A 72,089-nucleotide genomic window follows, 5' to 3' on the forward strand; every position below is an offset into this window, starting at 1 on the left:
TTTGTAGCTTTAGTTTTAAGTTTACTTATGTATATTTATAGCAATCATTTCACTACGACATTAACACATTTTTTATGTGTACATGGGATAAAGAAATTTTTTACTGAGTCTATTACTTTGACACCAGTCATCACAACTGTATTCTTCGCATGTCCTTTCCCCCGTCGTCGTTCATTCATACATTCATTCATAAATACATACAAATGAATGAATGAATTACAGACACTTATATTGTTCAACATACATAGAAAATTCACAAAGTTTAAATATAATAGAGCGTTAAGGTAGAAGGTACAATTTGGCGGCCTTATCGGGCTATAGCGATCTCTTCCAGGCAACCAAAGGCGTAGAAAAAAATACTAGGGAAGCTTTGTAACTGGTACAACATATAAGTATATATATTTATGATATTATAATATAAAAACATAAACTTAAAAAATAAACAAATATGATAGTATATATTAAATAACCAAAAATATACAATACTAGCAACAGCCCGCGACTTTGTCTGCGTTTGATTTTGTTTTTTTTTTTATGTGGCATTAAATTTAGTTGTAGATCAAAAAAATTCAAGTATTCAGTATCGCTAAGCCTTAAATGAGGGGTTTGCTGCTGTTCACTGAGGAGTTCTGACCTCTATCTCCAACCACAGTTTGGGCTAAATTAAACACATATCATAACCTCTATAGTTCAAAAATAATTATTTAAATCGGTTATAATTTGTCGGAATTATGGTGTAAAATCGTCAAACTGTCATCCCCTCTCTCAAAGGAACTGAGCTTAATGTCGGGATAAAAAGTATCCTATATTACTTCTAACACTTCCAAGAATATGTGTCATGAGGATCGGTAAGGTAGTTTTTGCGTGAAAACGTAACAAACAAACTTACATTGACATTTATAATATTAGTAGGGATATATTCAATAGCTATAAACATACAAATACAAAATAGAAAAAAAGAAAACAGCATAAAATTGCAATTAAAAAAAACCTACATACTAGTAACAACCATATTACAGGTACCATATTAGCGGGAAAGGAAAGTAATAGCCTTTTTCTATGCTTATGTCTAAGTCAACAAACGCTAAAATGTTATTCTGTTTAAACTAACACTGTATCAAGTAGTTAATGCATTTAGCATGCAAATACTGGGTAGTGGCAAGTCATGTCTGAATTCTGCCATGCTGAAATAGGCACCCTCGTGATGCTAATAGGCAAGTTTAAAGGCCTGCGCCAACTGCATAGATGTTGCCTTTAGATAAAGAGGTATGTTTATACTCAGATTAGGTAATCAGATTTACAGACGTCAGTAAGTAGTAACAGTTTGATTGATATAAGTATCGATTTATTTGGGTTATATTTATTTTGTCGATAAGTTTAAACCTTATTAAATACCAGGTAAGTATCGAATATGACTGAAATCGTTTCAATAAAGTGTAAAAAAAAAAGATAGAAATAGAATTTAGATACTCGCACCGATATTTGGATGGTTTTTTTCATCGCAGTCGTTGTCATTTAGTTTTTTTTTTAATGTATATTGTATAGAAGCAGGCAAATTAAGCTTAATTTGCTATACTCCGCGAAAAGCAGGAGAATCTGTGTGGTGTAATTTATAATTTCTTCAATCCTTATACTCCACACCAAACAGATCCTCGGCAATACACCCTCTACGCACGTTTCGTTTAATTTTTTTTTTAATATCTTTATATTAAGTATATATAGCTCGTAGAACGTATGGACTTTGAGGTGCCAAGGTGCCGCAATAGCGATCTCGCACTGGTAATTGCAGCGTTGGTCGACCCCGAAAGAGGTGGACAGACGACATCGAGCGCGTCGCAGGAAGCTGCGGCCCAAAACCGTGGAATTTGGAACTCCCTGTAAAATACCTTTGTCCAGCAGTAGACACGTCTATCGGTTGATATGGTGATCGTGATGATGATGACATAATGCATCAATACTTCCTGGCATATCCTGCATCCTTGTGTATTGTCAACACAACTCTGGTAATAAGAAAGTTAGTCTAGTAAGTATTTTTCTTTTTAAATTGATAGGTACATAAACGACTCCGAAAGTACTATACTGTTAACCATTTCTTCGCCAAAAGAAGCGAGCGAGCTAAACTTAAAAGTAACATAGGCTATAATTTAGTTTCAAATAAATTGGAGATCTTTAAAAAAATGGCAAAGTAGGAAAAGTCTTGCTTATAAAATTTCTATTGCTGATACTTAAATGTATTTACCTATTAAATTATTAAATTACTCATCATTACCTTCGAAAAAGTCTGCGAATATCTAGTTATCATATCATAGTTAAGTCTCAATCAGCTTTTGTGTTCTAAAAATCGCCGGTTGAAACAAAAGTGGGTTTTTAATTATCGCAGTATTAATTATTATTCAAATAAATAGTTTTATCATCAAGTGCATTTGTTTAGCAGTAAAATAGTCTTTAATTCTTTCTATACATATAAATTACAAGTTGTCGTGTGTTTTATAAATTGAAAGACTAAAAAATACAGCTATTTTTAGAAATACACTTAATTAAGGGTATTTTTAAAAGTAGATCCATTAAAAATAAAAACTTTACTTTGTAGAACTACTACTTAATTAAATGGCAAACAGCTTCCAGATAAACTGTTCCGACTTGATGCTTTAAAAAGTAAACCGAACGCGGGCGAAGTCTTGGGCAACAGCTAGTAATATTTACTGATACTTTATTTTAGATCCAACACCTTAATTAGACTTGGGAGTTGGGTAATACTTTATTTTAGATCCAACACCTTAATTAATATATAATGATTGGTAGAATATTTTCCAAATAGTATATCGGTTGTGAGATGCAGCGCATTACAGCGCTGATACAAATTGATGACAACCTCATTTGTGATGGGCGGACGCTGTCAGAGACACGAGCTTATTTGCATGATTACAGTGCTATAGATTTAAGTTTAATAGATTAGTTGATAGATGATTGTTGTTGATCTAGTGGTGAGTTTTTGTATGACAGGAGAACTTTATTTTGCTAAACAACAATTAACATTTTTTACTTTCGTCAATATATCTGCAGCTTAGACATATAGGGTATAACATCATTATTGTATTTATAGTTTTAATAAGTGTTAAGTGTCGCAAACTTTTGTTCAGGCAAAATTTTTGTTTAACTACAGTGCCCGAGAAGAGAAGGTAATGTTTTTTAATGATTTTTTCCAGTTTGAAGAAATATGGCAACCCTACAGTAAGTATATCGCGATAGGAAACAAACGGACTCGGACATTGTGTGCCAGAATAATCGGAAGTGTGTGACAAATGTGATAAGTTGACGTATGTAGCATTCCTGTTTAGAGTTCATCTAATATTGGTGTGGAGGTAATAACTTTTGAATGCAGATCACGAGGTCATGTGATCCATCTCCGGCTCGGGCAACTAAATTGGTAGTGGGTTTTCTATAAAGAAACTCTTAGTACCAGCCGGACTTTGGGAATTGGTGGTGAATCAACCTCGTGTCTAGTAAAGCACGTTAAGCTGTCGGTCCACCGTCTGACCTCTTTCCGATCGAGTTGGAGCTGCCGTACCATCGGACTTTGAGAGTAAGTGGATTGAGAGTGCACCTGTGTTTGCACACATATAAAGATAAAGGCACCAGTAACCAAATTTTATGTTTTAAGAAGTTTTGTTTATTTATAAATCTTAAATGCAATGTTTTTTATATACTTAATCTAGAACTCTGCGTACAAACTATTTTTGGCTTAAATAAAGTTGATTATTATTGTTATTATTACTATAATAGCACACAAACAGATACTTAATCATCGTCATCATCATCATTTCAACCCATTACCGGCCCACTACAGGGCACGGGTCTCCTCCCACAATGAGAAGGGGTTAAGGCCGTAGTCCACCACGCTGGCTTACATTTCCCGGTTAGTTGGAAAAATCTCTCTGGAGATTGACCACCGTGGCCACCATCGGTCAGAAAAGCTGCTTTAGACGCATAATATTAACGGGTGATACTTTATTGTAGATCTAACGCGTTAACTAAGTATAAAGTATGAAGACCATAGGTTGTATGTTTTCCAAATAGCATAGCATAGTTTTTACAATAACGATGATGGACCAAATAGTTCGCCCACTGATGGTAAGTGTTAAGCCTCACGTGCCTGCAGCTACACCGGCAACCAAGTCCTTCAGACCGGAAAACATCAATACCGGAACACAGCAATGCTTTTTTATATTTAACAATAGTATTTTTGTATTTGTGTAATCTGGTTTATGTATTAGTACCTATGTAGATATTCGTATGTATGTACTAAATAGTGTACCCCACCTATTCGTTTTCTTTTTAGTTTTCCTAATCCTGGCAGAGATCGCTACTTAGCGATAAGGCCGCCTTTTGTATCCTGCTTCATTCTTCGTGTGTTTGTTCTTTTTTTTTTGTCTCGTTTCGAGTGGTGTACAAATAAAGAGTATAAATAAATAAATGCTGCTTGGCGGCAGAAACAAGCATCACGGCAGTACTTCCCCAGACGAGTGCTGTCACAAAAAAACTGCATTGACGAGCCCTGTTGAGCAACTACCGTGCTGGTTCTTATTTGGTCAGGGTGGTAATGACACACTTATGAGTGTATTGAGAATGGCTATATTGAGTAGGACACATGTTTACCCGCAGACGATTCGGTAGGTACTGCCTATGGATCCTCTGCCCATGCTTTGCTACAAACACAAGCTAATTCCCGTGTCGAGTCATTCCCCACAGTACTATCGCGCTTATACGAAGACGACATTGCATGATTTCCATATGATAGATTCGAGTTTAATATAGTAAGTATGCTAAGTACTTAATATGTATATAAGTTGTACCTCCATGTTAAGTTTCCGATCTACACGGAAAATGAAAAACAGCTTTATACTCGTAATTGGTGGGGTGTTTTCAGAAGGACACATCGCGAATCGCGGCTATGTCGCTGACAGCCCATTTACGAGTGAGATGCAGGCTTCAGCGCAACAAAGTGCTGACACAAACTGACGATTTCGTTTGTGATAGGCGGATGCTGTCAGGGACATAAGCGCTGATTTAGATGATTTCCAGGCAATACATTTGAGTATTACATATGAGTAGGTAGGTGTAATATTAACTGGTGGCTGGTGGCTGGCTATATTTGTGATCTGCAGCGGTAAATGGATAATAGCTTTATATTTATTAGTTATTTCTTAATATTAGGTATTATTTATATAAGTTGTACCCCCATGTTTAGTTTCCGATCTACACGGAAAATGAAAAACATTTTTATAATTGGTGGGGTGTTTTCCGAAGGGCATATTGCGAGTCGCGACATAAGAACTGTGAATAATAAAGTCGCGAGCACAGCGCATTGACGAGTCAGATGTGGCGCAAGAAAATGGTGAAACCAACTGATAACGATAATGTTTACGAAAGGCGGATGCTGTCAGCGACTATACATATAAGTAGAATCGCAATACACATAAGAAGAATAGATAAATTGGTAAATAGGCGCAAAATATGACGGCCGATGGCGCAGTTGGCAGCGACCCTACTTTCTGAGTCCAAGGCCGTGGGTTCGATTCTCACAACTGGAAAATGTTTAGTGATGAACATGACTGTTTTTCGGTGTCTGGGTGTTTATATTATTTATATTATAAGTATTTATGTATATTATTCATTAAATAACATTTATCAGTCAACTTAGTACCCATAACACAAGCTACGCTTACTTTGAGGCTGGATGGCGATGTGGTCATTATCGGATTATACCTATTTATTATTTATTTATTATCTAGCGTACCCAGCCCGCTTCACCGGGCTAGATTTTCCTTCATTTTATTAAAACAATATACTTCCCTCATTAAATTTTTAATTTAAGTCTCATAACATATTAAATCATTTATTTCTCTCCGTATTCATTCTCTTCTATTCTCTTCTCGAGCGGGTGAAGATCATTAGCTACACCCATGTACACCCAACAACGGAGTGTTCCGATCGTCACCAAACTGTACAGGATTACTCGCCAGATCAATCCGGAGATTCCCTGAAAGTTTCATTGAAGTCGGTCCAACCGTTTCGGAGCCTATACGGAACATACCCACACACTTTCTCTTTGATATATATAGATAGATTATTATTGTAGGTGATGCTATTTACCTTATCTGCCGCTGTGAATTCCAAACACCTTTGTAATTGATAGGGTGTTTTCAGAACAGCATATCGCGAGTCGCGTTCATGTCGCTGACAGCGCATTGACGGGTGAGATGCAGTGCATTAAAGCGCTGACATAAATTGATGACGATCTCGTTTGTGAAATTGAAATCTGTCAAAAACATCGAGTTCTTATTTGCATCCAGTAAATGAAGTGAAAGTTCCCATTTTTTTGTTAACTCTGGGCATTGAACTTATTGTCACATATAAAATCAAAGACTCTGGGTGTCTAGTGAAATTTATAACTACTTACGTGTTGTTTGATTGCATGAGAGTCAACGATTTATATTTAATCAAAAGGAAAGCAATCTACTAACGAAACTGTTTCCTAGTATTCTTACTAGATAGCGCTCTTTTGATTAAATACAAATCGTAGTTAACTTTCTCGCGATCGAACAAGTAAACGTAGAAAATCACACAATTGGTACACTGGCCGGCTAAACTACTAAACCAATTTGTCCTATGCAGTTTGGTTGCTCGGCAGAGATAGCTTTTTAGCGATAAGGCCGCCCATTGTACAACTTAATAATATGTTCTATGTTTCGTTTTATGTCGATGTTTCGTTTTACGGTCAAATTGAAAGAAAGAATTCTTTCTTTCTTTCAATTTGACCGTAATTTTAAATATATATATACCTACCCTGATTTGGGATATACTCTGGATTAACTTATAGGCTAATTTTCATCTGAGAAAATGTACGTTTCTTGCGGGATTGACGAGAAACAAAAGAAGCGCGGACGAAACCGCAAGCAAAAGATAGTAATAAATGAGAATATTTAGAAGACACAATAACGAGAGCTTTAATAATATAGATATTCTACACGAATTTACGTCTCTAAGAAGTCGGTTTTAGATCGTTTGAAGTAATTTTTAAATTAAATTTACATACGAAAATATTATTACAGATACTATTTTGCGATTAAAAAACATTAAATAAATTATTGTAAGATTTCCTAGATTATTATTGTAAAATTGTCGTTACATTAATATTTTATTAGGTTTTAAATAAGTCCACTTCAAATAAAATTTTCTTTTATATTTTTATAAATTTTGCGTACGCGGTTGACAAGTCAAGTTTACATAGTTAGTATGCTATTGTGTTATGTGATAATGTGTTCTTGTTCTAATAAATAAACAAATAAATAAATTACAGTAACTCAGTATTATTTCGTTTTGATGGATGAATCATGATGAATTGATGAGCAAAAATTAAACTTATAAAAAACAACAACACTTTAGACTTAATACTAATTTATTTTTATATTCTTATTTAGTATGTTAGTACTAGAAATGTATACATCAAAAGTATTTCTCTAGCGGTTCGCCCAGTATTTGCTCGAGTGTCCGTACAGCGTTCTTAGTGGCGCCCTCTATCCTAGGATCGCCGTCTTCAAGTAACTCCGCGAGGAAGGGCACACTCTCCGCCAACAGAGGGAGCCAGCTGCTACCCAGTTGAGACGCCATTGATACGAGGCATTCTAGACCTGTTAACCTGAAAAGGTAAAGCGTTTGAGTACAGATGGAGTTTTATATACCTACTGAACATCGTACTAAAGAACCGTACCGCCATCTTGTGAAGATAACCCGAAGTAACAATTATTTTATACGCGTCGCATACCTAATAAAGTTGCGAACCGTAGCGTACCGTAGCGTACTAAGCGCCTGTCAGTCTTTTATCTTTAATAGGGTTGTCACACAAAATCATTTGAATTCGTTTGTATGCAATATTAAATATTTTTCTTTTCATTAAATAATTCAGGGTGATTTCTTGTGAAATATACGTATGCACGCACCCTTCAACAGTATTTCGTTATTCGGTTCCACGTTGCATAGACGAAAGAAGTTACAGGTTAGGTCAAGGTACATAATAATTTTTTTGATAATCTGATGTTGCAGGGCAGAAGAAATTCGAAAAAGCAGAACTAATGCTCGCAAATAGGCAAGTCTTACCTTATGTCTGCTTCATTATGCCTCGTCTTCAACAACACTTGATAGTTAAGAAGTTTCCAGAGCGAATCGTCAGCAATCGCCACAGCGAACTGAGATATACAGGGGATTATAGTGCTTGTCGCCCTTAACTTAAGGCTCGAAATCCCTCCCACTGTATTCTCCAACTGATCCACAACCGGCTGCATTAGTGTCTCAAACCTATCCTTATTCAGAAAACTCTGGCTGTCGTAAAGGAAAACAATGTTTAACGTTTTCAAAATATAATTTATCAGAGTGATGCACTTTTCTTCAGAGTTGAAGAACAGTTGTTCAGTTTTGCTGTTGTTGCATGAATCCAATAGTTCTGCTGCGTTTTTAACAAAATGGCCGGCAAATAGTACAAAGAGACCTTTTAACCTGTCGGCGACTGCACTGCTCAATCTGAAAATACAACAAAATAATGTTATTTAAAGAGGAAGATTGTAGAACGAACTAAATTAAACTTTAATTCCAACGGTGTAAAGTCTAAAATAAAGTTTATTTAAGTGGAATTTAAAGTTCATACTCCCTAAAAACACAAGGTCTTATGTACGGTTGTTTTACTTTATGTTGATTATAAATTAACTGAAGTTGACGACTTCATTCACCGAGGTTTTATTTTAATAAAGACGTTTTATTTTCCGAGATTAAAAGAACCTTACTTCTGATGTAAGTCAAAGTAATCCAAAATCGTCAGATGGCAGATTGAATTAAGTACTCCTAAATATGAAACACTTTGAATTTTATGCTACGTCAACCCTCTTTGATAAAAGCAAATCGTTTTTAATTGTGATATATTAATCATTTTGTTGTTCTAGAAATTTCTAAGGTGCATACATTTATGAGAATTTATTGGTTTCATTAAACTGATCGAACACATATCTGTCATTACATTTAGGTGAAAATTCTTAAAAGATCACTTACCTATAAAAGGTTATCGCTCTGTCTTTATGTCCCTCAACATTGGACCTTATTGCCCAATCATAGATTCTGAAATAGAAAGGCCTGAAACTGGTCTCCGAGAGTTTCAAAACTAGACTCACGAGAGCATTCACCACTTCTTCCTCAGCCTTATCTATGACGTTCATGTCCAAAATCTTTTCAGACCCCGCACTTCGCAGTTGCAAAGCAGATAGGAAGAACGAAGTCAAATCATGTTGCAATGCTGTAAAATCAGCTGTAGTTATATTCGCGAAGCTGTCGGCCAAAACTGACATAACAGGACCAATGGCATCTAGGTTTCCCTTCTCTATAATCAATTGGTGGGTCTCATTTGCCACTGGTATCAATACTCGAGGAGGTATCGAGCTTGCGATCTTCTTTTTGATGTTTATAAGCTTTGATACAATTGCGGATACTTTGCTACATTCCTGGTCACTGGCTTGCCATTTTGACAGCAATAATGCATATTCATACAATATCTTCTGTAAATATGGGCTCAAAAACAGAGGTAAACTCTCGACAATTTTGGATATAGCTGTCACTGTGCTGAGCAGAACTAATTCGGGAGTTTCAGCCTTCCGTTGCTTCTTAAGAACTTTAATTAAAGCCGGCATGAACTTTCTTAAGCTACTCAATGCATGTGCTTTCAGATTTCCGCACAATTCGGCCAAGCAGAGCACAATAGATGCCATGACATTTCCTGGTATATTCGGATTGCACGTGTAATTTGTTACAGTTTCTAGAACTGCAGTAAACTGTCCTGGATTTTCTGAAGCCAACATACGTGTTAAAAGTTTCAAAGATAAAAGCGATGTCTGTTGATTAAGTTCCAGTTCAAGAGCTGCATGTTCGTCCAAGTTACCATTCTGCACTTCAATTGTCTTAACAATGTCTAATAAAACCGGAAGTAATGAGAACAGCAAAGTCTTATCAACATCAGCGAACATTTCTGGACTGAACTGTATTTTCGTGTTCAACAGCTCCATTGCCTTCCGACGAACGGTTTGTAAAGTATGCTTTAACAGGCCACGAATAACAGACAAAAACATAGGAGCAGATAACAAGTTGTTCGTGTGATCCAACAAATCGTAACTGTGGTGTAACATCACACGCCAATACTTCGCGGTTTTCTCATCACCTACTTTTGATATACTCTGAATGAACGTTAGAATATTTATTATAAATGTTTTGTAATTATTTTCCATTGCTTTAAGGTCAACCGCTTGACTACAATGCTGGATGAACCTTGAGGATGATAAGCAAGTGGTCATAAAAGTGACAATCACATATTTGTAGTGTCTCAATTGAATTGGCGTATGACCACTTAAACTGAATATATCACCGGAATCGACGTTCGTATCCATGTAATCCTCATCTTTTTGTAGGGGCAAAGACTTCATGTAAGCTGTTAGTTTTATAAAGTTTTCTAGACAAACTTCTGGTGGAAACTCTAGTAAAATACTCTGCCCAAAGTCCATTCTGTTTATTGGTGATTCTTGGTCGGCTAAAGTTCTTGATGGCCTCTTGTCTTTCTTTTTACTATCATTGAAATGGGCAATATGCGTTTCTAGCAACAAAGCAAGGAAGATCCAAAGGAACTGACTTGGGCCGATAGTTTCAATAAGCTTCTGATACAGAGGTAACCTTCTATGTTCTGGTACATGTAAAACTACATCAGCGAATATACGTAGAACAGGAACGACGCGTTTTTCCAAATGTTGCAATTCTTTTTCATTATATTCTTCAATGTTTTTGTCCAATTTAACAAGAATTGGTATAAGTGTTTCAATGATTTTCGTTATGATTTGGAAACTATACGCATCGTCATGTCTGAGTACGGAAGAGCCCATAAAGGTAAATATTTCCATAGTATGATGGAGGACTTGTTCAGGTAGCATATACGCAGCGTGTGACAACAGAATTAACGCGTGGTGTTGAGTTTGAGGATTTTGTGTCCCTCTTATACATTGAACTATTGTTTCAACATCAAATATGTTTTTTATAGACTTCAATTGTTCTTTATCTGTGTCATTGATGAATTTCTTACAGAAATACCAAAGGGAGGAAAGTAGTAACTGTTTGGTGTATTCAACGTAAGACTGCTCTTCAAATCTAAGACATTTATTAAGCAACTGGAACAGAATCGTTACGAATGCAGTGTCCACTGTCATTTTCTTTTTGCTTTGGACGTATTCCAGAAGTGTGACCCCGAGGCGCCATGCGTCAGTTTCAACCAATTGATAGGAAAGCATAGACATTGTAGCCTTTTTCTTTTTATGAACACTTACTGCTGGATCTGGTGTGTTTAACATTTGTTCTAGAATAGACTTGAAATTCTTAAAATGAAGGTGTATTTTTTTCATGACCTTCGATGCTGCACTTGCAATCGTAGGATTATTGCTAAAAGCTCCAGCCAATGTTATAAGGTAGATTAAATCTTTACACTTTTCTTGAGGGACTTTCTTAAAGATATCATCATTGATTTCTCTTAGTATTAGAATACAAGGGCTCTCAAAAGATTGGTTCTCATTCAAAACACATTCTCTGTATTCTTTTAGACCAATTTCAATAGATTTCCACACCTCCTCTTTAGCAAATGATGATACTGTTGTTTCATTTATTTGATTGTAAATAATTCTAATCAAACTAGACTCATATATGTCGAAAGCAAATTTCTTATCAAGTGTATTTTGTTTCATAGCCTTCTCCAAAGTGCTTAATGCTGGGAAAATTTGGCAAATCGTACTAGCATTAGTAACACCAGATAAAACTTTTACTAAAGCAGTTTTTATATGACAAGGCGTTTCAGTAGTAAGTATTCCAGTCAGTTTCAATAGACAATTTTTCCTAAATAATTTATTACCTACAGACTGATTAGTTAAAACTGTCTTCAAAACTAGTGGCAGTTGTTCATGATCCAATAGTAACTCCTCTTTGTGATCCATCAGCTGCTGTAACAACTGCATGTAAATTAACTTTTTATCTGGATTAGTGTTCAAAATAGTTTCTACAAGTTGAATTGCACACTGTCGAATCGGTGCAACAGGATTATTCAAATCAAATAGTATTGTCAAAATAAGAACATCTGAACTGTATATCCATTCAGCATTGTTGCTTACGTTATAAAAATTTGTCATTAATTTTAAAGTCCTCAGTTGAAGCTCTGGACTGATAACATCTTTTGGGTCAACAGCATACAATATATGACCACAAGCAAAATTGGCCAAAAATTCAAATTTATCTTTTGGACCATTGAACAATTTATCTAGAAGCTTTTGTAGTAATTTCGCATACCTATCATTATAATGCAATATACTACATCCAGTTATAAATATTTCATACAATCGTCTGATTAGAATTGTTTCTTGTGTATTTAATATGTTACACCAAGGTTTTGTTATTGCATCAACTGAAACCTGATCTACAACTCTTGCAAAAACATATTCCATTACTTGGAACGAAATTTTATTTTTTCTAGCGAGTTTTATAAATTCCCGTAATGTTTTGGAGGAAAATGTTTTTTCATCACTTGTAACTATAGATCTTTTCTCCACTGATTCCAATATAATATCCAAAATCTCTATTGCATCTTGTGTAGTCAATTTGCTTGGAGAACTTGATTTAAAAAGTACATAAAAGCACATATCAAGAGTATTGTCCTTGTTCAACTTAATAGAAGTAAAAATATGATCTAATATAACTTTCCTATCAACAAATAAAGCTTTAAATATCTGTTCATTTAAAACTTCGTAGTTTTTAAAAGTAGTTGCACCAACAGATTTCTTCGTCAGTCCCAAATTTTTAGCCCACACTGATGACAGTAAGTTATATATGAATTCAGCAGATTCATTATCTTTGGTAAAGATGAATGGCATAACAGAAAAAACAACTTTCTGGTTCACAGGCAGATTGTCCAACATGCAAAATTTACTTATAGCTTTCTTTATTACATGCAACCATTTGTTTACATCTCTAGCAGTAATGTGGACAAGTAAGTCTGTCAAGTCACTTGCATCAAGAACTTCTTGAAGATTTTTGCTAGGGATATCTAGAGCAGCCTTAACTACATCAGGGTTGTCATCTTTAAATCTGTTAATAATGGAGTCTTTGAGAAAATCTTTATCTTTTATTTTCAAAGCTTGGAATTCTTTAGCAACATAGTTAACAGCTTCTACTCTTAATTTTGGATTCACATGGTTTAAATTTTCGAAAAGATAAGTCCCACCAACTTTGTGGGCAACAGCAGGTTTGAAGCCTAATACTTTTGAAAGCTGCTTTTGTTTCTTGGAAGATAATTTACTTTCTGAACTCATTTCCTTTTTTATAACTTTGTCAAAAGCAGTTGGATACTTATTCTCAATGTTCTTCAAAAATTGTGAGTACCATTCTATTATTTTGCTAGAAAACCCATCTCCATCACTATCATCTTCTATAATTTCTACATCACTTTCATCTGCATTCTGTTCATCATTTTTGGAACATTTCAAAACATTTAGTATTTGCCTGAAAAATAAATTAAATTAATTTACGTTTAGGGTATTAATGGCCTGCTAGGCCTGCTAGGCCTACTAGACTGGTCTAGTCAGTACAGAATATATATAACTTTAAATTGGCACTCTGCTCTACTCATCAATTATTAGTAATTATGCCAAAGGTTTCCAAAACACTTTCTGAGGCACAGGGAAAAGATAAATGCCATAATTTATCTTTTCCCCGCAGACAGAATGTTATGCCACAAAGTAAGTCATCAAGTTGTGCTGTTGCACCTATGTTACTTTTTCCTGACATATTTACAATGCAGTTCATTTTAACATCACAATAATTTAAATTTAACAAAATATTCCAGTCATTTTATTTATCTAGAGTTATTTAACATGTTTTAGTGGCATAATACTCACTTGATAATTTTTTCTGGTTGCTGATTTTTAAGGTCAACCTCATCTATAAAGATCTCAGGCAACTGACAAAACCTTCTAAAGTCTTCAATATTCCTCTGCAAAATGGTCACAACACTCGACAAAAACACCAGACTAAACACATGAATATTTATCTTGAGCTCAACTAATTTTTTCAAGTGCTTGCATATAGCGTGCATGACATCAATAGAAATATTTGATAAAACATTTTCAGACATCTTTGTTAAGTGTTTCTGATTTGTGTAAATTACATTTATGAGTAAAACCACATCATACGACAAATCACACTCAGCAGTCAGTAACCGTACAATAAGCTCATTTATTGTTTGCTTTCTGAAGGATGTTTTTGTTGATAAATAACCAAGTATAACGTAAGCAGACGATCTAAAGTCTATGATCGGAGATTCAAGGCCTTTTGTGATAGTTGGCAGGAGTGTGCTTATTATTGATTCATTTACATACTGCGTTGTATTTATAGTTCCAATAGCAGTTGAACAGAAGAATGCAAAGACTGTGTTCAATTGTGTAGCTCTTTCTCCATATTCGGTAACATATTTAGAAGTATTTGTTGCTATGAATTGTAATGTAGATGAGTTTGAGACACATTGGTTGTGAAGAACTTGTTTTGTCAGTGGGATGTTGTGTTTCTGAACAGGTTCCAACCAATCCCACCTGGAACCTTTCAGTCTAAACAGCTGTACAAAACAAATGAAGATCTTAGTTTCATGATAGGGAAGAATGAGTGCAATGATTGCATCCTGATTATATTGATGTATGTGGTATCTATTGACAAGCCATTCTAATGCTTTGTGAGATGATTGTAGGAGGAAGTATGGAGACAATTGGAATAGAAACTTTTCTATAGTCTGATCCAAATTTTGATTCACTTCTTTAGTTTGTACCGCACGCTCAAAATCTTTAGATGATACACTGAATAAGGCATCTTCATACACGCGGAATCCTTCGTACAAAGCGATTAATTCTTTAAGACCGCTGAGGCCGATTTCGTAAAAAGTATCTCGGTCTTTAGAAGCCGCTTCTTTAGGGTCGAAGAGTAATGACGCCCTCTTCTTATCTTCCTTATATATTGATGATTGCGGCACAGAAAGCTTCTGAAGCTGCTCCGCCAAAGACGTGGATGGCATCGTTATGGCCTGTTTGTAGTTCAGCTCGGAAGTTAGCTGAAAATACAAAATATTATAGTTAACCAATCATATTATATTTAAAAAAAAAAAAACAACTATTGTTAAAATACCATAATACTATTGTAAAACAGTAGTTGTAAAATTATAAACAAACCTTGTCTGCTTACAGAGCGAACTGAGAACTTTACCATATAAAAGAAATAAAACTAGAAGATACAAACACGTGCATTTGACATTCACTGTCAGCACTCAGCAGTCTGTCACTTTCAGCTGTCATAACAAGGCACACAGAACAAGCTCACAAGTAATATTGCCAATTAAAAAATTTTTGACGATTTTACACCGAACTCCGGTAAATTGACACTGATGAGAATACAATTCATTAGGAACCGCATCAATAAAGCATAAAGAATGGATGTCATGACATAGACCGAACTTCAATATCGAAAAATAAAACACCATCTTCTATATAATATATATGTACAAAGCGCGGTCTTTCGATTTCCATACACAATCTTCATAAATTATGAAACTAAATAAAAACATTGTTTTTATATCATTTTCAGGAAGTCCTTCAACAAAATAATTATTAAAAGAACTTTAAGTACAAGTGACTTTTTCTGACGGCCTAAAGAGAGTACAAAATAATCCATTTCATTGCTATTTTTATAGCTGTGGTAATTTATCAGAAAAATATAACTTCAACTACAAGTAGGATATTATAGTCGTAAAAATGTAATAGGCCCGTTTTGACATTTGTCATCGCGACGTAACTAGAACTACTTAGAAACTAGACTTATGGAACCATAAGACTCGGGACTCGATACTCACGATAAATCAATTCAAGTTTGTATCAGTACTTGATTGATATTATTATGTATTGTAAAGTGTTCGTTCGTTCAAAGTATTTCTTTAACTTCACAACCACTACGCGTGACTGGCTGTTGATTATACGTCCACTTTTCAACATGTTGAAACAGAGTTAGTACTATAAAAAAACAAACACAAAAATCGAGTCAAATCACTGTGTTTAAATTAATGTCCAAAATAGAAGAGCCATAGTTAACGTAATAGTAAACAATATATATCAAACTTAAACGAGCGCACAGTCAACTTTACAAGATGAGGAACGAAAAACTGCGCAGTGCGCGCGGGGACGTTTCAGTCATGTGCCGCTTGGTCAGATACATCAACTCAGACTCATTTTTCAGAACCCATTTTGAGAACCAAGCTGATTCTTTGCAGTAAATATAACTACACAATATTTAATTTCGATATTCAGTAAAAAAATGGTTACAGCTCTAGTATAAAAAAAAAGACTGAGATCGTAACTGTTTTCGGAACGTTTCGCAAGAATTATAAATTGCATGCTACTATAAAGTAAGCGCAAAAAGAATACTCGCGATATATTCTTTCATATTATTTAACGTCCCAAAAAAATTTACGTATTTTTTAAAACACTGTATGTAATTGATTTTTATTTTATTGTTTCTTTCAGTTTCGTTCCAAGTTACATTCTATGGTCTTGCATAAATGTCAAAACGGGCCTATTACATTTTTACTATGGAGGGTAGAGGTAAGGAGGATCATCTGTGTATATGAAAAAGTGTCGTCAAAATGTATTAAATTAGGATGGCGCCACATTTGCATCAGGGTAACTCTTAAAAGAAGCGCCAAATATAAATATTGTTACAGTAGGCTTGAAAAATAAACAACGAAGTATGGAGATACAAGGAAGTAAGGTTATATTTACCACAATATTTTGTACAACGTAAGTTGTTGAAATTCTCAATAATTAACTACTTTAGTCGATAATGACACTAAATTTTTTAACTCGGCATACTTCAATTCATCTACGATTGCTACATTCATACCATACCCTGCGTCCACCAGTGCCATTGTGGAGGATTTTTGAACTGTTATTTAGCGCATACACTGGACACTTTTTCAACTTTTCTCCCATATAAGATGACTCTCCTTACCTCTACCCTCCATAATTTTTACGACTATAGTCTGTAAGTAGTGGTTGTAGTGGGTTGTATTGTTGTTTGTTGTTTCTTACAATTTATATCTAAAACATATTTTTCTATGAATCTCAGTCTGAAAAGAAATCTTTACCTTTTATATACGATACGCATTATTTTCTCTATTTAACTACTTTTTACCAAATTTCAATAAAAAGATATACGAATTTTTATCTTTAAAAACAGCTGTGATGCAGTGCCAATGTTAATAACCTTCACCTATTGTTATCGAAACTTTGCTTGCGTTTTCTTTGTTCCCGAACTTATATATTCCTGCAATCAAATCGAAAAACTACTATTCATCCCATGTTTTGCTTTATATTTTCGTTAGTCTCACACGTTTCGGTACTCTGATCTAAATTCGTTCTTAATAACATCATAATATAGCCTATAAATGGAATACTAGGACGAAGACAATAGCACTTAGTTAATAAAATCGACCAAATAGGGGTGGAACACAAGCAAACTATTTACACATAATTTAACATTCATTATTTTCCTGGATTCTACCTAGTCTGATAAAATGGATAAGGAGCTTCTGCTGTTTATGCTGCTTCTGTCAGTTCATCTATGTTTAACATATAAGCCTGTGGTTTTAATTCATGGGATAATGACTGGTAGTGGCAGTATGGAAATGATTAGCCATAGAATCCAAGAGGTATGTTAATGTTGTTTTTTTTATAATTCGTATTTTTCGCTTTAGCATGCTTTCCAATAACCCAGTCTGATATTAAGCTCCATTCCAGACGAAACTTACATATAAAAATAATTTAAAATAATATCTATAAATTTATTATATTATGATAGTTCCATTTATACTTTATATGTAAATAATTACTGCATACTTTTTTGCATGTGTTTGACTCATTCATATATACCTTAGGGCCTTATTTTTACCATAATAGTATATGGTAATGCAATACTATGAAATAAAGAAAATGACTTAGACACCATCAGGTGTCTTTGCATTGTCTGAGTCTCAATACAAGACTGAAGTGTATCAAAAATGTATGTACAATATTTGTCAAAATACTAATGGGCACTACATCATGAACTTCTCATGTAAATTTAATATATGTAACTTGTAAACTGAAAACTAATCGTTAATTTGATAAGAATTATTAGCACATTTGTTAAAATGCTGATCAATTTAGTAAAATATTTGGCACTTATCAAGTTATAGTAATCAAAAGTTTAATTATTTGCCTACTGTACAAAATTACTGTGATATATAAAAGCAAACGAAAGAGAAAAAATACTGCAACCTCTAGATAACATATAATGTAACTTATGGAAATATAAAATGCTCATAAAATAATAAGAAAAAATGTATGTGCTTACAGAAACACCCTGGCACAGTAGTCTACAATGTGAACAGGTTTGAGAGTTGGTCAAGCTTGGAGACAATGTGGCATCAAGTTCTAGAAATTGGGATGGACGTAGCCAACATTTCTAGCAAACACCCTGAAGGAATCAATCTTGTTGGTAAGTACTTTTTTAAATAAACCTTTGCCTAAACAAAAATTTTTCAGTAGTAGTTTTTATATTTGAAGTTTTTACAGATTAAAAATTATGCTTTGCTAGCTAACATGGTGTTAAATAGGAATGAAACATTATGTAAAATTTCAAATTCAATAATTTAACTTAATATCATGAAATTTAATTAAACATCACAATTTATAAGCAATATTTTACTTAAAAGTATTAATTAAAAGTATGTAATGATATACAATTTGTTTTTTGTGGTTATGCTAATACAGCAGTAATGCCACAAACAAATAAAAACTACCTTTTAAAAAAAGTAACCATGATAGAGAGGTATAACATTAATCTTATTTCTTTTGCAATAAGGCTGCCTTTGCACACAACTGTGTATTTAACTTTTTTTTTTTTTTTTTTTTTATTGTTTTTAATTTTACTTATTTTTTCTTTTCTTGTGTATATCTTGTATTGTTTCTAAGTTTGTGCAATAATGTATTCTAAAGAAATAAATAAAATTCCTTAGTGTGGCGAGAACTGCAGAATGCTATATTTTAAAATGATTAAGTCAAACTGCACTAACACAAACATATCAAATGTGTGAGGTAGGCAGCCTGAGAAGTGAATGTGAGCTGTGATGGATGTCATAAAGGGTAACATAATGTTCCTTGCCACTGAGTGGTAACATTAATTTATTGTTTACTACACTATTTATAACATTCAAAAAGTTTTCTGTCCATTAATGTTGCAAGAATTAACAGCTCAGACCGTCTATGGATTGGCAGCCTACAATTATTATTATAACAAAATTATGTCCCCATGATCCAAAGTCACAGTACTTGTAATGAACTCCTAATAACTCAACAAATAATGATGTTTTCTAATTCCAGGATATTCCCAAGGAGGTTTGGTTGCAAGAGGCATTGTGCAGACATTTCCTAATGTTTCTGTAAGCACATTCATATCATTAAGCTCACCGCAAGCTGGACAGTATGGAGGTATGCTGAAATGATTAGATTGCTTAAGGCAGGCTAGCAGGCTTTTACTATTACCACAGATTGAGGATAGTCATAACTCATACTGAAGTCTGACAAAGCTGTCTAGATGTAACATTTCTCCTATGAGAACCTGTGAGAAGAGCACTGGCCTCAGTGACACTGTCTAAACAATATTTGCATTTACCACAATATCAAAGGGTTAAAACTGATGTGATATAATGAAGATGTTTTTATTTTAAACCAATTCGACAGTTTACAAGTTTTGTAGAAAATTCTGTATGTCTGTATTCTGTACTACAACTAAGGTGGTTTATACCTCCCATTAGCAAAGTTTAATATCTCCTTACCACTTAGAAAATTATTGGTGCTCACTATGCTCACTCCATACTTTATTTGACGGCCGAGTGGCGCAGTGGCAGTGGCAGCGACCCTGCTTTCTGAGTCCAAGGCCGTGGGTTCGATTCCCACAACTGGAAAATGTTTGTGTGATGAACATGAATGTTTTTCAGTGTCTGGGTGTTTATATGTATATTCTAAGTATTTATGAATATTTATTTTTTTATTTATTTTATTTTATTTATGAATATTATCCATAAAAATATTCATCAGTCGTTTTAGTACCCATAACACAAGCTATGCTTACTTTGGGGCTAGGTGGCGATGTGTGTATTGTCGTAGTATATTTATTTATTTATTTATTTATACTTAGACTCGGCAACTTCCCTATGAGAAAACAACCTATGTATAAAAGCACTTCCCCGCAACTTGTATAACTTCTGATAAATTTCCCATACAAAGTTTAATCTACTTTTGTACTAAAACTCATTTTTTTAGAGCAGCACCAAAATAACTTCAAAATTAAAATTAATTAATAAATATAGCCTAATGTGTAGCCACCTTTTTTTGTTATAATTTTTTAACTGTACATGTTTTTTCTATTTCAGCTGGATTTCTCCATGTTGTATTCCCCGGTTTAGTAAAAGAGTCTGCTTATGAACTATTTTATTCCCGAGTCGGACAACACACATCCGTTGGAAACTACTGGAAGGATCCATATCATCAGACATTGTATGAAAGTTACAGTGTGTACCTGCCCTACATAAATAATCATATACAGTAAGTTGGAATTGAATATTTATTTCATCATCAATAAATGCCTAGGCAAACTTCACTCTTCTTGAAGAGAGGAACTTATTCCCACCATACTGCTTCAATGTGGGTTGGCGGGTTTATGAACTGCGAGCTTCAAGAGCCACGTAGGCAAACGGCAAATTCGGAATTCTAAAGTATGTTGGACCCATGAAGACCATAAATTTAGAATAGATTTTTCTACGAGAATGAGGAAGCGGGAATTTGCGAGAGCATGCCTGAGCACTGTTTATATGATATAATATAATATTAAATTCATTAAACAACACTTTTATCGAATTCAAATAATATTAAAACATTTATTTTAAACTCATAGTATATTATTGTTGTGTAATTGGTGGGCGGAATATAGTGCATTAATATACGATGCTATATATCAGTAATTATCTCGAAAGCGGCAGTTGAAATGAAAAGGTAATATACAATTACGCAGCATTTTTCTTTGTTGCATCCAGTATTTATTGATGGCTTAATTTGTATTCTAAGTGTTGAATCAATGAAAATAATTAGCTGTGAGTGCAAACAAGAAAGATGAGTACAGCGCCATCTAGTGTGTTGTTGAGGAACCGCTAAGGGAATAGTATGCTAGTTCTACAGTGATAGTTTCGCACATTGAAAATTCAATCTTTGAAATTTTATAAGTTATTACTCTTTGAGATAGATGGTGCTGATATTTGTTTAAACGTTTTATATATGAAACAACAATTTCGGCAGTCTTATCAAGCGGTTCCATGGTGTAACGGTTAGCACTCTGGACTCTGAATCCAGCGATCCGAGTTCAAATCTCGGTGGAACCTGTCTTTTTTAAATTAACTTTTATTTTGCATATATTCAGTTTTTTTTATTATTTATCTATACTTGTAAATTTATAATGTGTAAACCGACTTAAAAATTGGTACTTTGTAGTAGGTTTCGAGTAGTCTTTTTTAAACAGTGCCTGTTAAATATTTCAACAGTAGGCTGCTGAAATTACAGTTTTTACAGCCCTTAATAATGAGAGTTGTTACTCACATAAAACTCACAGCTTACTGACCTCTGTGGTTATTTAAATTTTTGTTGTTATGTAGTAGTCTCACTTCGAAGCTGTTTCTATAGTCAAGTTAGCTGGTTAGCTTCATATTGTTATGCCAACTTTGTTGATCTTTTGCTATAACTGTGTTGATTACACTTGATTGTATGTATTCTGTAGATACAACGTGTTAATGAAAACCGAAATAATACTTCAGAGAGTTATCTGTGAAACCGAAAACCGTATAGTTTTTAAATAAACCATTGCCGTAGTTTTTGACTGAAACAAAATAGATACAGTCTAACATCACATGCCAAAGTATAATCAAGTGACTCCTGTCATTTATTAGACTTTCGATTCACATTTAGATTATAAACATTTGTGCTGTTGGCTTACAGATCTGCAAAATCGGAAGACTTCAAGAACAATCTGCTGCGACTAAAGAGGTTTGTCCTGATAGGGGGCCCAGATGATCAGGTTATCACACCTTGGCAGAGCAGGTATTTGTTTTATCTTACGCACAGCACAACAATTCAGTAGGTAGCTTATAGCTATATAAGTTTACTATTTAGCTTATAGAAAATACCTATTATAGTATAAAGGACTACGTAATCGATAAAAAAGCTTGGGTGTGAATTATTGCTGTAACCAGGTTGTTCTTCTAATAATTTTATATGACAATGTGAGATGGTGCTAACAAAAAAAAACACCCGGCTAAGTTTGTTGTGGGCTTCTTCTTAGACCAGGACGCGTTTGGAACCCTCGTAGCTTTAGTTTTAGGTTTACGAATATGGTTATCGCCATTATATCACTACCGTGTAATTCTCATGTAATGTACGCATCAAAAGTGCCACCTATGGGCCTACTTGAATAAAGATATTTCGACTTTGACTTAGCTGACGCAAAAGGGTTTAATGAGTTCTGCAGTGCTAAAATGGACGCCGCGAGACACAAAGAGAAAATAAGTTGATATAATTATTACGAAAATTAAGCTTAATTTGCTATACTCCGCGAAAAGCAGTAGAATCTGTATGATGTAATTTATAATTTCTTCAATCCTTATACTCCACACTAAACAGATCTTCGGCAATGTACCCTCTACGCACGTTTCCCTCCCTTTAAACGGACTTTACAATTATTCATTGTAAAGTCAACATCTCCTGAGGATGCTCCGGTTTCGGAGCGAAACGCGCGTAGAGTAGAGTTGTACGTCTGTATGGTTTTATTGTATACGTTCTCCTGCTTTTCACGGAGTATAGAAAATTAAGCTTAATTTTCATAATATATCATGGATTTCGGCAAAGTAACGCCTACTTCTATCCAATATTTGATATAATTAGTTTTTTACTCCCAAGTGTGATGTAAAACATCGTATGAAACTCAACATACCGTACTTATTTTCATAATCTACTATTACGTTATCACTTTTCCAGCCAGTTCGGTTACTACGGCATAAACGACACTGTGGTGGAGATGCGAGACCAAGAAATCTACCAGTCCGACCGAATTGGTCTCCGGACGCTCGATGAGACCAAACGGTTACACATCGTAACCGTACCGGGAGTCAACCACTTCAACTGGCACATGAACGTGAGCATTGTAGACGATTACCTGCTGCCTTACTTGGATTAGGGGCGTCGCAAAAATCCCTTTGCACGGCTAGCATGGGAGACTTCTCCCCGGGGAAAGCATACAAAGTTGTCTTCTCCCACAGCTTTATCAACTCTCAGAGCATTGGCGCACAAGTGGAAATAATATCCAAATAATATATGTGTAATAATAAACGGGGGTGAACTTCTCCTATTCCATGTTCCCGTGTTGGTTGGCACGTTAACTATATCCCCTGTCAGGGGATTTAGTCGGGCAATATAATTTTTGTCTTCTGCCCGTGCTAGCCCTTCGAATTAACTACGCCCCGTGCACCGCATCAAGAACTAAACCTTAACGTGAGCATAGTAGACGATTATCTGTTGCCTTATGGGATTAGGGGCGTCGCGAGAATCCCCTTGCTGAATGTTTGGTGCCAATGTGTCGTGTTTACACCGCTACGCGCACCGCGATACAAAGATTACCTTAAAATCGACTCCTGCGCAGACGTAACGTGTCAAGGATTAAAAAGTGAACCACTTCAATGGCACATGAACGGGATTATAGTAGACGATTGTCTCTTACCTTACTTGGATTAGGGGCGCCACGGAAATCCCCTTGCTGTGATGTTTGGTGCCGTCGTGTTTACACCGCTCCGTGCACCGCAACAATAAGAAATAATACCTTAAAATCGACTCCTGGGCAAAAGTGAGGCACGTCTAGTATTCAAAAGTATGGCACAACTGTAATTTTTTTTTGGTTTATTCTTGCATTTTCCATGTTTTGAACCTGAAATTGTAAGGAATGTCATGATCGTAGAAAAGGGTCGTTTTCACTGTTTTTATTCTATTTACGAATTATTCAAAGTTTTTTTTCTTAATATTACATTGATAACATTTATAACATTTATAACTGAATCTCTTATATTATATACATTGTAAGAAAACTTTAGGACTTATTTAAAATGGCTAAAAAATCACAAACTGTGGAGTTTTACAAATTAAAAATCCTCCATTTTTCTATAAGCATGGCAATCTAATAATATGTCAGTCAGAGATCTAATCCCTATTAATATTATAAATGTGAATGTAAGTTGTTTTGTTATGCCTTCATGCAAAAACTACTAAACCGATCATCACGAAACTTAGTACACATATTCCTTAAGGTATTAGAAGTAATATAGGATGCTTTTATCCCGAAATTTTGCTCGTTAATTGACGTGATGACTTTTGTTACCTACTATGGAGGGTAGAGGTAAGGAGAGTCATCTTATATGGGAGAAAAGTTGAAAAAGTGTCCAGTTGTATGCGCTAAATAACAGTTCAGAAATCCTCCACAATGGCGCTGGTGGATGCACAGGGTATGGTATGAATGTAGCAATCGTAGATGAATTGAAGTATGCCGAGTTAAGAAATTTAATGTCATTATCGACTAAAGTAGTTAATTATTGAGAATTTCAACAACTTACGTTGTACAAAATATTGTGGTAAATATAACCTTACTTCCTTGTTTATTTTTCAAGCCACCTCTAACAATATTTGGTTTGGCGCTTCTTTTAAGAGTTACCTTGATGCAAATGTGGCGCCATCCTAATTTAATACATTTTGACGACACTTTTTCATATACACAGATGATCCTCCTTACCTCTACCCTCCATATTACCTACTTAAACATTAAATAACACTTAAAAGGTTTGAATATTTTAGTATGAACCCTAGTTGAAGTGCATCTTTGGTAACTTATATTTTGGAATACTGAACTATTTATAGACTGTAAAAAATAATTATTTGTCCTAATGCTTTCTAGTTATTTATATAGTTTTTAAGCGTAACCGGTATTTTGGAAAAAAATAAATAAAAATGGCAGGTCATAATATTCAAACCTCTTTTGTTACCGCTTAGTATGATCGTCGGTAATAAAACATCGGTGTTTACTATCGCTTTGGCAATAGCATGGATAGCTCAGTGGGTAGGACTTTGACTTAATTTTCCAGGGGCCGAGTTCGAATCCCAGCACCTCTAACTTTTCTAAGTTACATGCGTTTTAACCAATTAACATATCACTTGCAATGGTGAGGGAAAATATCGTGAGGAAATCAGCATGCCTGAGAGTTCTCCATAATGTTCTCAAAAGTGTGTGGAGCGCACCAATCCGCACTGGGCCAGCGTGGTGGACTACGGCCTTAAGCCTCGACGTAACGACCCGTGCTTTGTAGTGGGCTTGTCTTGGGTTGATATGATGATGACCATCCTACATCATTGATGTAAGAACATTTTAAAAAATCATAGCTTTCGGAAAAATAATCAAATGAAATGAAAAATATCGAAAGAAAAAATCCAAAAGAAAATCGTTGCTTTTGTACATCGACGTCAAAAATTATCAGCAATCGATACTCCAATATACTTAGTTTATGCCCTTTATGCAAAAATTTAATTAAAATAATTTTCTAAAATATCTTTACATAGTTAAAAATGAGGCTCTTTCAAATAATAGTTCAATTTTAATTCTAAGACGAGTTCAAATTAAGTTCAATTAACATTGTTTTTTAATGTTTTTAAAATATAGTATACTATTGTATCATATGTTAAGGTAGTATCTAGCTTTGGTGAGCTCGAAACTAGTCGGATATACGCCGACAGAAACACGCATGAATATAGACAGATTTTTAATATTATTCTAATGTAATGATTTAATTCATAAGGTTAAAATAAAATGAAAAAGTAGTCGCTTTTATTTTATTAATTTAATTACAATTTATTATTTACTCAAAATAGTTCAAAATATTAATATAGAGTAATATAATTTAATATTATTTTATTAAATATTCCTAACATTAGTTCAAAATGTAACTATCGAATCGTATACCAGTGTATGTTCATGATATTATATAATAAGTAGCCAATTTTTTACCACTTTTTTACTATACATACCACATCGGCAGAAAGTAACGCCACGCGTGTTGCGTTAAATCAAATCGTTGTATTAATGTATGATGAGTAACACTTTGTGGCGTGTTGCATAATATCTGCCTCGTTATGTTTTGTTAGATTATAAAAATTAATTAAGGCGCTGTGCAATATAAGACACTCTTTCGTTTTATTCTAGACACAATCCATTATTTATTTAATTTTTTCATATAAAACTATAACCAATAATAATATATGGTTTGTGGATTCAACCACTATATGGGCACTTTGGTGTCCAGTTACTCGACACAGAGATTGTCAACAGAAAAAAAAACCTGTTTCTGAACTAATGTATGTACTGTAATGTATTAAGAAAACATAAAATAACTAACATTTTAAATGAATTTCACCTTTTCACCTTGTGTTACATTTTCTTACATAACTATTTCAAAATAATTCAAGATAATAATATTAACTTCATTGTACAAGTTTATGTATTTTGGTATTCGTGTCGATCCCAGGGCACTATCGTTATCATTATAACGACGGGAAACAAGCTATGAACCTACCAGCAGTTAACAGCGTTAAAAGTAGAAACCAGCGTGTGTCCAGTTGTCTTACCGGACACAATAACCGCAGTTTCCTGCAATAGTGCCCGTGTCGATTATAAAGAGTGTCTATGTTTGGGCAGCGTATAATTTAATGTATTACTATAATAATTTTGTAGAATAATAGTTTTCCTGTGAGATAATTCCTAGCTAAATTCCAAAAGAAAATCGTTAGTATTTGTTCATCAAGGTCAAAAGATATCAGCCATCGATGCTCAAATATACTTAGTTTATGCCCGAATGGCTTTATGCAAAAAATAATTCAAATAAATTTCTAAAATTTTCCCGTGAGATAATTCCTAGGTAAATTGTAACTTACCGTCCCTTTACAAGCATAGCTGTAAAAAGGCCTATAATAACAAACTAGCTGTTCTGATGAATAGGTATCTCGGAAATAGGTATCTCAAATACATATACAGCTTACAAATAATTTAAAAGAACCGCAAGTATTTTAGGCTTCGTTCAATAGGTATGGCGAGCGCACGAACGTTTACATAGTTCCTCGCCTTATTAATTAATTACTTACTTACTGAATTACGAGACAATATTAATCCTCGTAATATTAAGAAAAAACTAAAATCTAAACTGGCAATAATGTTCTGTACCGTACCTAGACTTAATTCTCTGTTAGCATATATTACAAACCTGGGAGGTATTTTTTTTTGTAAACTTTATGTAAATAAATAAATAATAATAGCAAGAGCTTATTAATCTGGCAGAGGCTTTTTGTCTTAAAAATTCAGTGAATTTTATAAAAATAAAAAAAGATCTGAAAACATGTTAAATTTAAAATGTATTTTCGTATAATCTCATATTTAAAGGTGAATCTAATGAATTATGATTTTCTATCCATGCTGCTCGTATTATAAATAAGTAAATTTAGTAAGGTTAGTGTTGTTAGGGTTGTTTTTGCCTTCTCGCAGCAACGTATCGACGTCACCTTTAGTGTATAGTACATTACTCAAAAGTTACTGTTAACTCATTCATTTCGGATTTGAGTATGAACAATGTAATTATGCAGCGCACACTACAGACATAAGTCATACAAATTGTCATCCGACGGGTTGTCTGTGTGCGCGCATTCTAAAATATGTTAAAGTTACCAAAAAAGGTGAATACTAATAAACAAAAACAACTAATCATTATTTATAAGATATATTTTACAAATATCTCAATATTAGTTTAAGGAATTAAGTGCATGGCTGTTTTATACATTAGTTATTATAAATCGTTATAATTTTGTGGTAATAAATAAAATTTTATAATTTAAGTATGGCGGGGTTTTTTTTATTATAACCTACGCATGGCCTTTATTATATTAAGACACTCAACTGGCTGCCCTCGTCTGTTTCTTAAACTAATAATATAGTGGTTTTAGTAATTTTTAATTGATAACCCTTTCAATGCGGCGGCAAAAATACTAGTTGTAATTAAATGCATACGCCGATCGGCGTGATCCGCACCTCGTACGAATATGTGAAATTCCAAGAAGGCGAAACTGCAAGGAAAGGAAAATAAAAAAAAGGACTGAAACAATTTGAAAAAAATGGTCGCTAACTATGGGCCTCATAAGAAGGCTCAGAGTCACTTAGCGGGCGATGGAGAGAGCTATGTTAGGAGTATCTCTACGTGATCAAATCAGAAATGAGGAGATCCGTAGAAGAACTAGAGTTACCGACATAGCTCAGCCAGTTGCGAAGCTGAAGTGGCAATGGGCGGGGCACATAGCTCGGAGAACCGATGGACGTTGGGGTCTTAAGGTGCTGGAATGGCGACCCCGCACCGGTAAACGCAGCGTAGGTCGGCCCCAAACGAGGTGGACAGATGACATCAGGCGAGTAGCTGGGAGCCGCTGGAGGCAAGCGGCCCAGGACCGTGTATTGTGGAACTCCCTACAAAAGACCTATGTCCAGCAGTGGACGTCGATTGGTTGAGATGATGATGATGATGATGGTCTGAAAATATGAAGAATAAGAACAAACAAGGAAAAACTGAACAAAAACTATTAATAATACAGTGTCTTCAATGAATTGAAACATATCATATATATCAAACTTCAAAACCTGGATAGAGAACCATATTCAAACCAAAATTGCAAATATTCATCACTAGCATCAAAAATAATAATATAATTCGAATATAACACCTATTGAGAAAAGGTTGTTATCCCTGGAATACGTACATATACGAATTTCACGAAACTATGAGCACTACGATGGTATTTTCTATATAAGTACGTATTAGTATATATATTTATTATATATTTAGTTTTTACCTCTCGTCCTGAGTAGTGTTTTACGCCATCGGTTGCCTGGAAGAGATCGCTATGTAACGATATGGCCGCCTACGTGTGTACATCGTGTAAACTTTTTATCATTTTTCCAGTATTTTTATGTGGTGTACAATCAAAGTGTATTCATTGATTCATTCATTCCCCGAAGTTATAAAGAAGTTACGTTTTACGCCGATCGTCGTCGTCCGCATTTTGTTCTGAATCGAAATACGCCGATCGGCGTGGGTGGATGGGTGAATTAAAACGCACAGAACTACAGGTGCGGGCTGGGTTTCGAACTCGGCCCCAAAAATACAATATAATATTATAAAATTATACTTACCGCTGTAATTATTGGTAAACAGTAGAGTACCTATCTAGTTGGAGAGCATCTCAGACCAATAATAAATTGAGACAGAAAACACTGTTCAAATAGGGTAGATACATGATTCATGAGCTATCTATAATGTATTACCGAAATGTGGGTAAATACCGTTGTAAATTCTTATGACGCAACATCAGATAAGTAGATATGAATCAAATAAAACAAACTTTGGACTGCTTATATGACAGGCATTCCCTTAAGATTTGATTTAAGTAGGGTAGCCACTTTTGGTGGTAGCAACTTACTACTCCATGTAACTTATTTTATCTTAGAATCTAGACAGGTGTGTGATTTTTTTTATAAAAAGTAGTTATAGTTTTTTCGTTCACAAATATAGTTATTTTTATCACATTAACTACACATTTTGTACGTATGTAAGCATCAAAGTACCTACCTAATATGGGCCCTTTTTTTTTTTTTTTGAGTCCTTGACTGTAATTTCACCTGGCGGTAAGTGATGATGCAGTCAAATTACTGATCCAACCCGGCTCTGAAAATTTTATCGAAAATTAAAATTGAAAAAGAAAATGTGCTAACATGTATAAGTGGCAGCCCTATCTATTATCTGTATACTAAAGATATCGCAAGCTTAGAAACATGACTGATATGACTTTGGAGGTTTGTTCAGCTTATTGACAAGGTGAATAATACCCGCCAAAACATTTAACTCATGTATGACGTACATATTAGGTTGGGGAAAAAGTTTGTTCGCATTTTTTAAGAAAATTCAAAACATTTTTTAATATATTTAACTAGGGTATGTCATCGAACAAAATGGTACCCATTTTGCCATCTTGTAGGTAGGGACATAATCCTATTGCTATAGAAATTTTGGGGCTTCTGAACAAAAAACCGCGACCAGTAGTTTTGACAGTTCTCTCGTGATGTTAACATGACACTGCCTAAAGAATTCTAAAACCGAAACTGGTGGAAATCTGAAGGCGCAAGGTCAGGACTATACGGCGGATGCATTAACACCTCCCAGCCAAACTCTCGAGTGGCTAAAGATGTGTGAGGTCTAGCGTTATCTTGATGAAAAACCACACCCCTTCTGTTGATTAATTCCGGCCGCTTTCGCTCAACTTCTTGCTTTTCAACAGTTTTTCGCAGTAGAGTTCAGAATCGATGGTCCTGCCTGGTGGTAACAGCTCATAAATAATAATGCCCTTCCAATCCCACCACACTTCAGCTAAGTTGTAACTACTGATATGCCGATCTTGCTCCACTTTTTCAAAAATGGCATCCATTTTATCCGTATTAGGGCGACCAGAGCGAGGTGCATCTTTGACATCAAAATTTCCGGATTGAAAACGCTTAAACCAAATTTGTGCTACCCTCACAGATGCTGCACTAGGTCCATAAACATCGCAAATTTTTTTCATTTGATAAGAAACGATTTCTTCGATAATCGTGGACTGATTTTGAATTTTATCTTTTCATTTCAAATAGTATAATAGCTTTTATTTTTCAATTCAATCCTTTTATTTGGATAAAACATTGTAGGTACACATGCTTAGTCGAAATCTATGAGATGCAAATCTTAATTTACAGAAATTTAATACTATTTAATTATTAAAAACATCAAAATATGTCGATAATATAAATTTCATTAATTTTACTAAATATAACGAAATAGTATAGGTGCCTACTCTCTAGGTGATCTCATTGTTACTAATACCGGAGGGGATCACTTGGAAATTTAGGAAAATGAAGTAAGTGCCGGGTGCGTTTAACTTAAATTCGATGAAATTGGAGAATAAGGTGTTTTAGTCTAAGCGTCATTGAATGAAACAAAAAATATTTGTAAACGTTTGTAAATTACAACTTCCTGTGACATAATCCACGCAGAATTTATGTTTCCCGCTATCTGCGTTTCCTTCTCTTTTCAAAGTCCTGTCAAGAAAGTATTACAGATATTATAAAAGTACTCGTAGTACTAAGTAGAGCTTTTTGTGATAGGGCTCGTTTGGGTAAGTACTATCATCATCATCATATAAAACCATTAGCGGCCCACTACAGAGCACGGGTCTCCTTGCACAATGAGAAACGGTTAAGGCCGTAGTCCACCACGCTGGCCTAGTGCAGATCGGTGGACTCCACACACCTTTGAGAACATTATGTAGAACTCTCAGGCATGTAGGTTTCCTTACTATGTTTTTCTTCACTGTTGAAGCAAGTGATATTTTAATTACTTAAAACGCAGTGGGAGGCCCCTTGCATGAGTGTACCAGACTATCTGCAAATAGGGAGAAGTGGGGAATGATCGTGAGGCGACCACTCTGGCAAGAGTGTTACGACAAAGAAGAACAAAGAAGAAAACGCACATAACTAAGAAAAGTTAGAGGTGTGTGCTGGGATTCGAACTAGGACCCCCGAAAGGGAAGTCTAGCTCCTGCACAATACGCTAACACCGCTTCCGCACCGAAGTACTATCGCTATTCTCATTTTTGCCGCATAGCACACAACATAGTTAAAGCTAGCTTAACATTATATATATATAAATTAAATAAATATACTACTACAATACACACTGCGCCATCTAGCCCCAAAGTAAGCGTAGCTTGTGTTATGGGTGCTAAGATGACTGATGAATATTTTTTTTATGAATAATATCAGACACCAGACACTGAAAAACATTCCTGTTCATCACGCAAACATTTTCCAGTTGTGGGAATCGACCCCACGGCGTTTAACTCATAAACCACGGTCGCTGCCCACTGCGCCAATCGGCCGTCATTGTTGCAATGCTGTGTTCCGATTCAATCAATTGTGTGTACAATATATTGCTTGCTTTTGCTTATGCTTTTATTTTTTTGTATGCCGAACGTTGTCTTGCTTGCGTTATCACAACATCACAAGCGTGGATATGGTGTAGATGCAGGAACACGTGGCTTCAAATTGGTGGATGCAGGGCGGCGTGTTAAAGTACGTGCTCCTTGCATTTCCTGTGAAGTGTTACTGTTTTACAGGCGTTGGTTTTGAAATCACCAACCAATTATTACTGTCGTAATACTCATTAAAACATCATACTCTTATAAACATCGACTCAAGACGTTAAAGTTAAATTCACTATCGGAAAAACGTAGGCTACACGATATGGTGTTTCTACATAAGCTCATAAACGGCACCATTGATAACTCTGAATTGTTGAGCCAAATATACCTTAAGGTTCCCTCTCGTATGCCGCGGTACCCTATTCCACTGTTCACTCACAAATTTTACAGAACTAATCTCGGCCACCACTCCTTAATACCTAGGCTAAGTAGATTGTACAATGAAATTAGTGCTAAAAGTGAGTGTATTGATTTGTTAAACGATACACTAGAAAAAATTAAAACTAAAATTATTAAAACGTTTGGCACTTCGCTAGCAGGTGACTCGTAAGTTGATGATTAGGTACTCCAACTTTGTTTTCTCAGTTCCTTTAATATTAACATTGGTAATGTAAGTTTCTATTTCTGTTTAATTTTTATTACATATATATAGAAAATTTGGAAAATCCAAAAGTGCACGACTCATAATGCCCATTTAATTATCAAATATTGAAAAAAAAAATAAAAAAATTTAAAACAGCTGTACTAGGAAAGTGATGCACAGGCGCCTGGTGGAATAAAATGTACATAATATCTATAGATATAGATATACCACCATCCATGTTAATTTTACATGGATATATATAGATATACAGTCTTGCAGTTTTCGTTTTTTATTAATTGCAATTAAACTACACTGAATTAATTAATCATTCGCATTCAGTGACCTACAATCGTCGATTAGAATTTTTTTTTTTAAATTTAACTCAAATAATGGATTTTTTCACAAGTTAAGAGTGTTTTCGGGTTTCACACATGACGGACAGGAAAAGTTTTTGACCTATTTTGGTGTTTTTTTCCAATTCTATTGCAGTAAATAAATTTTTTTAAAGTATGGAATTAATCTCCATTAAATTATCTCGACAATAGTATGCAAAATATCTTGATTCCGTGAACTAACAAGGCTATAATAATAAAAATAGCCGCCGAAATGAGGCGAAAAAAATTTTTCGATCGTAAAGCACTCTCTGATGCTTCGCATCATGAGTCGTGCAATATATATATATATATATATATATATATATACATATCTTTTAATAATGCTTGTTTTAAATTGAGTTATCGTACATACTAACCAGTGCATGCTGTGACTACCTATAAGTGAAATTATGTGTCATTAGTAACCTAAGGCTAGCTATATTCATAACTATAATACATGTAATTTTGTTCTAATAAACATAAATAAAATAAATAAACATAGCATGAAAATTTGTCACCTACCTAAAGAAACCTGACTCAGCGTCCCCATTACTAGAAAGTAATGTACGATTCGCATTAAATCTAAAATAAGATATGTTTACCTGTAATAATGTTTTCCTTACTTTTTTCGCTGCAATATTGATGAATGCATTTGGTATGCGCCTGCGCATGAGTCATAGCTTTGAAAAAATGTCCGATAGATACACGCTCCATTTGGTCATCATTACGGTATTACGTTGTAAATTGCAGCAATAAAAGTTAATGGTAATTTACTTAGGGCTTTATTAATAAACATCGCATAACGTCGGAATAGTAATGCCGTGTTATAGCACAATTATGAATTATTTCGACATTAAGCAACGATTAAATACTAAGGCTCGTTTACACATTTTTGGTCGTCAAGCTATAACTGACATCGTAATAAACACTGCGTAAGTATTTTTTTCGTTTAGCCACCTTTATCTCCTACGGATTTGAAGGTTTTATTTTTTTTGTTCCTTATACTTTTCCGTAGTTTTAAGGCAAAGGTGAGAAGGTTTAAAAGACAACTAAAAAGCAGTTTTTTTTTTACAGCACGCATATTATGCAACCTGTTCTTAGCCATAGTTTTTACTCAGGATAGCTGCAGACTGTTAAAGAATGCGACAGACAGGTATCCGTCTACGCATGGTATGAATCATAGCTCTTTTTTTTAAAGCACGCGTGCCGCAGACGTATACGGCATACAGCCAGCATTCGCCATAGCCAAAGAATAGGAAAATAATACAGAATGTGACCAACTAAGGTTTGAATGTTTGCCAATGTACTTTTTTATGACTGAAAATCTGCACGGTGCAATTTATAATAGTATCTTTAGGCTAACAGCACTAATATCTTCCAAAGTGTAATCTCTACGCAGATTTTGCTGTTGACTTTACAGTGCATAATTTCTGACAAAAATTACAAAAAATTACGTCTGCTTCTACCGAAATATATTTCCATTTCTGCGACTAAGGTCAGTAAGACCCAGGTTTTTAGGATTGTAAATGTTTTTGAAAGTATACTTTTTTAGTATAAAGACCATTAACAATTTCTTTACCAGAATAATCAGTTTCTTTACCTACCTGCCTACTGTTATGAGCTGTCTATCTGCGGTTTTGATCTTTGGATAAACGGTTCCTACGTCTGAACCGAAGTCTCCCGGTGAGTCACGGCATTTCTAAAGGGCGTAGATTACATCAATTTTGTAAGAAGCTGACGAGTGACTCACGCTGCGTTCAGGAAAATTTTGTTAATACTATGATTCAAACGATTTCAGATAATGATTATGTAGAATTTTCATAATATCTAATATTACAATAACAGTGAATAATATTTACGATTTAGAGATTACTTACGCGCAATTTTACTAAGGTTGGATAAAATTACACATAAGAAGGTATATGAGTAACAATGGGATACATTTTTTATTAAATTCAAATAGGTACATAAACTAAATTGCACAAATAATTTATACATTAAGGCCGCCAAATTGTACTTATACGTTGCTTTGTTTTACTTTTCTTACTTCTTGTGGTGTGCAATAAAAGTATATTCATTCATTAAATTTTAGTATGTTACTACTTTTTAGCATTATATATAATAATAGGTTGCTTCAGCTTTTTAGCTAATAGCCAGAAAAAGGTTTAAATTAAGAAATACCACGCGTACAAAGTCGGGGGCATTCAGTGCAGTCGATATAGGTACCTAATAATTATAGAAATTGGAAATAAGCTAACAAGGAATACTGCTTTTTAGGCAATAGTCAGAAGAAAGGTTCAAGCTCGGAAATACCACGCGTACAAAGTCAGGGGCATTCAGTGCAGTTGATATACCTAGGTACCTAATCATTATAGAAATTAGAAATAAGCCAACAAGGTATACTGCTTTTTAGGCAATAGCCAGAAGAAAGGTTTAGATACGTTCAAAAACACTACGCTTACAAAGTCGGGGCATTCAGTGCAGTTGATATAGGTACCTAATAATTATAGAAATTGGAAATAAGCCAACAAGGTATGCTGTTTTTTAGCCAATAGCCAGAAGAAAGGTTTACGTTCAAAAACACTACGCTTACAAAGTCGGGGGCATTCAATGCAGTTCATATAGCTCCCTGATATGTAATTATAGAAATTGAAAATAAGCTAACAAGGAATACTGCTTTTTAGCCAATAGCCAGAAGACAGGTTTACGTTCAAAAACACCACGCTTACAAAGTCGGGGGCATTCAGTGCAGTTCATATAGCTCCCTGATATGTAATTATAGAAATTGAAAATAAGCTAACAAGGAATACTGCTTTTTAGCCAATAGCCAGAAGACAGGTTTTCGTTCAAAATCACCACGCTTACAAAGTAGGGGGCATTCAGTGCAGTTGATATAGGTACCTAATAATTATAGAAATTTGAAATAAACTAACAAGGAATACTGCTTTTTAGGCAATAGCCAGAAAAAAGGTTTAGATACGTTCAAAAACACCACGCTTACAAAGTCGGGGGCATTCAATGCAGTTCATATAGCTCCCTGATATGTAATTATAGAAATTGAAAATAAGCTAACAAGGAATACTGCTTTTTAGCCAATAGCCAGAAGAAAGGTTTACGTTCAAAAACACCACGCTTACAAAGTCGGGGGCATTCAGTGCAGTTCATATAGCTCCCTGATATGTAATTATAGAAATTGAAAATAAGCTAACAAGGAATACTGCTTTTTAGCCAATAGCCAGAAGAAAGGTTTACGTTCAAAAACACCACGCTTACAAAGTAGGGGGCATTCAGTGCAGTTGATATAGGTACCTAATAATTATAGAAATTTGAAATAAACTAACAAGGAATACTGCTTGTAGGCAATAGCCAGAAAAAAGGTTTAGATACGTTCAAAAACACCACGCTTACAAAGTCGGGGGCATTCAATGCAGTTCATATAGCTCCCTGATATGTAATTATAGAAATTGAAAATAAGCTAACAAGGAATACTGCTTTTTAGCCAATAGCCAGAAGAAAGGTTTACGTTCAAAAACACCACGCTTACAAAGTCGGGGGCATTCAGTGCAGTTCATATAGCTCCCTGATATGTAATTATAGAAATTGAAAATAAGCTAACAAGGAATACTGCTTTTTAGCCAATAGCCAGAAGAAAGGTTTACGTTCAAAAACACCACGCTTACAAAGTAGGGGGCATTCAGTGCAGTTGATATAGGTACCTAATAATTATAGAAATTTGAAATAAACTAACAAGGAATACTGCTTTTTAGGCAATAGCCAGAAGAAAGGTTTAGATACGTTCAAAAACACCACGCTTACAAAGTCGGGGGCATTCAGTGCAGTTGATATTTTATTTAGAGTTGTGTACCTAATAATTATGGAAATGGGAAATAAGCAAACAAGGAAGAACGCTGTTAAAGGAAAAATATATGTAAGAGTTATAATTATGTTAAATTATAAAATATACATAGTTAGATAGGAAGGTGTCTACCGCTACCTACACATACGACTTCCTTACAACTGGTTAGGTAGGTACTAACAATTTAACTTCCTTATAAACAAGTTTCAGTTTAGTTTAATAATAATAGTAAAAATATAGTAGCGACTGTTTGTAGAATTGTACGGCCCACTACTGGGCACGGGTTTTCTCCCACAATAAGAAGGGGTTAAGGCTGTAGTCAACCACGCTAGCTCAATGCGGATTGGTGGACTCTCTCCTTCGGGAACATTATAGAGAACTCTCAGGCATGCAGGTTTCCTCACGATGTTATCCTTCACCGTTAAAGCAGGGGGTATTTTAATTGCTTAAAACGTACATAACTTGTATAAGTTAGAAGTACGTGCTGGGATACAAACTCGGCCCCCCGAAAGTGAAGTCTAGCTCCTACCCACTGCCCTATCACAGCTTAAACAGCTAAAATTACAATATACGTATTTTTAAATATGTCCATCTCTCTTTTAGCGATGAGGCAACGAACTACTTGCGTGTTTTTTTGTATAGACTACGTTCGAGAACCGGAACAAGCAATCATTTATTCGTCACAAAGTCGCGGGCAAAACCTGGCAAATGTTAATAAGGCCACGATATGGCCTCAAATATGTCATTTCCCTTGCTGTAGTATGTGTGTTATGAATAAAAAATATTATACTAAAAACAAACAAAATTTTGACATTTTGTTTGTTTTTAGTATAATATTTTTTTTTCAAATTCTGCAACCTAAATGGATATGGGCGGGTCACATTCAAAGATTGCAACATAGTAGGTGAATAAAAATTGTTACCAAATGGCACTGTATTGGAAAAAAAGACCCGGTAGGCCATTGAAAAGATGGGAGGACGACATCGCGAAAATTGCGGGTAAGAAATGGAGTACTCTAGCAAGGGACAAGTACAATTGGCAAAATCTGCAGGAGGCTTTAACCGCCGCTGGCGGTCCTCACATAAATAGTGTTGTGTGCGTTTTTATTTTAAACAATTAAAATGTCATTTGCTGCTTTTTTGCACACTTTTTTTTTATAGTAATAATTTACAGACCAAGCACAAAACACACCTCATGATAAGTTAAAAACCATCGTCTATATAGAGGCCGGGAATAGAACTCCGTCCCCTAGAAAGGAAGGCCGTTATTCTAACTATTAGACTATCACCACTTTTTAGCTAGAGCTACCCATGAGTAGGTATATTCCCAGGAAAGAAAAAAAAGCTACCTAAAGAGATGTTATTTACGTTACAATATGTGATGTTTATATAACAAATAAACGTTATGTATCACTTGTGGCACGTAGGTAGTTTATTTAACTTGACACAATTATTTCAAGGCAAATCCTGTTAAGATCATCGAGGCGCGTGAATGAAAGGTACTTTACTCAGACTAGTCAAGGGTGAACTGCAAAAACGAGAACAGGTTCCGTATGTAAGACGGTACCTTCTCGTTACTAATAGTTCCTTTTTGTTACGCTAGCATGAGTTCTAATTTCTATATAATTATTATATAAAGATGGCTATGTCGACACTAGTACAAAATATAGTATTGTCATGTGTTAACATTATTAATATGTAGTATCATGATTACGAATGGATAATGTATGTATTACCTATCTATTATAGTAATATCTTCATTAAGAATAGTCCCAGTCACGATTTTATGAGGCGGTTTGTCTATCCTACTTCTAACTAATATTATAAATAGGAAATGTTTGTTGTTTAACATTTTATCGATTAGTAACACAGACTATATCTAATTTTAGTTTCAGTCTTATAAATTAAGTCTGAAATAATTTTATTTGTAAAGCAACCCTGGTCCCCTGATGATTTCGATTCTAAACCGGACGATTTTTATTTAAACATATTATAATTTTTATTAATATATTATTATTAATAATAATTATAATAGGTTATTATTATTAATAATTATTATAATATTTCTGATATGTGGAATTACCAACTACATATTAAGTTTTACCAATAGAGCTACGGATTACTAAAATTTCCTAAGAGGATGCTGAATTCTCAGCACCTCGAGTATGTAGGTAACCGCAGAAAAAACGTTTTTTTTATATCCGCATGAAGTGTTCGAGCTATATAGTTTATAATTAGATACCTTTGAGTACATAGTATGTAGGTTACACTAAAACTACGGGGATGCGTTTCGGGTATCGAACTCGGCCCATCCGATAGGGATGCCGAAGGATGTAACCTCTTGGCTATCACTGTTCCCAGTGGCGTGCATAGAGGGTATGCACAGGGTATGCGGATGATATAAAATAAGTTATATTAATCCAGTACGAGTTGTAAAAACTTAAGGATAGGCTTTTTATAACTCTTACAATGCCTACCTGTAAGTTTTATATAATAGTTACACAATAGGTTTTACTAATTACTAATCACCTAGCTATTTAACGTCTGGTACGATGCCACTTAAAAACTTATGTGTTATGTGTTCGCACACAATATAACATGCTGGTCAAAGTTCCTCTCCCAGGAGAGTTTGCATTGATCGCAGTAGATGGTACTAGGAGCACAGAGGAGAGAGGCGTTCTCTGTTATATTTCGTTAGTCGCCTCGTACGACATCCGCGGAAAGAGGAGGATTGTTAATAACTGTGTTCTGATCTACCGTCGACACACTACCTACGGTTTTTTCGTTGAAGTCGGTTTCTTTAATGTGATAAAAAGTTGTTTTTTTTTTTCCAAACGATTAAGTTATATTAAGCGTGTGATTAAAACAAAATGCTTTGTTACACAAGGTATTGTCCCGAGGTTTAAAAAGAGTGGCAATTAACTATTTATCTATGAACCGTAATTTATCTTGATGTTATCTACAACTGACATTAAACTTGACATTCTAAACTGAAACACGTTTTTAATGCATGCATTTGGAGTTAACATAACATAACACATGACGGCCGATTGGCGCAGTTTGCAGCAACCCTGCTTTCTGAGTCAAAGGCCGTGGGTTCGATTCCCACAACTGGAAAATGTTTGTGTTATGAGCATTAATGTTTTTCAGTGTCTGGGTGTTTATATGTATGTTCTAAGTATTTATGCATATTATTCATAAAAATATTCATCAGTCGTCTTAGTACCCATAACACAAGCTACGCTTACTTTGGGGCTAGATGACGGTGTGTGCAGTGGCGTGCATTGGGTTCTATACCAGGGTATGCATGCAGCAGGAAAATAGGATATAAAATATCCTCCTATACGGGTTATATATCAATTTAAGGGTATGCAGTGCTTTTGTGCATGTATGAAGTGCACGCCACTGGGTGTGTGTATTGTCGTAGTATATTTATTTATTATAGTATCTAAGTAATTTAATTATAATAACATAATATTATATGTAAATTAAGCGGGTTATTGTTTCGACCTTCTTCCGAATTTTATCTTTAACTTCTCGGAGTTATGTGCGTTTTTAATTTAAGCACGTACAATATCACTTGCTTTAACGGTGAAGTAAGATATCGTAAGTAAACTCTGTTTGCTTGAGAGTTCCCTTTAACGTTCTCAAAAGTGTTTGGAGTCCACCACTCCGCCCTGGGCCAGCGTGGTGGACTTTGGCCTAAACTCTTCTCAGTCTGTGAGGAGACTTCCCTCTAGTGGGTCGGTAATGGGTTGATATAAATGATCATGATTTTTAAACGATAATTTTTAATAGATAGATTCGTAGCTAGGGGATGCTCTTGAAAAGCAATAGTTGCATAAAAAAACCACATTGTTATAATTGTTGCAAAATTTGCGAATTTTGTACAAATATGTTATAGGTTTCTTACCATATTACTTAAACAGTTATAATAACTTTATTAAATCAATAAAATCGTATACATTTCATTAGTGCGAAGCACTGTCTACTGTGGTAGGAGGCAGTGTCTCTCCTATATCTATGGTTCTCATAACTGAGGTTTGAACGAATTAACAGGCAAAGTTAAAGTGAGGGAAAAAGAAATTATAACAAAAGAATCATATAAATTTTAGAGGTGGTTGCGTAGGTATATTTGGTTGGTATGTGTATGTGTGTATATGCGTGTGTGTGTGTGTGTTAGTTCTGTAGAGAACATTTTCTATGTTTGTTTTAATTTTAAATAGATAGCTATTGATAATTTACTGGTATACCCAAATCACTAAGTTTTATATAATAGTTACACAATAGGTTTTACTCATTATTAATCACCTAGCTATTTAACGTCTGGTACGATGCCACTTAAAAACTTATGTGTTATGTGTTCGCACACAATATAACATGCTGGTCAAAGTTCCTCTCCCAGGAGAGTTTGCATTGATCGCAGTAGATGGTACTAGGAGCACAGAGGAGAGAGGCGTTCTCTGTTATTTCCATCATCCGCGGAAAGAGTAGGATTGGTTATAACTAAGTTCATCAAAGCGGCCGTCTGGGGGTTCAGCAGTACGATGCTCAACTGCTGCACAGAGACATGGACAAGGCGGGCTGGTACAAGGTCATCACCGCCTTCAAGCGGCAGGAGACCAACATACTGGTGGCACGGATGTCGCGGGTAAAACACCATAGACTCCATTATTCTTTCTAACAGATAATGCACTTTTTCACTAACGGCGAAGAAGAAAATGCCTAAGTAAGTAGCACCTAATCAAAGAAGATTTAGTATTAGGCATTCATTTATTTACCTTTTTTTTAAAAAATCAGGAATAGGAAAATGTAGTACGAATAGAGCGAAACACAAAGACTGAAGTAGAATGAAAAAGGCGGCCTTATCGCTTACTATTTACTATCTACTCCAGTAACCAGTTTGTTAATGCTCCATTCCAACCAACTAAAACATTTAGGTTCTGGTAATTAACCAGTGTTATTTACCTAATTCTTCATAATGCATATCTAATAGTTCAATAACACGGGGAATAACAAAAATATTAATAATTATTATAACCATAACGCTTAAAAATGAATTATCCTCAGAAATCACTGACCGGCCATTTTATAATACGTAGTAAGTATTTCATCAATGGATGATACATGCAAGGGGACTCCCTATCGTCACCGGTGCGAGCGCGTGCTCATGACCTTATAAACCACGCGCATTCTAAATTTAAATCATTCTCGCGCTTAGAACCGCAAGAGCAAGACGTGCCTTATAATTTTTAATTCTAATTAATTTATTTAACTTTCTAAAATGAAGAAGTACTCGATCGTCGGCAACAAGAAGAAAGTGACGATGGAGAACAATCCGACAAGTCTGAAAGTGATCGGAAACAATTGTATAGTTAGAGTGACTGGCAATCAAGGTGAAATCGAAGTGATTGGCAATGATTGTAAAATAGATGTGACAGATAACTTCGGAACTATCAACTTGGTTGGAAGTGGTGGTATTGTGACCGTACACAGAAGATGGACAGGCGATAACGTGTCCATGGTTGGACCGAATTGCCACTTAATGGTTGATGGGAAAGACAAATCATCTGCGCCGCACGAAGCTCAATTATCGCCGTTCAGCAAGGATCTGGATGACGTCATCGAGTCCATATTCTCCTTCGTGATGCGCTGAACTACAGAAGGGATAGCTTAAGGTTTTTCAAGAGTTTAAAAGAAGGAAATATCAGTTTTTCCGTGTTTCCGTGGCGTCGAGTAAGGATATTGTGGGTTTTCTGTGCTTCGTTAGAGTGTCGGAAGGATATTCTAGTGAAGAGGTTTTTCTGTGATTACTTAATAAAATATTTTTCTGTTAAATGTTTGCTTCTTTCATTTCCAAATTTTTGTGGACTGGGGCGTTCTTATTTTGCATCTTCCGTATCTATTATCTGTGCGATTGAATTTGAATTTGAATAAGAACGTACTAAGATCTGTTTTTGGTTAAACATTATATTGTACGAAGATGTTATTCCCCTCATAACGGACTTGTTCTTTTTGTTACGTGCTATGTTTTTGTCTAGAATAGCAAAGATTTGGTTATACAATCAATTTTGCTGTAAATCAAGTAGTTTAAGCTGATTAATGACTTAATTAGGTACCTGCAATCAGCAAATTTCATAGTAAGATATAAAATGTTACACACCTATTTTTATTAGAAATATGTTGATAATTTGTGAAAAATATTTAAAAAATTCTTTCTATAACTTCTGAAACAACAGAGTTTACACACTTATTTAGTTTAACTTAAAAACAAATATGTATGTCTAAAATTAAATTTATTTATTTTTCCCTCTCTGAATTGCTATCACCATCATATCAACCCACTGCATGTCGCGGGACAACTCTCAGGGTCTCAGGCATGGCAGGTTTCCTCACGATGTTTTCTTCTACCATTGAAGCAATTCATATTTTAATGGCATAAAACCTATGTTAGCAAATCTGCCTTTGCATACAACATTTGGTTAAAGATAAAAAGGTATCTTCGTTCAGACTGGTATAAGTTGGAGTAGAAATTCAAAATGACAGGAACCTAGATCAAAAAGGAAGGTCATATAAAATGGCGGGAAAAATAGAGATACGAGCTTATCTCTTGGTAGTTAATTAACAGTGGGATTTACGATCAGATAGATTGATGTTTGAGGTTATAATGTGCTATGTTAGATACTTAAACGATTAAACGTTGTGAGATATAAATATCCCTAACCCTAACCCTAACCTATAACTTAGAAAAGTTAGAGGTGCGTGCTGGTATTCGAACTCGGCCATCCGAAAGTGAAGCCGAAGTCCTAACCACTAGGCTATAACCACACTTTGACTATTTAACCAAAAAGTTAGCCAGTTCTGGGGGTGACCAACAGTCCATAAAAAGTTAGTAACAGAATATACTTTGTTAGTAAAATGAAATATTTTTGGAGAACAGGAATGCTGTTTCTGGCCATCTTGAAAAATGGGCTTGCGTACCTCCTGACGCGGTATGGGACTATCAACGGTGTATTTTTATTTATAGCTACAGGTGGTACGCTGTTTGATCAAACTGGTTTTGAGGCGACCCAAATGCAGGTACCTAAGAAAAAAACCACAGAATTAAGAACCTACAGGAGCCGTGAACACGACTAATATTGAAGCATCAAAAACCACCCGACTTTAGAATGGTTCTAAACGTTCACCATAAAACGGGAAAATGGGAGAATGGTTGTTAACTAGCACAATTCCGAGGGTGTAAAGTGACACGTGCGCGGGACGGACGGGAATTTGGGTTGGGGGCTCTAGCGACTAATTGCTCTTCTAGAAACTGGATTTGACTGCGAAAATTTCCTAATTCCGATACTGAGAAGAATAACAAAATATAATAATATAATAATAAATATATAGATGATATAATAAATATATAGAGATGCCTTACTGCGACCCGGCGTCAGTTCTTGAAAATAGCAGTGCATTGCTCTACTGGGATCGAACGATTATCACTGACAGGTATATTACAGCTAATAGACCTGATATAGTGCTAGTCGATCGATCAGTGCGCCGTGCAATAATTGTTGACATAACTATTCCACATGACGATAATCTGGTGAAAGCTGAAAAGGAAAAAGTATCTAAATACTTGGACCTTGCTCACGAGATTACCGCCATGTGGAATGTTGAGTCGACCGTCGTTGTTCCGATAGTCGTTTCAGTCAATGGTCTTCTCGCGAAAAGCTTCGACCAACATTTCAAGAAGCTTTCGCTTGGTTGTTGGATCAAGGGTCGGAAACAGAAGGCAGTAGTCCTTGAAACGGCGCGTATTGTGAGGAAGTTTCTCACTCTGGAGCCCTGACCACCGGTTGCTTGGGCATTCAAAAGCCCCGCAAGCGGAGGGTGGAAGTTTTTTTTTTATAAATTTTTAATAATGTTTTTTAATTTATTCTTAAGCATTGTTAATAATTTAAAAAAAAAAAAAGAAAAATAATAAATGATAGATAGCTAAAAATATACTTAATAATAACTTTTGGCCCGACCCGAGCATTCGAACTCAGGTCAACGAAAACCGTAGTTAAACATGCTAAACACTAAACCAACGAGGTAGTTTTCGAGTATATTATTCACTCATCTTATAAATAATTGGACAAACTTTTTGTGAGAATTTACCACAAAAACTGTGCCCAAAATAATTTGCTTTGGAATGCAGATCGTAACACTTAAAATGTTAATGAACTCTGCAAGCCTCTAATTTAAATAACAAAATAGGTAGATAGGTTCCTGACCATAGACTCATGATGAGTCTACTTTGTTGACGACCTCCCCTGTGCAGTAGCGAGCGCAGTTGTCACATCATTCGGAGGTCCCGGGTACAATCCCTAGCAACGAAAGTTATTATTGGAAAGTGTTTGGAAATTTATTATTATCTGAATTCTCTGTTTTGATCTAGTGGGAGGCTTCGGTCGTAGTTAGATGCAAGGCTAAAAACAAAGACTTTTTTTTATTTTTATATAAGCGTATCGGTACGATTTGATATAATTACTGCCATACTCCTACAGTTTTTACACAATATTAGATTTCCTTAATCGTAAAGGATGAGATCCAAGCCTAGAACTTCGTTTCGTGGGATCGGTTGTGAAGAAATTGAAAATAAAGAATTTTCGTCTAATTCACAATAATACTACATATCTATTTTTATAAATTTTTAATTTTTGTGCGTGGTGGCCTAAAAAAGAGGCCAGGTTCCACCGAGATTTGAACTCGGATCGCTGGATTCAAAGTCCAGAGTGCTAACCGTTACACCATGGAACCACATAAGGCGTGGCGTTTATAGCGAAAATAATATGCGTTACTGTTTTATTATCAAGCCTGTTAATATGTATCACTACATGTAAGCTGATTTTAAATTTCAGCGTTACATTCGCCAACGTCCATACCATGTTGAATACACCGGTTCTCGTCCGATCACCGAAGTTAAGCAACATCGGGCGCGGTCAGTACTTGGATGGGTGACCGCCTGGGAACACCGCGTGATGTTGGCCTTTTTTTATTTTAGTTCTATTTTTTATTTTCGCACATAAATTATATAGATTTTTTCTTATAAATGCAATTAACAGCAAAAATGTACTTAAATATTATATCATAGAATGCGCATAACATCTCTGGAGTGGCTTAAATTGTCTTAATTTTTTTTTCTGATTTTTAATTGCTCTAAAAATATCGTAACATTAAAAATTAAATGATGAAAATTATCTTAACATAAAAATAAATGAAAAATATCTTAAAATAATAATATATGGATTATTATTTTACGTACGTACAAACCTATTAAATAAACAAGAGTGTTTTATCGATTTTATCTCCACAGTTACGAGTATATTAATACTTGACATAGTACGGAGAAACTACGTCAATTATTATCAATAATATTATAATATTGTATCAAACCTTATCTGGAATGATTTTATTGAGCCCTCTCGTTACAGACGCAAAGACTCTCTTTAAATAGACGGCTCGTACGCTAACGTAAACTCACAGACAGCCATGGCGCGGCTCGTTTTGTCGTTATTCCTACACCATCGCGGCGTAGTGACAATATCCAATGAACTAGTGGTTCAATAAAAATACAAAATTCGTGTATTGAAAGTAGTTTAATTTACAAGCATTTTTTGAAACATCAAGTCAGTCTGTTTGTAGTGACTCTACCACCAGCTCGGCAGGCAGATTATACCGGGAAGAGCTGGCATGAGATTCAGCTGATTGCTCTTTTTCAACATCATTTTAAAGTGGACACTCTTTAGAATTTGCCATCTTGTGTTAAGAAATTCATCAATCGTATAGAAACTACGATTTATTCCATGTGCATGTTTAGCACATTGTTTAAACATATGCATTGCTAGGTCCAAAACTATCTTAGGAATCATATTATAAGAGCATAATCTACTCAATCCTACAAACGACTTCTGTATGTCAGTAACCTTTTAAGTCGGTTGTTTACTTAATTAATATCCACGTTTGCCAACATAGTTTTTAAAGAACAATGTTTTATCTTACAAATACATATACGTTTATAAATATACAGTCAAGCTACAGTAAAAATGCCTATTTCTTTGAAAATTTCACGAAGGGGTCGCGTTATTTAAGTTTATCTATTGACCTTACAGCTCTTTCTTGCAATATGAATATATTGTATCAATATCAGCAGCGTAGATATCACACTATGAAAAAACGCATAGTAACCAAGCCTAAGTGTTTCAACGTCAGTGATCTACTTAAGCTCGCCCGGAAGTAAGACTACGTTTTTTTATAGATAAATAATTGACGGATCAAGCAGATGGTAAGTACAAAATCATCGTCTATAAACAAAGCAATATTTCAGAGTACGCAAGGACCACATCCTGCTCTGTACTATGAACCACAACAATTAAGTACGTAATTTGCTATAATCCGCTAAAACCAGGAAAATCTACAAAGTGCAGATTATGATTTCTTAAATCTTTAAATACTTTGCACCATACAAAATATATCCTCTCTACGCACGTTTCTCTTACACCCGAGCATCCGCAGGAGATGGTCTCAATCATGTGTTTGTCAAATAGGCTTCATGTTCATAGTAGACTTCATGTTGTTCTAAACATACTTAGATGAGGGCTATGCAATCATAGCAATTAGTGTTGTCAAATTATCGTAAACTATACGCTCGATAAATACCACTTTTTCCTTAACGCCATCTGTCACGGATGAGTATCAGTGACGATGGCGTGGTCTATGACTAGGTCCAGGTTTCGCTCGGGCAGACTCATGTAATGCATAGCATTGGAATCCAACAAAAATTACAGGTAATATAATAAAGCTTGAAAAATTTGGTAAATAACTAAGAACACACTTCGAACTTTCCTCACGCGTATCCTACATTATTTACATTTTTTGCTGTCAAGAAATCTTCATCAAAATGTGTAAAGTGGATAACTATTTAGTCAATAATATGGTTAAGGGTCGATTCTTGGTCCAACTCTCTGGAACATCCTCTACGACGGGGTCTTCAAGATTAAACACGAGGAGGGTGTTCAACTGGTGGGCTTTGCAGACGATCTGGCATTGGTTGTCGTAGCTATCGAAGATGCGACAGTAGCTCCAAAGGAGCATATCAAATATCTTGGGGTATGGCTGGACAAATGCCTCAACTTTAAAAAACACATTGAGGAGGTAGCCAAAAAAGCGCAAAAGTTAACGGATGCGTTGCATAGACTTATGCCGACAAAGGGAGGTCCCAGAGCAAGCAAAAGAAGAGTTCTGGCATCAGTGGCTCATTCCGTTATCCTTTACGCTGCGCCAATTTTTGAGGGTGCAATGAAGATAGAACTCTACCGGAAAAAACTTGAAGCGGTCCAGAGACGAATGGCGATAGGTATCTGTGGAGCGTATAGAACAATCTCCACAGATGCTGTGCTTGTGATTGCAGGGCTTATTCCCATTGATAAAATGGTAAGAGAACGTGCCCAGCTGTACAGGGATAGAGAATTTACGCCACTAGAAGTACGGGGCAATGTCCTTACGGAATGGGATAAAGAGTGGTCTGGAGCGGGAAAAGGTGCCTGGACGAGGGAGTTAATTGGGGACCTTAAGAAGTGGCATAACAGGAAGCACGGAGAGGTGGACCGATGGATCACTCAGGCGCTCAGTGGCCACGGTGTGTTCAACACCTACCTTTTCGCAATTGGGAAAGCTCCAACAGAGGAATGCTACTTTTGTGGAGAGGAAGACACCCCAAGACATGCTATTTTTGAATGTCCTGCTTGCACAGACTTGAGATCCGTAGCACAGGGAGCGAGTAGTAATGTAGACTCCCAGAGTCTGATAGCGCGCATGCTCTCCAGTGAAGAGGAATGGCAAAAATATGCACAAATGCTAAGAAACATTATGGTGAGGAGAGAGGAACGAGAAAGAGATGAGAAGGAAAAGAGAGAAAACACTTAAAGAAGGTCGGCATGAAGTAATGCCCAGCGGTTCCGTGCAGACCTGGCAGATAGGGGGGGTTGTTTTAGTCCGTGCAAGTCGGACATGCCCTGCCATAAGGCAGAAGTCCGAAGGGATTTTTTCCTCCTCGTTTAAAAAAAAATAAAAAAAAAAAATGGTTAAGTATAATAATTTTTGTTTTTCGTATTTCAGAACTACACAGTTTATAGTCTATAAAATAATAAATACTTTAAGTTATTTTTACTGCATTTAGCTGCACTTAGCCTTCATATAGAGCGCGGTCAACGCATCTACACTTTTCACATCAGCATAACAGGTGTCACGATTCGAAAGCATTGAGGTTTTTTACCGTAGGCACTTATTATCTAATATTATTATTATCAAAAATGTACTTATGCCATGTTTATCTGTGAAGTTTGAGAGTTTTATTTTGAATATGGAAAATACCCGAGGGGATCCTAGGATCAATTCTCTTATAAAATTCAAAATTCAAAATTCATTCATTTCAAATAGGCCTAATATAAGCACTTTTGAAACGTCATGTCTGTTTGGTTCGGTAGGCAGATTCTACCGAGAAGAAGCCGGCAAGAAACTCAGCAGTTGCTCTTTTCCAACATCGTTCTACAATTTAACAATCTTTGTTCTATCTTGTGTGAGATGAAAGCGGAGCGGTTTGCTTCCAGGCAACGTTGTCATTAAGATATTTATCAATAGTTTAGTAACCTCGATGTATTAAATGTGTTTTTATACATTCTTGAAACTTATGTAATGGTAAATCTAATATTACTTTCGGTATCATGTTATAAAAGCATATATTCAGCCCCACAAAGGTTTTTTGTACTTTCCTAAGACGATATGCTGATATCACTAATTTATGACCGTTTCTAGTAAGTCGATTGTTTATATGCACCTTTTTTATATAGATTAATGTTTTGTTTTACAAATAATTTTTTGTCATAAATATATTGCGAAGCTACTGTAAGTATACCCAGTTCTTTAAATTTTTCACGGAGAGATTCGCGTGATTTAACTTTGTATATTGATCGGACAGCTTTTTTTTTGTAATATTAATATATAAAATCTGTAAAATGTCTAATTTTTCTGACTGCATAGGCAGCTGAGCTAAGATTACCCGCTACTGTAAACATAGCTCAGCTGCCTATGCAATTGTGGAATTCTCCATTTTAATCGTTTCTCGGTTAATCATTATATTTTTTCAATATTATAAAGTATTTTTTTCTAATAAAGAAAATATAATTATATCGTTAAAATAAGTAAACACAAATACAATAAAGAGATTTTCCGAATGGTTGTTTCTTAATACATTACAGTAGATACAAGTTTTAATCATTTTTTAATAATAATATTATTAAAATTTCATCTGTATTAATAATGAAGCTGTAGAGTTCGTTTCACGTGGTGAAACTAACATCGATCATCAGAATTTGTGAGGTGTTCGTAAACGAAGTCGTGAGCTACAGCTAGTATAAGGCAAGAATTTAGTGGCATAGGTACCTACTGCGTACCGACAACAGTAACAAGAATGCACAGAGTCATTCAGCGGGTGATGCTGGAGAGCACTGACCTCTAAGTACTACTGGACTAACTGTCATAATATAATGATAGCTGTCATATCACTTGGCATTTCATTGATACCGCTTCGAAAAGCGTCATATTCGACATACGGACACAACTGTTCTGGTTATTAAAATTTAATTCCTTGAACGCTCGTATATCAGCTTAAGACGCCAAAATTGCGTCAATGCAATTGATACAAAACAAAGTGAAAACCTTTGTCGTAATAAAAGAGGTCAGAAAGAGAGATTTACGCGAGAAAACAAAAATTAGTTAATACAGAACCTCTATGTCTATTACTCGGAGTTTAAGTTGTTAATTCTATTGTTATTTTTGTCACCCTACTTCCGTAAATAGGTTGCACGTGAGTGTTTGAGATAACGGTTTATATAGGCTATGAAAGCCGGAAAAGTCCCTTGTGAAAGATTAATACAATTTATGCAGATCTGAAATAATAAACTAAGTTTAATAAATATTTAACTTGTATTTTAATACTTAATCAATGTCACCCTTGAGTTTTTTTATTGTTCAACCTTAATTTAGTTCTAGATTGCAATCTCATAATGCAGTCTAAGATTATAACGGGCTAACTGTTTATGGGTATTTTAAACCCATTCCCAACCATAAAACGCTATCTACTCGACATCGTAACGAAACGCTAAATCGTATGGCGGCACGGCTTTGTCAGTAGGGTGGTTACTAGCCTAAGCTGAAGCCACCAGGCCAGACCGGAGAAACTTCAGAAATTAAAAATTCTCAAATTGCTCCAGCCGAGGATCGACTTACCCTTGGACGGCCGATTGGTGCAGTGGGCAGCTACCCTGCTTTCTGAGCCCAAGGCCGTGAGTTCGATTCCCACAACTGGAAAATATATGTGTGATGAAAATGAATGTTTTTCAGTGTCTGGGTGTTTATCTGTACATTATAAGAATTTAGGTATATTATTCATAAAAATATTCATCAATTATCTTAGTACCCATAACACAAGCTACGCTTACTTTGGGGCTAGATGGCGATGTGTGTATTGTTGTTGTATATTTATTTATTTATATTTATCTACCCTTAAAACCACAGCGCACATCGTTGTGCGGGAGGTCGGCCAAAATAATATTGGTCGTCGTTTTTGAGTTGAAGTAAAAAGAAAATTTAGCAACTAATAAAATAATTATTGTTATATTACAGATAAATTGACTAAAATTTTGTATTGCTACGTGTATTACGGATGAATAACGAGTGATTTGTTACCAAGACCCCCAGCATTTACGAGTATTAGCAGTGCACACGTTCTGTTTTTTCAAATAACTCGCAACTGTTATTGTTGAAGCATTTAGCTCTGTGGCAACACGTTAAAGCTAGAAAATACAAATTATTTTATTATACCCTTATAATTTTAGCCTTGTGACCTTCACTAGTCTCTTGTAATACTTTTACACCCATTTAAATTTTTTATCTCTACCTTACTAATACCTTTCAACTAACTTTCAACTAACAACTTTCCTACTACAATTCCAACTATGTACCAGAGATTGGTTTAAAAATAAGCTTTTATATATATTTTATTCGAACTACGCAGATTTCAATGCCCTAACTTTTATAACATAGGACCCAGGTTGCCAAAGGAATTTGTAGATTATTATATTATAATCTTATATCTCCAACGACCAGGACGCGTTTGGAACCCTCGTAGCTTAAGTTTTAAGTTTACGAATGTGGTTATCGCCATCATCTCACTACCGTGTAATTCTTATGTACGCATCAAAAGTGCCACCTATGGGCCTACTTGAATAAAGATATTTTTGACTTTGACTTTGACTTTGACCAATTCCGTTCCTATAGTGATAGATTTAATCTTAAACTCTTTCTTAGTAGATACCTACAAGCTAAAAGCAAAAAACTAGATTTTTTAGTTTTTAATACTAACCATAAACATAAAATTACATAAACCCAGGTTGCTGAGATTTTTAATTTTTTTGCAATCCTTTGCTTGTCTTTGAAATACTCTTCGAATCAGTTCAGCTATTTTTGAGGTTAACAGAACGAACATTCTAAAAATTGTTTTCGTTTTAAATGGCGGCCGCTTGGCGTATTGGGCGGGATCGTGCTGACTGAGTCCTAGACTGTGGGAACGATTCCCGCAACTGGAAAATGTGAGTGTGATAAACATTTCAGTTTTTTCAGTGTCTTGGTGTCTATCTGTATATTGTTATAAGTATTTATGTAGGTATATTATTAATAAAACTATTATTCAGTCATCTTAGTACCCATAACACAACCTATTATGCTCACTTTGGGGCTAGATAGCGATGTGAGTTTATTTATAAGTATAATAAAGGGGAATGTACTTAAAGAGAGAAGCAAGAGAGGGTCATGGGCAGGTTTGAGAGCGCTTTACCGACCAAAACTTAGCTCGAAGATCGAATCTAGACTTTATTCTTCCATCAAGGGTTGTCTGGAGGGAGTCGCTCAAAGTTATATCGCCTTCTCCCAATATATTTTTCCCTGTTATTTCATCTTGTGTTTTCTCTGCAATTTGGGCAATACAGAATTCATCTATCCATCTAGACTAATTTTGGTAATTCATAACTGAAATCTATAAAATCATCTGTGATCTAGAAAGTAAATTCTTGTTTTTATTTCCACAAGAATATACTAACTTCAACTGCCTACTAATGCCATCTAGTAGCAGTTCATTGCAGTTAACACGATAGACTACCATTTTTTTTCTCATCTGGTGGTGTCTAGTACCATTCTTTACCATCAGAAATTAATAATCAAACTCACTGACCTAATATGAATAAGACTACGGATCGTAAGGTGATTTTATAGAACTCCTCCCAGTCGAAGCTGCATAAGGTGATGGATTATTAAAAGCAAAAATTATCCGTAATGCCATGGTGATAAATGATTCGAATTAAAATATTTTTTGTATTTATTATTAGTGTTTTTACCTACACTTGGAGGAATCATCAATTTTATAAATTGATAGGCCGCGATTGCCAGAGAGTCGGTGCCGAAATTTTTTTATGCATTTTTAATTTATAGAATTAAAATGTTTTAAATTTCTATACACGTATAGGTTAACTCGGGACACTTTTTTAGTAAATTTTTTTATGAGACGCGCCGTCAAAAGCATCAAACTAACTATCAGTGATCAAACTAATCCAAAATCATCAGATTGCAGATTGTATTTAGTAGTGCTATCTGTATCTACAGGGAAGAGTAGGTAGAAAAAGAATAGCACTACTAACATTGGGCGTAAATAGAAGTTAGTTCGATATTTAAAAAGATCAGGGTATTGGTTACCCTACTTGAAAGTTACATTGCAATTAAAACGGGGAAGTTTTCTGCACTGAGAACACTTAGGTATTGTTGCAATGACAAACGTGTCCTAGATATCGATATCACTGGTGCAGTGCTGTGACTATAAAGTGAGAGGTCCCGGGTACTATTCCCGGCTCAACTAGTTCAGGCGTAACGCAAGAATTGCAGTGCTGTTCCCGTATCGAATAGCTTTCTGAGAGGACAGCTATTCGATACGGGAAAGCTATTCGAAGCTATAACATTTCGACGCCTGATTGGTGTAGTGGGCAGAGACCGTGCTTTCTGAGTGTGGGTTAGATTCCCACAACTGGAAAATGTTTTTGTGACGAACATGAATGTTTTTCAGTTTCTAGGTGTATATCTATGTATATTATAAGTATTTATCTATATATATATATATATAAAAGAGAAAGTGTGTGGGTATGTTCCGTATAGGCTCCGAAACGGCTGGACCGATTTCAATGAAACTTTCAGGGAATCTCCGGATTGACCTGGCGAGTAATCCTGTAAAGTTTGTTGACGATCGGAGCACTCCTATTTTTGAACTGTTAAATATAGCTTTTATTTTCTATGATGATATTCTATTGTTGGGTGTACATGGGTGTAGATAATGATCTTCACCCGCTCGAGAAGAGAATAGAAGAGAATGAATACGGAGAGAAATAAATGATTTAATATATTATGAGACTTAAATTAAAAATTTAATGATGTAAGTTTATTGTTTAAATAAAATAAAGCAAAATCTAACTCGGCGAAGCGGGCTGGGTACGCTAGTTACTTATAAGTAGTCAACAGTCGTCTTAGTACCTATAACACAAGCTACGCTTATTTTGGGGCAAGATGGCGATGTGTGTACAAAAAAAATCCACTACACCTAAACTAATTAGGGGTATAGCTGATCTACTAAGTCTGAACCCCTAATGTGCTTCCAGGCGACATCGCACCGGTACGCTAAGTCGCTTTGCGGCACTAATTTGTCGGTAGGGTGGTAAATTCAGTCCACGGCCGAACAGGGCTTAACCAGACCAGAGATTACTCAAAAATTATATCATCTTTGATTAATTACAAGTTACCCCTTGAATGGAATCTCATCTTATGGTGAATGACACAGTATAAAATGATGGATATCATTGGGCTAACCTATTAAAGGTATGACAGTTCTATTTATATTTTGTATGTTACAACAATTCAACAATTCTGCAACATCGTTTCGGAAGGGTATGTCGCTTGTCAGCACTTTTTTGTCGTTAGTGGTAACTAGCCACGGCCAAAGCCTCCCAGAACAGACCAGACAAAATTCAGAAATTATAAATTCTCAAATTGTCTTTGCCGGGTATCGAATCCCGAACTTCCCACTTATGGAATAGCGTGGAAAAGATTGTAAATATAATCTTAAATTATTTTATTGCGTATATTAAATATCTACGTCCAGTGATAGTAACATATTATATCAATGCCTACCTCAATCACAGGTTTTTAAAAATCTTTCACGCAATCTTTTTCATACAATAATATTGTGCTACAGATTTGTGCTCAGCCACATATTGAATAGATACAAATCAGAAATTAAATCGAAATAATATTTTTAGGGAAATATAAAAAAACTATAAAAGCCAACATCACGCGGTGTTCCCAGGCGGTCACCCATCCAAGTACTGACCGCGCCCGATGTTGCTTAACTTCGGTGATCGGACGAGAACCGGTGTATTCAACATGGTATGGACGTTGGCAACTGTAATGCTGAAATTTAAAATAAGTTTACGTTCAAGAATATGCTGTATACATATCGGCTTTGAGAATAAAAATTAACACACAATTTCGCACTGATAGGCACGCCTAATCTGGTTCCATGGTGTAACGGTTAGCACTCTGGACTTTGAATCCAGCGATCCGAGTTCAAATCTCGGTGGAACCTGGCCTCTTTTTAAAATAAGAGGTTGTAGTTAAAACTTAGTTCATGAAATTTAGTAAATATGACCGGGTTCGTTTTATTTGGCAATTTTTAATTCAAAGAGTTTCTAGGGGTTCAGTATAAATTGCATTTTTTTATTAGGATATTTTCATTTTTACCGAAACCTAAAAATGTCCAAATTATAAAAATAATTTAGATAATATTATTGTTTTTTTATTTGTTCTTGAAATTTTCGTTGAGGTTTTTTTTCCTATCAAGAACATTTTATTATATGCTGCTAAGCAGATAACATTTAGTCATAAATATGGCTAAGATTAATATTTTTTTTTCGCTGTGCAAAACTACATAAATTATTTTTGACGGCCGATTGGCGCAGTAAGCAGCGACCCTGCTTTCTGAGTCCAAGGCCGTGGGTTCGATTCCCAACACTGGACAATGTTTGTGTGATGAACATTAATGTTTTTCAGTGTCTTGGTGTTTATCTATATATTATAAGTATTTATTTATATTATACATAAAATTATTCATCAGTTATCTTTAGTACCTATAACACAAGCTACGCTTACTTTGGGGACTAGATGGCGATGTGTGTATTGTCGTAGTATATTTATTTATTTACATTGATTTTTAATAGTTATATAAGCTAATTCTCCTAACCTCATTTAGCAGTATTCAGCTCCTTAAAGATAGGTATTACAGTCTTTTTTAGTAGATTACCTAATAGCTACATAACAGACACACCTGTTAAACTACACCTTAAAACATCGCCCAGACACGTCAAGTCCCGTTAACCCACTAAAGGCCTCGCCTCAGGCCTCTTGGGCCCCGTAGGTTTTAATGAAAAAGCATCAAATTTCATAATTGAGGAGACCGCGCCCCGCCCCTGTCTTCGGGGAGCCACAATTTATTAATCAGAAATAATAATTCACAGGTAATGCCCGCCTGTCGTATGAACCACGACTTGATAAGCATCGTGTCCGAGCGGAATCGGAAGGGTTAGGTCAGGTGCCACGACTTTTCTGCCGTGGTTAGTTAACTAACAATTTACTGTAAAATAGTTAACTTCGGTTTCCTATTATAAGATATGTACGTTCGGAATCTTAATATTCGTTTACGAGTATACAAACGATATAAATTAAAAGAAAATAACTAAACAGATTAAGTAACGTCGCTCGTTTAACAAATAACAATTCACAATAGGTAATGCTCGAGCATTACCTGTGAAAGTGGACGACCGAAAACGGAAGAGTGCCTAATTTTTGTGCTCTTCATCTAAATCTTGGTAATTATTGTTGATTCGACTTCCTTTAGTCTTTAGACTTAAAAATAATCGCTTGCCCAATCGGAAGCTAAATTATTTAAACAGACGTAAGATGTTAATATAAATTTGTGAAATCGGAAGATTGAACTTAGTGTTATTTAAAAATTGACCATGGGATAGTAATACACATCGATCGATCGATCGGTGTGTATCGATATGTCGATCGATCGATAGCAATCACATAATCTTAAATCAACTCCGATATGATGTAGGTGATATCTTCTAAACAAATGATTTGTTTGTTTTAATTCTTTATTGCCAAGTAAAAAATATACTTTTGCCTTATAATGACATTATGATTAGTTCATAAATTATAATAATTTACAGTAATAATAGTAATAATTATAAAGTTTTTTATTAGAGGCATATAAAACCATATATCAGTTTTTATATATGCATAAAACTTACATCTAACTGAAATAGTTAATAAACTTATTTCAGATGTAATAGGTTCTTATTTTATTTTCTGTTCCAGTCTCGATAAACAGACAACCAATAGTATTATATTGTTAGAGTTCCTAATCCAAAAACACGAGCTCTAACAATACAATAAAAGTCAGGCACTCCCGATTCGGCGCACATTGTCGAAGCGCTGCAATACCGCGGTAGGCTCATGAGTATTCGTAAAGCATCGTTGCATTGCACTCTTTTGGCAAAAAATGACTTTTTGAAAAAGTTTTCCAGAGCTGGCACGTGTAGAAGCACTGACAGTAGGCGTTAAATAAAGTAATTTTGACTTCTTTGCTACATTTACCAAATGTAATTCCCGCTTGTACGTTAACAACTTGATAAACAACGTGTCTGAGTATAATCTGAAAGGTTGCACCGGTGCCAAAAGTATTCTACTTTTTTATATTTAAATCAAAAAGAGAAACGTCCGATAAATCTATATCTGAAAAGTTTAGATGATAGTTTTGAGCACCGCTACTATCGCTTTAATCATCATATATAACATTTCACTGCTGGATTCAAGGCCTCTCCCTCTCTGGGAGGGTATGTCCATAATCACCATGCTGTTCAGATGGATTGGTGATCGCAGTAGATGGTAGAAGTAGCACGGAGGACGCTGCTGCCTGTTCCCTGTTATATTCCCTTAGTCGCCTGGTTAGTCCCCGCAGGAAGAGGAGCTGTATTCTGATCTACAGTAACCACACGGCATCGTTTAAATATTAGCTAAATCTTATATCTTTAAACGAGCAATTCTTGTATGTATATAAATATATATATATAATTGGAATCTTGGAATCGGCTCCAACGATTTTCATGAAATTTAATAAACAGGGGGCGATAAATCGATTTAGCTAGGATTCATTTATATTGGAATCTCGGGCAAAAAATATCCTTTTTGACAGATCCTAATGCGTCTATGCGTGAACGGTAAACGTTACGCCAAACGACGGAAGTATGTAGTAAGTAAATCGGAATTGTTGTTTTAAAGTTCTATAAAACAGTCCGTGACAACATACGAATATTTTTTTAAGTCGCTCATTCGCGGACTAAGTCACGCGGGTCCGCTAGTAATAAAATAAAAAGTTAAACACAGATTAACTTTCACATTGTCAATTTGACCCGGCCAACATAGATTTTAACCCGTAACACGCCACATTTCCCATGGCGACGACGCTGCCAGCGAAAGAGTTAGCATTTTTTAATTAAACTAATCAGTTAATACGTCAAGGCGCGCCTGTACATGCCTCCAAAATGTTTTATTATAACGAACTAATGGGCACCGCTTCAACTTTCAAGTTTTGCAGCCCTAGGGACTTGCGTGTACGTGTAGATGACATAAAAGGTTGTAAAACTGCTAAATTAGGTCATTTTGATATGATTTTACGAAGCTGCCTTGAATCGTGGGTTATCACTTATCAGTGGCCATAGGTCCTTTGGGAGAGGGGTACCGTAGCTCTGATAAGCTACCTCAAGTAGCTATTAAGTTTTATGAAGAATCTTTTTCAACAGTACTATGTCTTTGATTTGTGATTGGGTAAATAATTATATAAATTAAATTAATTATTTAAAAAAAAACTTCTTAAAGCTGTCTTAAAAAGCCGGTTTTCTGAGAAAGCCATAATGATAAAATAACAACTTATTCATTACTATTAGTATTTAAGATTCTTTCAACTTCTTCAAAGTTATGGAAAAAAAATCATCATGCTAGTAAAGGAAAACTTGGTGTTTGTACATACCTTCTTAAAAATGTATGCTCTTAATATTATTATAATTCATTTAATTGTAAAATAAAAAAGTATAAATATGTAGCAATGATTAACTTAGTAAGAAAAAACTAAAAATTAATAAAAAAAATATTTTTACATAAAGATAAAAAACAGGTTCCACCGAGATTTGAACTCGGATCGCTGGATTCAGAGTCCAGAGTGCTAACCGTTACACCATGGAACCGCCTATGAAAAGTATTCAAAATATGCGTTCTTAGGTAAAAGATGAAGATGTACCTCTACCTACCAACACCTATTTTTAAAAAGTAACTCCCAAAAATATCTCAATATTTATAATATAGACTTTATGTGTTGCCGTTTAACGAGTATGACGGCTTAAGAAAACGGCATGTCGTTCGGCATTTAGGGCCGATTTTCTGTGATTTGCGGTGGTGGCGATATGGCGGTGTCGAGTCGAGTTAACTTTCTTGTTATTAATGAGCTAGGTATTTGGCTCTGACCTCTAGGCATTTTGAGCGTGGAATCTGTATAAGAAGCCTAAATAGATACCTACTTGATATTATTATATATATATCAATGAAACTTCCCTAGTTTTTTGAAGATCAACATTTTTTATTCCTATTCCAATAACACCTGAACCAAATATAAACAATAAATGGTAATAGAACTGGAATTAAAACTGTATTAACAAGAGCAGAAATAGATAAGTACTTACAAATATGTCATTCTTAAACTTTATCACAATTTTTTCTATAATAACTCGAAACTTAGCCAACCCTCTTAGAGTGTGAATAACTGGAACAAACCTCCAAGAATACTCAATCGCATCAAATATGGCGGGCTGCTGTCAGATATAACCAAATAGGATGGACACATACACGAACTCCTTTACGTGAACGTCAAAAATGGAACGTAAATTTTTTCGGCAAAGTGGCGAAGAGTCCCGGGGCGCACGGTTTTATCCCTCATTGTAACTCGATAAGATATTTATTGGCGGGAAACATTTGAAAATGGAATGGCTCCTTGGCGGTTACTAGACGTCGCCATAACGCTCACGTCCGCTGGCATTCTACATTTTTATTTTGTCAATATTTAATGTGATGCCCAGAAAGATGGGGCGCGGTGCACATGACATGATAGAGATAGGATTTATTTATTTCAATATATGTATCTGTTTTATGGTTTCTACATGCTTTGTATAATACATAAAGATATTGGGCATCTACTATTGCCATGGCAGAGTATGTAAAATCTTCACCATCACCTCACTATCATGGACACATTTTTTATTGAGATGTGCATGATTTGACAATTGCATGCATCGTTATGATTAACCCATTACGAGGGATAAAATTAGGTAACGGAGAAGTTTACCCCTGTTTATATTATTTTGATATTACTTCCACCTGTGCTCCAATGCTCGGAGAGTTGATAAAGTTATGGGAGAAGACAACATTTGTCCATTTCCCAGGGAGAAAAAATTTTCCTGTCCATGCTAGCCGTGCAGGGAAACAAACCGTAATAAAGTCCTCCATATCTTCAGATAAATCTCCTAACGATATTGCGATGTGTAGCCAGTCACACCTGCGGGCATACATTTGTAAGCGGACGCTTAGCGACCGACATAAAATATTGTTTTTTACCAATACTAGAGCAGGGAGTTCTTACGTGTAACCCCCAAACTGGTGCATTGGTAATTGGTATGACAAATACTTAGTGAAGTTAATGTTGTTGTTGTTTTTTAATTTGTCCTTTTTAGGACAGGCTAAGATCATTTAACATTATTGGAGTTAAACCGTTCTTTAACTTTTTTTTTTAACTGTTTTAAAAGGCTAAGGTATATAAATTTTGGGGCGGTAAGAGAGCCTTAGCTTAGTTGGAAATCACTCAGACCGCGAATGCACAGATTAAATTATGAGTTTTCATATTTTATCATTAGGGACATATTATTCATCTAATGTATATCATAAATATCTCATATTCGGAAAGCAGATTCTAACGAGAAGAAGCTGGTGAGAAACTCAGCAACTACTTACCTAGGTTATGACAGAGCTAAGGTGTGTTCCTTAACTTTGCTTTGTCAAGAAAGTTTTAGCACAAGCCAGATGTATGTCAGACAGTTGATTATAACTGTTTTATGATTTATCCAAGACAGACGAAGTTCACTCTATCTTTTATAATTCCTTTATTATACTAAAAGTTAACCTTTGACTGCAATTTCACCTGGTGTCAAAGACCTGCAAGATAGTGACGGGCTAACCTGTTAGGAATATCGCATACCGTAAGGGTTTTAACGCGACATCGTACCGGAACGCTAAATCGCTTCGGTAGGTGATAACTAAAAAAAGATATAAGATTTAACTAAAAATCTCCTAACCACCTTCCTGAAAAAAAAGCAATTTTTTTTTTAATAGCGAGGTGCCAAGTCTTTCGTAAGAAGTTTAAAAATAAATAAACCATGCAAATCAGTCAAGGGTTGACACGTCGCGCGCCCCGGACAAGTATTTACGAGCAACAGTATGAAAAAACTTTTCAAACTACCCACTTTTCATTTCAAACGTAATCTACGACGACAAATGGTTCGGACCTGACTGCGTTTTGTTAGGGGCTTTTTTTTATATTCGTTCTCTTGTCATTTGTTTGGTTTTTTTTTCTGTCTCGAGTAAAACCTTTTTTCTTTGAGAAATCACTAACAAGGAAAGTTATTAAACTAGGATAGATTTTGAAACAAGGCAGTCAAGAATTTTTATGATTACATCCTATCTTATCGTCACGTACAAAGCGCTTTTTTCCCCTTTTCGGTTTTTTTCGAATGGTAGCAATATTGCATTGCATTGGCCAAAAAAAAATATATGTTCAGGATGGACAAAATTAACTTCAAAGAAGTTTTGGTAAGAGTTGAAAAAGGCCAGAACCACCATTATGTACTTGTACATTATTGAAAAAAAATGTGTGCAATAACTACGCCAATGTCGGTGATCTGTGAAAGCTGAAGAAAATCCAATTTTAATTTTGACACTATTAAATACCTTGCATATTTTTGCATCTCCTTTTTGAGTTAGTTTCTAAACTAAAACAACCAAAAAAAGAACAGTAACTAAGTACATGGTATGCGAAAACAAATAATTGTTCAGTGACATTGACAATGTCATTTAAAACGACAAATGTCAGTATTAAAGATAATATCATAATGATTTGTTATATATGTAACACCTTACCGACTCGTATACCGCGTGGTATGCGGTATGGTATGTATATCATCTATATCTGATCTAAATACTAATTCTACTTATAGAATGGGAAAACGAATATTCCCCAAAATGTGATGTTCATTTCGATACAGTTATATCCTGTACTCAACATAATATAGGTACAATAACCTACCCCATTCACAATCAAACCCCAAAGCAACCCTTTAGTAGTAATACCTCAGAACGATTTGTTCAGCCGTCGACGGCGACACCATATTACCGGGAAGACTGATGGTCCGACGACGCGGTCTTTTAATAAAATGTTTACTAGCTAGGACGGTAGTGTAGTTTTATACCTACTAAATGGTTTCGAAATAATAATAATTACAGCTTAGATTGCTGCAATTTATTTAAAATATAAGCACTTTTCAAACGTCAAGTCTGTCTGTTGGTAGTGACTCTACCACCGGTTGGGAAGGCAGATTCTACCGAAAAGAAGGCAAGAAACTCGGCAGTTTCTCTTTTCAACGTCATCATTTTTACAGTAATTATTCTGTCTTCGGATATGAAAGCGGAGCTGTGTGCTTCCAAGCAACCTTGTCTTTTAGAAAATCATCAATCAATTTTAAGTATTTTAAATTCAAAGTCCAGAGTGCTGACCGCTAAATGATGGAATCTTTGATTATAATTACAGCTAATATTATTATTATTTATTTTCTCAGGAAGCTAAGAGTATAATGTATACTCTGTGACTTCAGCATCTCTAAGGTCACATTAACTTTGACCATTATTTCACCGATCATTCTCAAAAGCGTGTCTCCTCCATACCACGTGACATTGGCGAAGTAAATCGTACCCAATTGGTACAAACGCAAGCCATAAAAAAAAAAAAAAAAAAAAAAAACTTTGACCATGCGAGCGCTTTCAGCAACGCGTTGCTACCTAGCATTATTGATCTGAGTTCTTAAAATTGTCTATAATTTGCTATATTTAATTAACATAGTCGTGATGCCCTGTCAGTGCGTAGCAATAAAATAAGTTTCACTCCTTATAATGAATACAATTTACACGATATCTGTCCCAGGATTAGTATCCAGTATATTGGTGTTAGTAAAACATATTTGAATGTCTTATAAATTTTCGATTTCATGTGAATATATATAGTCACTATTTAAAGATAGTCAAGTTAATAAGTCAATTTAATAATACATAAATGCTCATGTCAATTGGTGAGTAACTAAATTATGTTAAAGATTATATGTTATAAATTATGATATGTCATGAAAATTAATGGAATTAATAAGAAAAGAAATCCTGGGATCACGTATATCCGCGTACTTGAAAATCAGTACCATGATTTTATACATATATTTTGTAGGTTATCAAGTCACAATATATGCGGATAGCGTTTATAGTAGGTTTGATATGATGATGATGAAAAATTTTGATAAACCAACAATTTTAATTTTATACTGAACAAGGAAGGTTTTGTGTCGGGCGCTTGTGATTTTTGGTGCTTTTATTTATTTATTTATAAAGGACAACCAAATGTTCAACTATTTACAGGTTATCACAGCATGCATTAAAATGTAAAAAAGTCATTCTTATAAATTATTTACAATTAATTATTAGTCAGTTAATATAAACCTTTAAAAGTATAAATATTTAAAGCTAAATTTCAATAAAAAATTTAACTTAATCAATATTTTATTACTATATATGCAGTGCAGTTTACTAGGCTACACAAAATTGCAAATTCATTCAAGGGCATTTCTATACCTATTATTTTATAGCAAGATTACCAAATGAAATCTTGGAGATGTCTCTCAATAAGTTCAAAGTTTATATAAAACGTAAGCTTACACAAAAATCCTATTATAATATTAAGGATTACCTAAACGATAAAAAAGCTTGGGTGTGAATTGCTCTAGCTTTATAGCTTAATATAAATAAACTGTGAGATGGTGATAACAAAAAGAAATACCCGGCTATGTTTGTTGTGGGCTCTTCTTAGACCAGGGAGCGTTTGGAACCCTCGTAGCTTTAGGTTGGCGAACGCAGTTATCACCATCCCCTTACAATTATGTAAACATATAAGTATGTATGAACGCTTTATAAGTGCCTGCGATAGGCCTACATGAATAAAGACATTATGAATTTGAATTTGAATTATTTAATTAATCCAATTTGGACAACTCGCGTAGCTGAAGTTGCAATGGGCGGGCACAAAGCTAGGGAACCGATAGATGTTGGGGTAGAAGGTGCTAGAATGGTGACCGGTAAGCTCCGCGTTGGTACCCCGACGAGTTGGACAGTTGACACCAAACGAGTAGCAGGAAGCCGCTGGGCTAAAGTGGCATAAGAACGTGGTAATTGGAATTCCCTACAGAAAACCTATGTCTAGCAACCGGTCGTCCATTGGTTGATATGATAATAAGAAATTGTAAAAGAACAGTTGAATAAACATACACACACACAAACATTCGCACACGTACGCATACACGTACACGTACTTTATAAAATTGTAAGTTGTATTGTTTTAGTTAGTTGTAATACTTTAATTTTCTTTGTTTTATTCGCTTTGTACTTAAGCAAAGCCGGAGGTGGGCGTTAATAGCGGTACCACAGTTTTTAACTAATACAGTTGTTACCGTATTTACCGTAAAGACTAATGTATCGTAAAATAATAATTATTATTTTACGATACAATGCAATGGTTGTATCATACAATTATACTTGTGATCACTGACGTAATATGTTTGCGATATATTAGGTATATCGATGCACTGTGACGTCAGAATCACAAGGATGTTATTTGACACTTAAATATGTGCCCGCTTGTCACCCCTATAAATTAAATACATAAAAACGGATTATTCACCAAACAGTACTTTATCAAACAGTGTAAGTTTTTATTCACGTAAAATAACGTCACGTCCACGTCGTCAAGTAAATCTGTTTTATATAGAGGACCAAACGTCAATGTTTCACAACTCCATACAAATTTGACAGATTAACGTTACAACAAAGTTATTTTTAATCGCTTGATAAGTTACTAGGGACTCGGTAAGTTTACACAGAGGATGTGGCGTGCATTTAATTCAGGATAGGCATAAAGAAAACATATTGTGTAAAATGTAAAAATTCGCTTCCGATACGATTTTTTTTTTTTGGTTTGACTGTGCTTTTATGCATGTATGAAGTGCATATCACATCACAAAGGTATAGGTGTCGGACTACGATTCTCGAATAGAGTAGTCATAATCTTCTATCTATCTATATATATAAAAGAGTAAGTGTGTGGGTATGTTCCGTATAGGCTCTGAAACGGCTGGACCTATTTCAATGAAACTTTCAGGGAATCTCCGGATTGATCTAGCAAGTAATCCTGTAAAGTTTGGTGACGATCGGAGCACTCCTAATTTTGAACTGTCAAACTGTTAAATACAGCTTTTATTTACCATGATAACATTCTATTGTTGGGTGTACATGGATAATGATCTTCACCCGCTCGAGAAGAGAATAGAAGAGAATGAATACGGAGAGAAATAAATGATTTTATATATTATGAGACTTCAATTAAAAATTTAATGATGTAAGTTTAATGTTTAAATAAAATACAGCAAAATCTAGCCCGGCGACGTGGGCTGGATACGCTAGTATGACATAAAGTGTAGATATTTATGTATACAGTGTAATATGGAATGTGTGAATTTTGAAAAACTAGGTTTTGATTACATATGAGTACGTACGTACCTATAATAAATTATAAGCCTTGCGATTCGATGTATGGACTACGGGAGAAATTAAATCTTGCTTCAATATGCGTTAATATTTTTAAAGGTTAGGCGGTGCCTTTATGCATTTATGAAACGTGCAACTAGGTTTGCCGTGTGGGTAGACTGCGAGTAGATTTTAAGCCATGCGAAAGTAGTAAAACCTCAATCTACATATCGATGTATGGCCCTCGGGGGAAATTTGGTATCAATATAGCATTTCCCGCTGTCACTCCGCAAGATGAAGCCTTCGCATCCAATACATCGGTCGAAATCTTAATCCAATACGTTGCGACAGCGAATGATTTATACTGGGAAGCGGTGGCCGATGCGGAGCGCTAAAATACCTCATCCTATCCATCCATCCTTGCTTGTCCTTATGTTTTACATGTTTAGAATCCCATAATATTGGTTCCATTTGATAGTACTCCAGAAATTGTAATTCACGTTCATTAGACCACATGGCGAAGCCCGTCTTAACGCGAACACAGTCGGCGATAAACTAACTGAACAAGTGTGTACATGCTCGCTCTCGTTTTCCTCGCGAGACTCAACGAGACCCTTTGACTCGGGCGCAAAAAACCGACCAGTGACCGAGAACAACCGAGGCGAGACACGAGAGAGCGAGACAAGACGAATGCACCGTGTACATACTCGTTCTCGGCCTGTCTTGGTGTGTCTCGGCGAGTGTGTACAGCTGGCATTAAAGCCGTTTGTTTGTTTGGAAACTTTTTTGGACAACACAAATCACCAATAATTGATAGAAGTAGGCGTTCCTTTGCGGAATTCCATGATGTCGACGGGCCCTTCGTACGATCCCCTAGGTGGTAGATCCGTGATTTGCATTTTTTGTTACCATGACCTTTAGGTAGCCCTATACTATCGTTTAGTTAAGTAAAAATAAAACTAAGTTGCCAAATTGAATTTTAAATCCACACACGAAATTTCCCATAAACAACTGTAGTGGTAATTCAGTAATTTTAAGTTTGATAATATCAGACGTATCTCCGCGCTTCAACCCCGCAACTGGCACTTGCGGGACATGACGGTGATTTTGGACCGCTTTCAGCTCTCACAAGATAGAAAAATGAATGTTAAAATGCAAAATGTAAATTGTTGATGTTGGAAAAGAGCAACTGCTGAGTTTCTTGCCGGCTTCTTCTCGGTAGAATCTGCCTTCCGAACCGGTGGTAGAATCACTACAAACAGACAGACTTGACGTTTCAAAAGTGCTTATATTAGGCCTAATTGAAATAAATGAATTTTGAATGACGGTCATGCCGATATGAGTACAAAAAAAACAGTTTTCCCGTCGAAACTCATACAGGTAAGTGAATTTTGATACAGTTTATTTAAAAATAACTTCACTTAAGTGTATAGTTACTTTTTTGTTTTTTTAAAAAGGTAAATACTTTTCAGATTTTCAGTTTTTATACGAAGTAACTAATTTTTCAACATTCCGACGTAATTGTCTGTATTTGATAGTTATGTTATTTTACATCGGAAAATTGAGAAGTAAGGTAAAGTAAAGTGGTTAAAAAGGGACTTTACATTGGAAAATATTTTTTTTCCGATTTCATTTCTATCTACTACTTACGGAATTTTATCTGAATGGATATATACCATGAGAAAACAGATACTTGGCAGAAAATTTGGGAGTTTGAGTATCGAGCTTGTGTTTTTAAAAATACCTGCATGCTGGCGTGAACAAACGCGGAAATGTGATTTTTGTAACTTTTTGCGAATCGTTCTACCAGGAGTGCAGAAATGGAAAGAGATTGCGCTGTTAAAAGAACGTCTTATCCTTTAACTGATGTGGAATATATGAATAATTTATCTTTAATGCTGCTGATATTGAAATTAAATACTCGCAGCACAAAGATTAGAGACATGCCTGCTCAGCTGTTTTGATAGAATACTTGGCAGAAAATTTTAGAGTTTGACTTTCGAGCTTATGTTTTTAAAAATGTCTGCATGCTGGTGTGAAATCGTGCAGTCCAACTAAAAGCTCTCTCTTTGGCTTGCCGATACAATAACCTGTGTTGGCTACAGCTTTTTATTTTAGCAAGGGCTCCCCATTGCAATAGCTTGTGATGAGAGAGGACGTCATTATAATCATCCTAAAGTCAAGAATGATGATGTAAAATTATTTGCCCCAGTGAAGTCACACTATACTCGGAAAGAATCCCCTAAATTATAATTATATAGTGAATTGCCCTACAATGAGTATACCTACTCATTGTAGGGCAATTCGAACAAGACGAAGACATATTCGAACAAGGCTAAATTGTTGAGGCAGTACATCGACATTGACGATGATAATTTAAACACTGAGTTTCATAGGCCCAAGAAGGATCAATGCAACGTATGCATTGATCTTCCTTGGGACATCAAGATGTTAAGAAGTGTTTCTTGAACAAGTGCAGAATAAGGTCATGGCCCGAAGCCTTAAATATGCAGATAAACTTTAAACGATGAACAATTTTTTTTTAATTTTATCGTTCCTACCCGATACTTTATAACGTCGGTTTCTGTGAGAAATTTCTCAACCTATACTCTTGTGGTACATTTTAATATGCACATACAATTTCATATATGGCAATTACGACTCAGCTTAATTAATTTTGATACTATCACGTAAAAGTCAATAAGTACCTCTTAAGCTATATGCAATATAAATATTTGCCATGTAAAAGGAAATTAGTGACGAATAATACACCAAGAGTAATTTTTATTATCTATAATTTAAAGCGCTCTCCTGTATTATTTGTCATATGTAGTAAGGGGAATTTACGTAGGGATCGTCGATATATTATGAAAATTAAGCTTAATTTGCGATACTCCGCGGAAAGCAGGAGAATCTGTATGGTGTAATTTGTAATTTCTTTAATCCTTATACTCCACACATAACAGATCTTCGGCAAAGTACGCTCAACGCACGTTTCGCTCCAAAACCGGAGTTGTTAACTTTACAATAAATAATTGTTAAAGTCTTCATCGTAAAGTCAACGTGGTGGACAGAGGGGCTGGTAAAATAGCAGTGGCAAAGAGGACGTTGCTGCCACTGTCCATTATATTCTCTAAGTCCGGTACTTCCCCGGACGAACTCTGCCCCAAAAAGCTCTACTACTGCTAACAACATACTATTTACTGTGTTACAGTACAAAATACAGTTGTAATAATTAATAATTGTCTTTATTGTGTCTCATTTACAATGGATTCTTATAATCTAAGGAACGGTATCAACTGTGTTAGTTAGAAACTGTGTTACAGCTATTAACGCCCACCTCCGGGTTTGCTTAAATACAAAAAGACTAAAACAAAGAAAAATTAAAATATTACAACTAAAACAATACAATTTACAATTTTATAATGTACGTGTTCGTGTATGCGTATGTGTGCGACAGTGCGTTTGTGTATGTGTGTGTGTGTATGCGTGCGTGTGTTAGTGTGTGTGTGTATACGTGCGTGTGTGTGTGTGTGTGTGTATGAGTGTTCGTGCGTGTATGTACGTGTGAGGGTTCCGTGGTTTTGAGTATGTTTTGCAAGCAAGATCTGCAAAGTTAGTGCCTTTAATTTGAAGTGACGATAGTTTCCGTATCAGTATAGGACAGCGTCTTAAGCCACTTGGTAGTATAGTATTTACAATTTCTGTGATTCATCGGGTATATTTTTAAGAAGTGATTTATTTTGTTGTACAATATTGGACTAGCATAATAGAAATGCCTTCTCGCAAGTTTGGTTCTACAGGGTTTGATCTGGCAAACTTTGTCCGACCTTCTTTTATTTAGAAGTGTGTCAGGAACAAAATGTAATAGTTTATGCTTTCGTATGATAACTTGGAGAATGTACATTTGTCTGACCGCTAAGACATCACATTTTTCATATAACTCACGCGATGGAAAAAGGGTTGGCTTCCCAAGCATTACTTTTAGGATCGCTCTTTGAGCTCGTTCTAGCCGTAAAAGTAGTGTTTTTCCGCAGCTTCCCCAAATAGTGATGCAATAAGTTAATATCGACTGTACAATAGCAAAGTACAAAGTTTTTAAGGTGTTCATGTCGAGTATAGGTTTTAAGTTTTTAAGTATGTATATCATTTTCCTACTTTGTCCAATTAGTTTATTAACATGGGGATCCCATGACAGTGTGTTGTTATCCCACTAAGGGAATATAAAGAAAACCGGACAGCGTGCTCTGTGCTACTACTAGCATCTATGTACTGCAACCGCAAACCCAATTGTGGGCAAACACCCCGTTTGGAAGAGGACTTTCATCCAGCAAAGGCTTTTGACTTGTAAGGATACTACTTGTAAGTACTGTATCCCCACCATCCTACTAATGGTTTAAATTCGTATATTGATGCGTGAAAGAACGAGCCCTGTCACAATTATATCTACTAAAGGCCACCTTTAGCAATAAGGCCGCTTTTGTTAATTCTTTATTTTATGTATATTTTGATGTTTGTGTGCAATAAAGTATCTTTTCTTCTTCTTCTACTGTTTAATTTTTAAGGTGGTTTATATGATTGGAGTTATATATAATTTTTACCTCGCGTTTCTGTTAGCGTTTCTTCAGTAGCGACGGCAACGTGTGACTGCTGAACATCAGCGCTTAGGTTTTATTAAAAATCTGCAGCATTATGCTGAGACGCGACCATTTTATAGGCGTTGGTGCAATTGCCAAACACGTTTTATTTCTATAATAATAATAATAAAGTTTTTTATTAGAGGCATATAAACCCATATATCAGCTTATATATACAAAGAAATCTATAATTAAATGTATACATTAAAACTTACGTCTAACTGAAATAGTTAATAAACTTATTTCAGATGTCATAGGTTCTTATTTTATTTTTTGTTCCAGTCTCGATGAACAGACAGCCAATAGTCTGAAATTGGACTCGGCATACTCTCACAAACGACCCTAAGTATTCCATTGTTAGAGTTCCTAATCCTTTCCCAAAATGATGCTACACGAGCTCTTACAATGCAATAAAAGTCAGGCACTCCCGATTCGGCGAACATTTCACCTTCTCCCTCTTTTATTTGTGTTTTATTTTGCAATAAGTATATATATTTTTTTAATTCTAAAATTGCCACCAATGCAGCATTTTAGCGGCCCACTCGTGTAATTCACTACGCGGTGTACACACCTGCGCGCAATCACATAATCATCGCTGAAAGGGATTTTTTTGTCGCTACCAAACAATTTTCGACATCGGTGATCGATATTGACGGTAGATGGTACGTCGCGATGATGAATGAAGTATTTATGGCCGTTTTCACAAACAACGAACTAAGCAATGCCTAAATAAGTAACACCTAATCTAGGGCGATTCCAGGGGCCTGCATATAGGGTATGCACAGGATATGCAGATGATATAAAATGAAGAAAATCTTCAGTACTAGGATAGGCTTTTTATCACTCTTACATGACTTTTATAACTGAATGAATGTGAATAATGAATGTCGGCCGATTGGCGCAGTTTGCAGCGACCCTGCTTTCTGAGTCCAAGGCCGTGGGTTCGATTCCCACAACTGGAAAATTTTTGAGTGATGAGCATGAATGTTTTTCAGTGCCTTGGTGTTTTTTTATAAATAAATAAATATACTATATT

General features: G+C 35.3%; 3 protein-coding genes and 6 non-coding genes across 9 annotated transcripts; 5 read left to right on the plus strand and 4 right to left on the minus strand.

Annotated features, from left to right (window-relative positions):
- Positions 1-7,234: 7,234 nt before the first annotated feature.
- LOC120636814 (HEAT repeat-containing protein 1) lies at positions 7,235-15,410 on the minus strand. The gene is made up of 5 exons (XM_039908379.1): positions 15,333-15,410; positions 14,016-15,214; positions 9,100-13,620; positions 8,158-8,577; positions 7,235-7,699 (listed from the first exon to the last, which is right to left on the minus strand). Exons 2-5 carry the CDS (start codon positions 15,176-15,178, stop codon positions 7,507-7,509), a joined length of 6,297 nt encoding a protein of 2,098 aa, XP_039764313.1. The 5' UTR covers positions 15,179-15,214; positions 15,333-15,410; the 3' UTR covers positions 7,235-7,506.
- Positions 15,411-17,227: 1,817 nt separating this feature from the next.
- Positions 17,228-23,571, plus strand: LOC120637410 (lysosomal thioesterase PPT2 homolog). Its single transcript, XM_039909242.1, has 6 exons — positions 17,228-17,860; positions 18,546-18,687; positions 19,572-19,679; positions 20,624-20,795; positions 22,236-22,337; positions 23,271-23,571. The coding sequence occupies exons 1-6, from the start codon at positions 17,726-17,728 to the stop codon at positions 23,467-23,469; spliced, it is 858 nt and encodes a 285-aa protein (XP_039765176.1). The 5' UTR covers positions 17,228-17,725; the 3' UTR covers positions 23,470-23,571.
- On the plus strand, positions 21,554-21,625 carry Trnaq-cug. Its single transcript has one exon. It is a non-coding gene; the product is annotated as a tRNA-Gln (tRNA).
- An 18,897-nt stretch (positions 23,572-42,468) lies between the features above and the next one.
- LOC120637188 lies at positions 42,469-43,079 on the plus strand. The gene has a single exon (XM_039908874.1). The coding sequence runs from the start codon at positions 42,526-42,528 to the stop codon at positions 42,895-42,897; it is 372 nt and encodes a 123-aa protein (XP_039764808.1). The 5' UTR covers positions 42,469-42,525; the 3' UTR covers positions 42,898-43,079.
- A 2,880-nt stretch (positions 43,080-45,959) lies between these two features.
- Positions 45,960-46,031, minus strand: Trnaq-uug. Its single transcript has one exon. It is a non-coding gene; the product is annotated as a tRNA-Gln (tRNA).
- Positions 46,032-46,142: 111 nt separating this feature from the next.
- LOC120637490 lies at positions 46,143-46,261 on the plus strand. The gene has a single exon (XR_005659432.1). It is a non-coding gene; the product is annotated as a 5S ribosomal RNA (ribosomal RNA).
- Positions 46,262-55,703: 9,442 nt separating this feature from the next.
- Positions 55,704-55,822, minus strand: LOC120637497. Its single transcript, XR_005659436.1, has one exon. It is a non-coding gene; the product is annotated as a 5S ribosomal RNA (ribosomal RNA).
- Positions 55,823-55,935: 113 nt separating this feature from the next.
- On the plus strand, positions 55,936-56,007 carry Trnaq-uug. Its single transcript has one exon. It is a non-coding gene; the product is annotated as a tRNA-Gln (tRNA).
- A 3,646-nt stretch (positions 56,008-59,653) lies between these two features.
- Trnaq-cug lies at positions 59,654-59,725 on the minus strand. Its single transcript has one exon. It is a non-coding gene; the product is annotated as a tRNA-Gln (tRNA).
- Between the last annotated feature and the right edge of the window lie 12,364 nt (positions 59,726-72,089).

The sequence above is a fragment of the Pararge aegeria genome, chromosome 3, assembly GCF_905163445.1.
Source record: "Pararge aegeria chromosome 3, ilParAegt1.1, whole genome shotgun sequence".
NCBI lineage: Eukaryota > Metazoa > Arthropoda > Insecta > Lepidoptera > Nymphalidae > Pararge > Pararge aegeria.

Coding starts and splice junctions, on each gene's coding strand:
- LOC120637188 (XM_039908874.1), top strand. CDS start 42,526: ATGAAGAAGTACTCGATCGTCGGCAACAAGAAGAAAGTGACGATGGAG.
- LOC120636814 (XM_039908379.1), bottom strand. CDS start 15,178: ATGCCATCCACGTCTTTGGCGGAGCAGCTTCAGAAGCTTTCTGTGCCG. Junction 13,621..14,015: donor CAACCAGAAAAAATTATCAA/GTGAGTATTATG, acceptor TTTATTTTTCAG/GCAAATACTAAATGTTTTGA. Junction 7,700..8,157: donor CATAATGAAGCAGACATAAG/GTAAGACTTGCC, acceptor TTACCTTTTCAG/GTTAACAGGTCTAGAATGCC.
- LOC120637410 (XM_039909242.1), top strand. CDS start 17,726: ATGGATAAGGAGCTTCTGCTGTTTATGCTGCTTCTGTCAGTTCATCTA. Junction 18,688..19,571: donor TGAAGGAATCAATCTTGTTG/GTAAGTACTTTT, acceptor TTCTAATTCCAG/GATATTCCCAAGGAGGTTTG. Junction 19,680..20,623: donor GCAAGCTGGACAGTATGGAG/GTATGCTGAAAT, acceptor TTTCTATTTCAG/CTGGATTTCTCCATGTTGTA.